General features: G+C 49.3%; 2 protein-coding genes across 2 annotated transcripts in view; one reads left to right on the forward strand and one right to left on the reverse strand.

Moving 5' to 3' along the window:
* Positions 1-27,959: 27,959 nt before the first annotated feature.
* LEP (leptin) lies at positions 27,960-35,876 on the forward strand. The gene is made up of 3 exons (XM_061582629.1): positions 27,960-27,988; positions 33,827-33,983; positions 35,347-35,876. The coding sequence occupies exons 2-3, from the start codon at positions 33,840-33,842 to the stop codon at positions 35,704-35,706; spliced, it is 504 nt and encodes a 167-aa protein (XP_061438613.1). The 5' UTR covers positions 27,960-27,988; positions 33,827-33,839; the 3' UTR covers positions 35,707-35,876.
* A 34,486-nt stretch (positions 35,877-70,362) lies between these two features.
* The window catches only part of RBM28 (RNA binding motif protein 28), a 36,260-nt gene continuing 35,463 nt past the window's right edge, over positions 70,363-71,159 (reverse strand). The window contains exon 19 of the mRNA XM_061637945.1: positions 70,363-71,159. This exon is cut by the window's right edge and continues 3,008 nt beyond it. The gene's annotated coding sequence lies outside the window, so the exon portion shown is untranslated.

Below are 71,159 nucleotides of genomic sequence, written 5' to 3' on the forward strand. Positions count from 1 at the left end.
GTCCAGAAGCAGCCGAGGCGGCAGGGGAGGGCAGTGCTCGTCCCGCAGAAGGGCCCCGGCTCAATCCCCGAGCGCAGCATCTCCAGGGAGGGCTGGGAATTCTGGAAACTGGGAGAGCCGCTGCCGGTCAGTGCCGACAATACCGAGCTGACGAAGAGGGACCCGGGCTGCCCGATTCCGCACAAGGTCCAGCCGGCCGCGGCTCCCTTGACGTGGCTGCGCTGCTGGGCCGGGCTGGGCTGTCGCCCCGGGCCGGGCCCCTTGCTGGGCAACGTCCCCAGGAGGCCCAGGGTGAGGCGAGGTCCCCAGCGCAGTGCCCCCCGGCCTGGAAGGCTTGGCGCGGCCGGCGCGGCCCTACGCGGATGCGTCATGCCGGCCAAGAACAGGCTGCTCGCTGGAGGCCTTTCCGCTGCCGCCTTTCCTCGAAAGCGGCTTCCAGCGGCACAGCCCGTCCGGGGACAGGCCGAGCAGGAGTCCTCCCTCCCGCCACTGAGGGCCGGGCCTTGACCTTCACAGGCAAAGCCTCAGTCTCGGGTTGAGCGTCTCAGCTGAGCTTCAGTGTGCAACAGATTCTGTGATGCAATGCGTCGACTGACAGACAGCCCTCCAGTCTTAGGACGTGGAATTCCTGCTTGGTTACAGATGCTGATGCGGATGGCATGAAGGGGGCAGGCTTGTAGCAGCTGCTGGGTTTCAGAAGGACAAAGCAGGTATCACTGGGCCAACCATCTGCTCCCATTTCACAGAGCCTCCTGCAAGCAGCAACAGAGCCATTGAGAGAAGGGGTTCCTGGCTGCCACCAGGGCTACACACAGGCACAGGGAAATGGTGTGAGCAGGGAGACGGTTAAATCGTTTCCCCCAGGACTGTCATTCTCGGCATTTGGCCCATTTGGCCCACACTTAACTCTGTCCTCTATTGTGGCCCTTGTCTTCCAGGAAATGGTCTTGCTTAGTCTCCCTGTGTATGAGCACAGAGCCAGCCACAAGTCCATTAGCTGCACAACTGTTTCCTTTCGGCACTTCCAGACAATCTCTTTCTTGAGGATTCATCATAATCGTTTCCAGTCAGATCAGGCAACATTGCCTATTTAATGAGTATTCATTCTGATTTGTTTGTGGGGAGGTTAGATGATGTTGCATCAAGCAAATGTTGTCGCACACTTTCCAGGGCATTTTCCCATCACTTTTCTTATTGCAAATATTCCAGTCTTTTTGGAGAAGCTAGTTTGTTGTGCACAACCTTCCAATCGACTATAATTGTGCAACCTGAATTTACCAGTAATATACTCTGTTTACGCCAGGGGTGGTGGTGATGAGTATTTGCATTGTAGCAATATCAGCACAACTTATGTCATAGAATTTCTGTAGATTCCCAGCTCACAAGCTGAGAGGGGAAAATGTCACTGCAAAAAGCACAGTGGTCATGGAAATACAGCCAAGCCACACCATGCATGGGGTGGTGGTGAGAGAGCGTGTGGGGGAGAGGACATGGGAGACAATTGCAGCAATTATATTTTGTAGCATCAATCCCCTCCTGACCTGTGCAGGCGGGAGTGGAGAGCTCTGTCCTCACTTCCCCAGCTAGAGGAGTGCAGCAGAGGTGAGAATTGGTGCCTGGAGCCTTGAGGTAGAGGACCTGTAAGAGTTCTGGGTACAAAAGAGTTAGCAACCTGCGCTGCTTGTGTGTGTTTTTCTGACTCACGCAGGCTGTTCTGTGAAAAATTCCAAAAGACCAGGCAGCAGTAATAGCTCAGCTTGGAAGCCTGGCTCCAACTATATCCACAGAGCCTGGACAAATAAATATGTTTCCAGGCTTCACCTGAACATTGCTAAAGTGGGAGCAACCAGATTTCAATCAGGAGGAATGCCGCCACTGAGACCACCCAGTGGTACCATGTCACCATCCTGCAAGCCACCCCAAACAAACGAAGAATGAGCAGCACACCTAACCACCTGAGGCATGGTCTCCCAGCCTGGGATTCATGTACAGGTGCAGGTGTGCTTCAACCAGGTGCAGCGTTGCACCAAATACAAGACATGGGCAAAACGGGAAAGGGGGAAGGAATGAAGTAGGGGGCAGCTTTGTATGTGTGTGTGCACATTCTCCCCATTGAGACAATACTCAAAGTTCTGGTTTTGGCGTACAAAGCCCTATGCAGCTTGGAACCACGATACCTGAAAGATCGTCTTACCCCTTATATACCCAGTCGATCACTGCGCTCTGCAGTTGAGGGCCTCCTGCAGATACCATCTTAACAGCAGGTCCCTTCTGCACAACACAGGAAGTGGACCTTTAGTGTAGCGGCACCTGCCCTTTGGAATTCCCTCCCCTTAAATATTAGAGAGGCGCCATCTCTGTTATCATTTTGGCACCTACTGAAGACCTGCCTTTTTCAACAAGCCTTTTAAGTAGAGACCTTATCCCAGTCTGTGGCTGTGTTGGAACTGCTTTTTAAGATGTTTTTAAAGCTTTTTTTATGTTTGTAAAGATGTTTTGTTTTAATATGTTTTTGTTTTAATTTATTTTAAAGTCTGTTTTATGATGTTTTTGAGTTTTTAAGTGTTTTTGTTTGCTGCCCTGGGCCCCTTCTGGGAGGAAGGGTGGGATGTAAATGTAATAAATAAATAATAAATGAATAAATTTTTGTTGCACCTGCTCCCCAGTTGGCATAAAGATGTGAGATCATCAAGGGTGTGGCAGGCATCTGAAGACAAATAGGTCCCTTCCCCTTCCTTCGCCTTTGCCCTGTGTTAGGCCTGATGCCAGTGGAGCAGATATGGCGAATATCTCTTCAGTTGCACCAGCGTATCTCCAGCACTGGTGCTGTAAGTCAAGCTTCCTCCTGATTTAAACTAGTTCACCCTTCTGCTGCAAACCCTTGTCAAGCAGATGGCCATAAATAGCACCTCAGAGCTAGCAGCAGCCTAACATGGTCAAGCAGACTTCAGACCTCAGCCAGGCATGGCCACGTCCTCCCTGCTTGGATGCCTGGAGTTCCTCATCCCATCAAAGCCTGGTTCGTAGCCACTGAGTGACTTCATCAGCCACAGATGAGCCCTGCTCTGTCTGTGACATGGCACGTGAAACTGACGTGCAGGACGTCCCATGACTTTCCTTTAAACCTTGGGATGACGTTCTCTCTAGCCCCACGTAAAGCTTGCAGCACCTGCTCCTGAAGAGAGGCATTCCTGTGGCTGAGAGGGGCTGCACAGAGGGGCATTCCTTCACTGCCAACATGTCCCTTTGCTGCTGGAAATGTAATCTGCTATGGCACCTTGCCAAAGCTTCTTTCAAGAATGGTGCTCCACTAGGCTCAGCCACCTTGGCCATCCTCAATATCTTCCTGCCGGACAGTGGTTTAGGAATTCAACATTTCATTTTCTGTTATTCCATTCGGCTTGGAAATGGTGTCCCAAACAATAAGACACCAGAAATAGATTTTGGGTAATGTGAGAAAACTAAAATACACAAGCCGAGAATGGCAAATTTCCCATGCTGATAGCGAGATGGCCAGCCTGTCTCAGCCTCCATTCCCTAGAGATGGTCAGTTCATGCAGGTTCCAGTCAAATAATAGGGATTCAACCAGATGGGATTATAAGAACGTATGAAGATCACTGCAGCTCAGTCAGGCCAAGACCTATCTAGTCCAGCATCCTGTTCTGGTGCTCAACCAGATGCCCCAGTAGGAAGCCTGCAGTTGGGATCTCAGCACAACAGCCACATTCTCCCCATTGTGATTCCCGGCAACTGGTACCCAGAGACATCCTGCTTCCAATAGTGAAGGTAGAACATAGTCATTGTGGCTGGTACACGCTGACAGCCTTATCCTCCATGAGTGCATGTGTGTGATACAAAGTTCATAGGCAGAACAAAAAAAGTTAAAGTCCAAGCTGACTAAAGATAGAAATCATTCCTGTTACCTGAAAAAATGACTCTATGCCAGACGTTCATTGACTTTTACCAAGTTTCAACTAACTTCTAGGGATGTCCAAACCCATGGGAGAAATCGCCATTTTCAAATCATTTTTTCTCTTCCTAGACAGTAGATTGCTGTAGAAATGTCACTTGCCTGTTTAGATTTTACCTGGCCCTGTGTGGCTCTGCCAACTCTTCATTATGAGCAAAAACATCTTTTAAGTACTGTAAGAGCCCAAGAAGCTTTTGCTGAAAATCATGGGTGCCATTTATGTTTGTTGCGGGAGCGGCATAAGCCATTTTGGACTTAGCAGAGATACTATTGCAGATTTCAGTGGATTGGGGGGGACAAAAACACTGCAAGGATAAGAACATAAGAACATAAGAACATAAGAAGAGCCTGCTGGATCAGGCCAGTGGCCCATCTAGTCCAGCATCCTGTTCTCACAGTGGCCAACCAGGTGCCTGGGGGAAGCCCGCAAGCAGGACCCGAGTGCAAGAACACTCTCCACTCCTGAGGCTTCCGGCAACTGGTTTTCAGAAGCATGCTGCCTCTGACTAGGGTGGCAGAGCACAGCCATCATGGCTAGTAGCCATTGATAGCCCTGTCCTCCATGAATTGGTCTAATCTTCTTTTAAAGCCATCCAAGCTGGTGGCCATTACTGCATCTTGTGGGAGCAAATTCCATAGTTTAACTATGCGCTGAGTAAAGAAGTACTTCCTTTTGTCTGTCCTGAATCTTCCAACATTCAGCTTCTTTGAATGTCCACGAGTTCTAGTATTATGAGAGAGGGAGAAGAACTTTTCTCTATCCACTTTCTCAATGCCATGCATAATTTTATACACTTCTATCATGTCTCCTCTGACCCGCCTTTTCTCTAAACTAAAAAGCCCCAGATGCTGCAACCTTTCCTCGTAAGGGAGTCGCTCCATCCCCTTGATCATTCTGGTTGCCCTCTTCTGAACCTTTTCCAACTCTAGAATATCCTTTTTGAGATGAGGCGACCAGAACTGTACACAGTATTCCAAATGCGGCCGCACCATAGATTTATACAACGGCATTATGATATCAGCTGTTTTATTTTCAATACCTTTCCTAATTATCCCTAGCATGGAATTTGCCTTTTTCACAGCTGCCGCACACTGGGTCGACATTTTCATTGTGCTGTCCACTACAACCCCGAGGTCTCTCTCCTGGTCGGTCACCGCCAGTTCAGACCCCATGAGCGTATATGTGAAATTAAGATTTTTCGCTCCAATATGCATAATTTTACACTTGTTTATATTGAATTGCATTTGCCATTTTTCTGCCCATTCACTCAGTTTGGAGAGGTCTTTTTGGAGCTCTTCGCAATCCCTTTTTGTTTTAACAACCCTGAACAATTTAGTGTCATCAGCAAACTTGGCCACTTCACTGCTCACTCCTAATTCTAGGTCATTAATGAACAAGTTGAAAAGTACAGGTCCCAATACCGATCCTTGAGGGACTCCACTTTCTACAGCCCTCCATTGGGAGAACTGTCCGTTTATTCCTACTCTCTGCTTTCTGCTTCTTAACCAATTCCTTATCCACAAGAGGACCTCTCCTCTTATTCCATGACTGCTAAGCTTCCTCAGAAGTCTTTGGTGAGGTACCTTGTCAAACGCTTTGTGAAAGTCTAAGTACACTATGTCCACTAGATCACCTCTATCTATATACTTGTTGACACTCTCAAAGAATTCTAATAGGTTACTGAGACAGGACTTTCCCTTGCAGAAGCCATGCTGGCTCTGCTTCAGCAAGGCTTGTTCTTCTATGTGCTTAGTTAATCTAGCTTTAATAATACTTTCTACCAGTTTTCCAGGAACAGAAGTTAAGCTAACTGGCCTGTAATTCCGGGATCTGCTCTGGATCCCTTTTTGAATATTGGCGTTACATTTGCCACTTTCCAGTCCTCAGGCACAGAGGAGGACCTGAGGGACAAGTTACGTATTTTGGTTAGCAGATCAGCAATTTAACATTTGATTTCTTTGAGAACTCTCGGGTGGATGCCATCCGGGCCTGGTGATTTGTCAGTTTTTATATTGTCCATTAAGCCTAGAACTTCCTGTCTCATTACCACTATTTGTCTCAGTTCCTCAGAATCCCTTCCTGGAAATGTTAGTTCAGGTTCAGGGATCTGCCCTGTATCTTCCACTGTGAAGACAGATGCAAAGAATTCATTTAGCTTCTCTGCAATCTCCTTATCGTTCTTTAGTACACCTTTGACTCCCTTATCATCCAAGGGTCCAATCGCCTCCCTACATGGTCTCCTGCTTTGAATGTATTTATAGAATTTTTTGTTGTTGGTTTTTATGTTCTTAGCAATGTGCTCCTCAAATTCTTTCTTAGCATCCCTTATTGTCTTCTTGCATTTCTTTTGCCAGAGTTTGTGTTCCTTTTTATTTTCTTCATTCGGACAAGACTTCCATTTTCTGAAGGAAGACTTTTTGCCTCTAAGAGCTTCCTCGACTTTGCTCATTAACCATGCTGGCATCTTCTTGGCCCTGGCGGTACCTTTTCTGATCTGTGGTATGCACTCCAGTTGAGCTTCTAATATAGTGTTTTAAACAACTTCCAAGCATTTTCGAGTGATGTGACCCTCTGGACTTTGTTTTTCAGCTTTCTTTTTACCAATCCCCTCATTTTTGTGGTTTCCTCTTTTGAAGTCAAATGTGACCGTGTTGGATTTTCTTGGCAATTGGCCAGTTACATGTATGTTTAATTTAATAGCACTGTGGTCACTGCTCCCAATCGGTTCAACAACACTTACATCTCGCACCAGGTCCCGGTCCCCACTGAGGATTAAGTCCAGGGTTGCCATCCCTCTGGTCGGTTCCATGACCAACTGGTCTAGGGAATAGTCATTTAGAATATCTAGAAATTTTGCTTCTTTGTCATGACTGGAACACATATGCGGCCAGTCTATGTCTGGGTAGTTGAAGTCACCCATCACTACCACATTTCCTAGTTTGGATGCTTCCTCAATTTCATATCTCATCTCCAGGTCTCCCTGAGCATTTTGATCAGGGGGATGATAGATTGTTCCCAGTATTATATCCCTCCTGGGGCATGGTATCACCACCCACAACGATTCTGTGGAGGAGTTCGCCTCTTTTGGGGTTTCGAGCTTGCTGGATTCAATGCTTTCTTTCATGTATAGAGCGACTCCGCCACCAATACGTCCTTCCCTGTCCTTCTGATATAGTTTATATCCAGGGATAACCGTATCCCGCTGGTTTTCTCCATTCCACCAGGTCTCCGTTATGCTCACTATATCAATGCTCTTCTCTAAGACCAAGCACTCCAGTTCTCTCATCTTGGTTCAGAGGCTCCTAGCATTAGTGTACAAGCACTTGTAAGCAGTGTCTCTCTTCAAGTGTCTTTGGCACTTGTGGTTTGGCCTGTGGTAATTTTGCCCTTCTGAATTTATATCCTGTGCCCCTGCTCTCACAATGCCTACTTCTAGGCCCACCCCTTTTAAAATTTCATCATTTCTTTGGTTTTTATCCCAGGGGGGAGGTTTATTCCGAACCGGACCTTCCTCAGCTCCTGTCGGGTTTCCCCCCTCAGTCAGTTTAAAAGCTGCTCTGCTACCTTTTTAATTTTAAGTGCCAGCAGTCTGGTTCCATTCTGGTTCAAGTGGAGCCCGTCCCTTTTGTACAGGCCCGGCTTGTCCCAAAATGTTCCCCAGTGCCTAACAAATCCAAACCCTTCCACCCAACACTATCGTCTCATCCACGCAATGAGACTGCAAAGCTGTGCCTGTCTGGCTGGTTCTGCGCGTGGAACCAGTAGCATTTCAGAGAAAGCCACCTTGGAGGTTCTGGCTTTCAGCATCCTACCTAGCAACCTAAATTTTGCTTCCAGGACCTCACGGCTGCATTTCCCCATGACGTTGGTGCCAACGTGCACCACGACCACTGACTCCTCCCCAGCACTGTCTACCAAACTATCTAAACGACGGGCGATATCCGCAACCTTTGCACCAGGCAGGCAAAACACCTTGTGGTCTACACGCCCATCACACACCCCACTGTCTATGTTCCTAATGATCAAATCACCCACTACAAGGATCCCTCCACCCCCTGGAGATATATCCTCGGCATGAGAGGATTGCTGCTCATCCCCCAAGGAATGGGTCCCTTCTAAGAGATCATTTCCCTCTTCCTCAGCTGGATGCTCTCCTTCCGCGAGACCATCGTTCTCCATGATAGCAGAAGAGCTATCCTTGGAGTGGGACACAGCTATAACGTCCCTGAAGGCCTCCTCCACACACCTCTCTGCCTCTTTCAGCTTTTCCAGGTCCGCCACCTTGGCCTCAAGGAAATGAAGTCGTTCCCGGAGAGCCAAACACCCAGAGCCAGAAAACACTTATTCAGAGGAGGAAGAATTTTTCTGCGCAGTAAACTTTCCTGTGCATATTGTGCAAACACCACAATTTTTTTCCATTCAATAAGCTATGGGGTTTTTTCATACAGCAAACAACAAAACTATCTTTTAAAGTAAAAATTCTAAGAAAATATTGTAAACTGTCTAGAAAAAACTTTGTTACAACTGAGAACTAATGTTTTGTAAGGTGCAAGATAACAGTACTTAGAGAAATGTCCCCAAACAACATTATATGGTTTGTGCCAACCTATTGACACCCCCACACCAGATTTCCACTGTGAGGCCTGTTGCAGAGTGGCGAAATTGGGAATGGAGAGTCTGAGTGAGCCTTTATGTGTTTGAATCTTCGCTAAAGATTACACCTTCCCTTTAAATTAGTCAGACAGAGACTTTCAGCTTTAAAATAAGAAATAACTACTTTATTCTGGAAGTACATACTTGATAGGAAAGAGTTCTACATCTAGCTAACTAGCTAAGTTGGAGATGCAAACAGTAAGCCTAGAGTTTGCCCTCATGCTGGGAGGAGAGGGAGAGACAAAGAGAAGATGTCTGCCCTCCCTCTCAAGAGAAAGAAGGAGGAAGGAGATGTGGTCAACACCCTTTGCATATCAGTCTAGCAGGAAGGGAGAGTCAGCAGGAGATCAGAGGACAGGTATTAGCCTAGCCATCAGGAGGTCTCCTCTCTAGCTACCCTTTTAACCCCATGCAGCCTCAACCCACAAGTTGGAGCTGAACCACAGATTCCAACAAGGCCTACGGCAGAACTTCTAGCAGCTGTTGCACCATTTTTTTGTTTTCTTATCCTCTACCACAGAGACAGCAGCGTCCAAAAGGCCCAGATGATGCTGGAGGTGGCAGTTGGGCTCCATAACCAAGAGCATGTGCTGCTGCCCAGATGGCTGAGTCTGGAGTAGGCATGCCTTGTATCTTTCACTTTATCTCTGGCCCTTCCCTTCCCATCCCAACTTCCCATCCCAGAAAACGGGGTGGGGGATAGCCTGGGCAATGAAAGGGTTTGAATGCCATAAAGGAGGTGGGAGAAAGTGTTCATAACCCTTTTGAATTCCCACCATTTGTAAAATAAAAAGTTACTTTGCTTGGAGAAGCCATTTTTTCCCTTCCGAGAGTCAAAGGTATGTCCTTCTGCAACAATGGAACCTTGGAGATGAGACTGCAAGCTTCTTTGCTTGGGATGGGAAATTTGACTCCCTGTTCTTTGGTGACCTGTCCCTGACCATTCTTCTATGGGGGAAAAAGGGGGATGCTTTACTACCCGAATTCACTAACATTGGCTTGAGTAGAAATACACCCCAGTGGCAAAATGCAATGCATTTCTAGAATATTTTATGCCCCAGGTTTGTTTATTTCCAGTAAGGAAATGGTAAGTGTGAAGTGGCTGAAATTTGGGGACATTGTATGGGTGACACTTTGTGACAATATCCTAGAAAGACTACCCTGTAGGTCTACTTATGTGTAAATTGCACAAATGAAAACTTCACCTGCGGTATATTTTTACCCATCTGTGGTTGGGATTAGGATTAAGGTGGAAATTAAGGGTGTGTTTAACCTGCACAAACTGGCCACGGTTCTGCAAAGCGTCTGGATGGGGATTGTGTGTCAGATCTACATAGCATTTAGCAAGCAGCACATTACGAGTTGCGTGGTAGCATTTCTCTCCGGTTCCTGGCTCTTAGGGAGGCATCCAACATGAGTCACATTTTTAAAATCACTTCCCCTCCCCCTCCTCCTCCCCACTGCTGATATTTCAGCACATGTTCCTTTTCTGTTTGCATCCATGTATGAGGGTAGCCCATTTGGGGGAGACCTATCAACAGCTATTAGCTTCAAAGGAAGGAAGACAGGTAGAGGAGTGCAGGTCAGATGGACAGCCTAGCCCCCTTGGAGGACTCTCCTTCTATCTCCCCTGTGGCATGCAGACTTCAGCCCTGAAATATGAGTTACAATTTCCCACATCTTCGACAGTGTAGCCTCTGAACAGGGCACACCGGAGGGTGAACAGCTACACTTCATATGAGCCTGGCATCTCATAAGGGTAATCCTCCACAGGTTGCCTGGCACCATTTACCTTACAAAGGGAAAGCCAACTGACTTCTATGGCCCCCTGCAGAGATGGGTGGGTTAGAGAGCATCTGGCTGGATGTGTTCCATCTAGGGACATCCTGCCCCTGCATCCCATCCAACAAGCAGCACCACTGGATCATCCATGTGTCATTCAAACCCCCTTTTCCTCCCAAGTCCTGGATCTGTCTGCAGTGAGGTCTAACGACAGCCCAGCAGTGCCAACCGCAGGAATTCCATCCAGGAAGTGCTAGACTGGCCTGACAGCTCAGCGGTGCTCCACTGGGAATGACTGAGTGCAAAATGCAATTGTTGATCTTTTGGGAAAAGCCCATAAAGTGAATGAATCAAGAGCAGCTTTTCCCACCAATAACAGGAAAAACAGAGCATGATGTGGCAAGACAGATACAGATTTCTGACCTGAACTTCCACTTCTTGGTGACTCTTTCCAAGCTCACCTACTTGGGGGAATTTGTTCTTTTGCAGGAATGCGAGTCAAGAACAAGGTCCAAAATCCAGCCAAATGTTTCTGCCTCGGAAATCTCTCTTATTGCAACAGGGCAGAATTACATTTGACTTTCCTGTTACTCCATCAGTTCTGGGCATGTAATCCGTCTTATTCTTCTCTAAAATATTCAGTTGAGACACAGTACACCCGCCTGATTCACAGCCAAGGCAAATGAAGGCTTCTTGATTCATTGTCTTTCCCTAAATAGACCCAAATGTGACCTCAGCAAGAGAAACATTCAGAAACTGGCAGGAGAACATTTTAATCTCCCTGGACACTCTGCTGCTGAGCTGTGAGTTGCTGTTCTCCACCAGAATAATTCAACGGGAGACTCCAACATGTAGAAGCTAAATTAGAACAAATAATAAAGTTTGATACTGCTCATTTGGGGTTGAATAGAAAGAATGGTTTCATGTCCCACTACAAGCACTAGCAATGGTAAGGTAATTTTGTTGTCAGGAACTAATTACTGTTGTTATGAATGGTTCTTTATACTGCATACATTTAAGGTTCAGTTGAATTGTAACAGATAATTTCCATCTCATTGCTTTTTTAACTGTACATTTTACTTCAGGGGTGGGAAACGTGGCCTGCCAGCCCTCCCCATTTGGCCCATTTGGGGGAAGCCACGCCCACCTACCCTACACCTGACATCACATTTATTTCTTTATTAACATTTATACCCCGCCTCCCTTTCATCAAGGAACCCAGACATGTAGTTCCCAGACCATCTCCCATCCAGGCACTGACCAGACCCAATCCTGCTTAGCTTCAGCAAGGTGGTGGCCTCACGTGCCTTCATAGCCTGGAAAGTCAGGCATGGGGCAGGGAAGGGAGGGGCTTCAAAGGAGCAATCAGGAGCTGAAAGTGGGCTTCCCATTGTTCCTTTGCTGGACCAACCACCCTGCATGCCAACACTGGAGGTGGGAAAGAGAAGCGCAGGGAGGCCTGTGCAAGGGATTTTGATGGGCCAGGACAACCCATGTGTCAATCGTGTGATGTCATCATGACATTGTGTGACTGACAGTTGGGTTGCCCCACCCACCTGTCAACGTTGGCCCACAGGGTGGGGCCAGATGAAGTTTTCCTTTCCCCACCCCCTCCCTGCACACCTGCCAACCAAAGATGGAGCGCCCTGCACCTGGTGAAGTGGACCCTCATCCATAAAAGCTCTTTGTGCTCTAATACATTGGTTTGTCTTTCAGGAGTTGCAAGAGGCTTTGTGGTTTTGGCTGCAGCAAATGAACATCTGGAAGCTATTTTCCCTCTTTATAATTCAAGCTAAATAACGGGTTGATGTATTTTCATGAGTTCTTTGGAAAAGTGTTGAGCCCAAGGCTCTGTTTTTTGGGATGCCCAGTCTCTCACAGGGCAGTCAGTTTATCTACCTAGCACAATAGTCACAACTCTGACTGGCAGAAGTTCTCCAGGGCCTGGAGGGGGGAGGGGGATCTTTCACAACATCAGCAAGAAGCTCCAGGGGGAAACCAGTGCAGATCCAGAACATGAAAATTACCACCCAAGTCCTTCTGATCCTAAACTTTGCCAGCATCACCCAAACGTTTCAGTTTTGAGGTTCATCTGGGCATGAGAAGAGCCCTGAAGTGGCAGCTGGGCCAGGCCAAAGGAGGCCCATCTAATCCAGCATCTTGTTCTCACAGTGGCCAACCAGATGCCCTCAAGGGAAGCCCACAAGCAAGACCTCAGGGCAACAGTGCTCTTGCTTGTGATTCCCAGCAACTAGTATTCATAGTCAGACTGCCTCCCACGATGAAGGGAGAACACAGCAGTCATGGCCAGGAGCCAAAGAAAGCCTTACCCTCCATGAAATTGTCTAATCCTGTTTTCATAAGAACATAAGAAAGGTTAAGTGAGCACAGCCTTCCCTAGCCTGGTGCCTTCCAGACACTTTGGACTACCTTACACTAACTGGGGCTGATGGGAGTTGTAGTCCAACAACATCAGGTTGGGGAAGGCTGAGTTAGCAGCTGACTAAGAAACTGATTGGTGGACAAATGGCATCAAGATGCCTCCTCCTCCTCCTCTTTGCCACTTAACTTGTTATCTGGTGGGATCATCCAACCTCAAGGGGAGAAATCTCAGGAGGTTCTTCTACTTCCGGGGGGGGGGGGGAGATGGGGAGCAGAGAGAAAGGGCAGTAATCCTGATGGTAGCCAGTCAGAGCAAAACAACAAAGAGTCTTGTGGCACCTTAAAGATCAACACATTTTGACTCTGTCATCAGGGGAGGCTGTTTCCACCTGCCTTGCCCCACCCTCCAGCCCTGGAAGCCTTCAAAGGCAGCTTCTTTCAGAAGACTTTCTGGCCCTTTGGGTTGAGCTGTGGGGGTTCGGGGGATGGAAGAGATTTCTGTCTCAGTTTGGGGGTTAGTGTTTAAATATTTTTGCTTTGGCTTTGTTGTTGAGCTTTACGCTCATTTATGCTTTGATGTATATATATTTTTCTTAATGTAGTGATTATACTTTTTATTATGTGTTGTGCTGTTGCATTTGGACTATTTGTGTGAACCGCTTTGAGCACATGTGGATTTGTGGAAAATGCGGTATATAGATAAAATAATAATAATAACAATAATAATAATTTTATTATGGCATAAATTAATTATAATCCACAATAGCTCCTGCCACAATAACTTATGGAGCATGTAAGATGTAGGCCCTGGTGGTGGCTCACAGCGCAACATTTACAGAACTTCACCCCCTTGCACACTGCTGCTGTGGCTACAGTTACAGAACTATATAACCAGTCACAAATGGCCAGTCTCAGAGCTGCCTACAAAGAAGCCAGAAATGTCTGTGGACCTTTAGTGCCCAGTGCCAGGGAAGGGCGGAGGAGGATGCATTGAAAATAACCCCATACAAACAGTTTTGTGTGCATGTTTGTTTTCCCTTACTTGTGCAAGGATACACAATGACATTTGCTGAGCACAGTCCCCCACAAATTGCATTCAGCTCAACACATCACAAACAGTTTATAGCCTCAGCCACAGATGCTCCTTGCAAGAGGATACCAGCATTCATTCCTTAAACGTTTCTAATCCCCCTGGTGCACTGTTTCTCAACCAGTGTGCCTCCAGATGTTGTTGGACCACAATTCCCATCTTTCCTGACCATTGGCAATGCTGGCTGGGGCTGATGGGAGTTGTGGTCCAACAACATCTGGAGGCACACTGGTTGAGAAACACTGCCCTGGTGGGTGGTGGGAGAGAAAACATCTGGAAAGGTGCAGGCAGTCTCTGCTAAAGGCACATCTCTCCATCAGCCTCTTGGGCACCTGGCCAAGAGGGGCAACATTCAAAAAGTTGGGTCAGGGAAGCAGGGATCCAGTCTTGCCTCACTAACCATTTAGAGTGTCAAGTCGATCCTGAAAAGATGGACAGAATAATCACGACATGATGTGTATCTCATACAATGTACCAGATGCCCCATTGGTAACTATGTGGGTAAATGTGAGCACCCTTTAAGATGCAGGGGGGAAAATGATGATGGAGAAGAACAGCTTACGGTTCATGAAAATGGACTGCCTTCAAGTTGAACCCTATGAACAGGGATTTCATGGTAAGCAGTATTCAGAGGGGTTTTCCCCTTGCCTCCCTCTGAGGCTAGTCCTCCTCAGCTGGCTAGGGCCTGCTCAGCTTGCCCCAGCTACAAAAGCCAGCCCCTTCCTTGTCTGCAACTGCCAGGTGGGGGGCAACTGGGCTATTTGGGACTATGCAGCTTGCCCACAACTGCACAGATGGCAGGGCAGTAACTCCTGAGCCACTTCCTGTGGGTGATCTTTAGCTGGCCCTCGACACCCAGGAGACACAAGCGGGGATTTGAACTCACAGACTCTGGACTCCCAGCCAGGCTCTTCTCCCCACTGTGGTATACCAGCCTACTCCAACAAGCCTATAGACAGAGGCAATCCAGTCAACAGATTTTCAAAAGTCTTTTGATAAGGTACCTCACCAAAGATCCTGAGCAAGTTTAGCAGTCATGGTGTAAGACGGAAGATCCTCTTGTGGATCAGGGACTGGTTCATAGGAAGCAGAGAGGAGGAATAAATGGACAGTTCTCCCAATGGAGGGCTGTAGAAAGTGGAGTCCCCCAAGAATTAGTGTTGGGACCTGTGCTTTTTAATTTGTACGTAAATGATCTCGTTAGGAGGTGAGGCAATGAGGTGGCCAAATTTGCTGATTGCTCATGGTGGTTGAAACAAAAAGAGACTGAACAGTTCCAAAAGGATCTCTCAAAATGGAGTGAAAGGGCAGTAAAATGGCAAAAGGAAATCAGTGTACGCAAGTGTAGTGATGCACATATACGCTCATGGGGTTTGAACTGGCAGTGACTGACCAGGAATGAGACCTTGGGGTGGTAGCAGATAGCTCAATGAAGATATCGGCCCAGTGTGCAACTGCTGTGTAAAAGGCAAGTTCCATGCTAGGCATCATGAGGAAAGGGATTGAAAATAAAACTGCCAATATCATAATGTCGTTATACAAATCTATGGTGCAGCAGCATTTGAAATACTGTGTACAGTTCTAGTCGCCGCACCTCGAAAAGGATTTTGTGGAGCTGAAAATCGTTCCGGAAAGTGCACCCAAAATGATCAGGGGGATGGAGGGACTCCCCTATGAGGAAAGGCTGCAGCATTTGAGGTTTTTTAATTTAGAGAAAAGATGGGGGGTGAGGCATGATAGAGATGAATGAAATGATGTTTGGTGTGGAGAAAGTGGCTAAGGAGGTGTTTTCTCCGTCTCTCATAATACTAAAATTTAGGGCCATCCAATGAACCTGAATGTTGGAAGATTCAGGACAGATAAAAGAAAGTACTTTTTTATACATTGCATGTTAATCTACGGAATTTGCTCCCACAGGAGGCAGTGATGGCCACCAAATTAAATAGCTTTAAAAGAGGATTAGACAAATTCATGAGTATAAATCTATCAATGGCTGCTAGCCAGAATAGTTATGCTCTGTGTCCACTGTTGGAGGCAGTAATCCACTGAAAAGTATGGTTTATATAAAACCTTTAAACAAATATTGATTGATTGATTGATTTGATTTATATCCCGCCCTTTCTCCCAGTAAGAGCCCAGGGTTCCAAATAAAAGCACTGAAAGCACTTTAAAACATCTTAAAAACAGACTTCAAAATATATTAAAACACAACAACCATTAAAAACATATTAAAAGAAAACATCTTTAAAAACATTTTTTAAAAAGCTTTAAAAACATTTTAAAAAGGAGGATTAAAAATATATTAAAGAGCAATTCCAACACAGATGCAGACTGGGATAAGGTCTCAACTTAAAAGGCTTATTGAAAGAGGAAGGTCTTCAGTAGGTGCCAAAAAGATAACAGAGATGGCGCTTGCCTAATATTTAAGGGGAGGAAATTCCGAAGAGTAGGCGCCACTACACTAAAGGTGTGTTTCCTATGTTCTGTGGGACAGACCCTCTGATAAGATGGTATCTGCAGGAGGCCCTCACCTGTAAAGCGCAGTGATCGACTGGGTATATAAGGGATAAGACGGTCTTTCAGACATCCTGGTCCCAAGCTGCATAGGGCTTTGTACACCATGACTAGAACCTTGAACTAGGCCCGGTAGCAAATGGGCAGCCAGTGCAATTCTTTCAGCAGTGGAGTGACATGTTGGCAATACCCTGCCCCAGTGAGGAGTCACATCGCCACATTTTGCTCCAGCTGCAGCTTCCGGACCAACCTCAAGGGCAGCCCCACATAGAGCGCATTACACTAATCCAGCCTGGAGGCTACCAGTGTTTGCACAACAGCGGTCAGTGTTGTGGTGTAAATTTGTTAAGCAGAGAATAACAGCGGTCTGAAATGCGTGTGTGCCAGTGTGTGTGCATTTACCGTAAGTGCCAGGCTTTTACCCTGCATTAGGATCACTGATACTTAAGACTTAGTAAAATAAGAAAAGCTACTTTATTTATAGAAATACATAGTAGATAGAAAGGCATACCTACTTCTAACTAACTAACTAAGTTGGAGGCGCAACACCCAGACGTGGGTCTTGCCCTCATGGCTCAGGAGAGAGAGAGAGAGCAGAGACAAAGGTATCTCCTCTCTCTCAGACAGTCTGAGAAGAGAAGAGAAGAGAAGAAAGGGCGGAAGGAGGAGCAGCAGATAAGCTTCCCTTAAGACTATCAGTCTAGCGAAGGAAGGAAGTCAGGCAGAGCATCCCAGGTAAAGGTAGCCAAGCCTATCCATCTGGAGGACCCTCGCTCTGCCTCCCTTCTGGAACATCAACAAAAGAATATAACAGGAGTTGCTCTTGCCCACTTCCAACAGTCAGGTTATCCCGGTCCAGAAAAGGCTGCAGATGTCTTACCAGCTGAAGCTGGTGAAAGACACTCCTAGCCATGGAGGTCACCTGGGCCTCTAGTGACAAAAATGGATCCAGGAGTACCCTGGAGCAATGGACTAAATTAATTAGCCTGTTGGGTCATCATAAACCTGAAGGCAATGGAAAGTCCAGCTCATGTGATCTGAAGGCAATCTTAAGATTTATATCCTTTTTGTTCAAGTGGTCCAAAGATTTCCTGTTATTTGCTGGTTGTCATATTTATGGGACAGGAAGCATTTGGAAGCAGGGGAGAGAGAAGCTCGCTGTCTGTGTGAGGGAGACTTCACTGGGACAGAGCTAAGGGGCCTAACTTACATGGTGTAGTTTCTGTTACCAAGACTGGGCTGTTGGTGGAGGAAGATGGACAATCAAGCAGGCTGTGCCCAGCAGTCATAAATCTCAGGCCGCCTGTTCCCAGATTCATCGGCTGGGTTTGTTCCAAACTTTGTGGCCATCTCTGAAGAGAACACACTAGCAGATGTGTGGGGATGGAGACCACCTCCTTGAGCTACATGCCTCTACCCCCCCGCCCCACCCCCTGGGAAGCCTTCATTGAGGACATCAGAAATGGCCAAATTTCTCCTGTGCAAGTCGGGGGGGGGAGGCTGAGAGAACAAAACCTCCCACCCTGCAATTTGGGATTGTCGGGTGCCGCATCCCAGCAACAGGGTCTGATCTCAAACCCCCATCAAGTCTTCAGCCCCGAACAACCCAACTGTAAGCTGAGAGTGATCTGGAGGCATCCAGAGTCTGGCTTTCTTCTTCTTTATTCTTGACTAAATTTATATTTATTTATTATTTAACAAACCGTATATTTATTTATTTATTTATTATTTTTATTTTTTATTTATTAGATTTATATACCGCCCGACTAGCAATAGCTCTCTGGGCGGTGAACATAAAAATAGCATAAAAATACAATAAATAACAGAATAATACTAGTAATACAGTCAAAAATCAAATACAATAACATTTTTAAAGTAAATCAATTTACCTTAAAATGCTTCAGAGAATAGGAAGGTTTTGACCTGGCGCCGAAAAGAAAGCAAAGTCGGCGCCAGGAGTACTTCCTCGGGGAGACTGTTCCATAGTCCAGGGGCCACCACTGAGAAGGCCCTAGATCTTGTCATCACCCTCCGGGCCTCCCTGTGAGTTGGAACCCGGAGGAGGGCCTTCATAGCAGAACGTAGTGTACGGGCCGGTTCATATCGGAAGAGGCGTTCCGCCAGGTATTGTGGTCCCGCACCCTATAAGGCTTTATAGGTCAATACCAACACTTTGAATCTAGCCCGGAAACATATTGGCAACCAGTGCAAGCGGGCCAGAACAGGTGTTATGTGCTCGGACCGCTTGGTCCTTGTCAGCAATCTGGCCGCCGCATTTTGCACTAGTTGTAGCTTCCGAACTGTCTTCAAAGGTAGCCCTACGTAAAGAGCATTACAGTAATCCAACCGTGAGGTTACCAGAGCATGTACCACTGATGTAAGGTCCTCTTTACTCAAATAGGGACGTAGCTGGGCTACCAACCGAAGTTGGTAAAACGCATTCCTAGCCACCGAGGCTACTTGAGCCTCAAGTGAAAGGGAAGAGTCTAAAAAGACTCCCAGACTACGAACCCGGTCCTTTAGGGGGAGTGTAACCCCGTCCAGGACAGGGTATATATCCACTATCCGATCAGAGAACCCGTCCACCAACAGCATCTCAGTCTTGTCTGGATTGAGCTTCAGTTTGTTAACTCTCATCCAGTCATAAGAACATAAGAACATAAGAAGAGCCTGCTGGATCAGGCCAGTGGCCCATCTAGTCCAGCATCCTGTTCTCACAGTGGCCAACCAGGTGCCTGGGGGAAGCCCGCAAGCAGGACCCGAGTGCAAGAACACTCTCCCCTCCTGAGGCTTCCAGCAACTGGTTTTCAGAAGCATGCTGCCTCTGACTAGGGTGGCAGAGCACAGCCATCATGGCTAGTAGCCATTGATAGCCCTGTCTTCCATGAATTTGTCTAATCTTCTTTTAAAGCCGTCCAAGCTGGTGGCCATTACTGCATCTTGTGGGAGCAAATTCCATAGTTTGACTATGCGCTGAGTAAAGAAGTACTTCCTTTTGTCTGTCCATTGTCGCGGCCAGGCAACGGTTCAGCACATCGACAGCCTCACCTGAAGAAGATGAAAAAGAGAAGTAGAGCTGCATGTCATCAGCATACTGATGACAACGCACTCCAAAACTCCAGATGACCTCTCCCAACGGCTTCATATAGATATTAAAAAGCAGGGGGGACAAAACTGACCCCTGCGGGACCCCATATTGGAGAACCCGCGGTGTCGAGCAATGTTCCCCAAGCACTACCTTCTGGAGACGACCCGCCAAGTAGGAGCGGAACCACTGCCAAGCAGTACCTCCAACTCCCAACTCCGCAAGCCTCTCCAGAAGGATACCATGGTCGATGGTATCAAAAGCCGCTGAGAGATCAAGGAGAATCAACAGAGTTACACTCCCTCTGTCTTTCTCCCGACATAGGTCATCCTACAGGGCGACCAAGGCTGTCTCGGTGCCAAAACCGGGCCTAAATCCCGATTGAAATGGATCTAGATAATCGGTTTCATCCAATAGTGTCTGGAGCTGGCCAGCAACCACTCGTTCCAAGACCTTGCCCAGGAATGGAACATTCGCCACTGGCCTGTAGCTGTTAAAATTGTCTGGGTCCAAGGAAGGCTTTTTCAGGAGTGGTCTCACCACTGCCTCTTTCAGACAGCCCGGGACCACTCCCTCTTGTAAAGAGGCATTTATCACTTCCTTGGCCCAGCTACCTGTTCCATTCCTGCTAGTTTTTATCAGCCAGGAGGGGCAAGGATCCAGTACCGAAGTGGTTGCACGTACCTGTCCAAGCACCTTGTCCACGTCCTCGAGCTGAACCAACTGGAGCTCATCCACTTGAATGTAAAGACCTCTAAGTGGTTTACAAAAAAAATTCCCAATTATCAATAAAACAGTTAAAAACAAGTAATTGGCTAAAGAAAAAAGTTCCAAGCAGGTGCTGGGAGGAATTCAGCTAACATCCCACCATTCCTCTCAAAGGAACGGAACTGACAGCCATTCATTTCTGTTCCGCCTTTCTGCCTAGATGTTAACATGAAAAATGTCATACAAAAATCTCACGGTACTACTGTAAAATCATCTTAACATCAACTCCAAATTCTGCATAAAGCTAATGGAGTTAAGAGACCTGGCCAAACCAAAAGGGCCACCAGAGGCAGAACACTCCACAAGCAGGGAGCCAACCCAGAAGAGCCTCTGCAGTCCGTGTTTCAGTCAAAGGAGAGGCCCTGAGCACCACCCCATCAGGTGACCCAGGAGTCTGGGGCAGGGGAGAGCGAGACCATGCCACTCAACCATGTGACCCTGAATGGTCCCCAGAATCATCTCCTGGGGGGGAACAGGAGTCCTCTCCTCCTCAGCTTAATTTGGATGGGGGTCCACTCTCTCACATGTGACTGTGCCTGGTTTGGGTGCCCCTGAGAGAGGCAGCCACCGCCTGGCATTCTTGAGAGGGTTGTCTGCTGGGGGCGAGGGGCTTCGTTGCTTTGGAGATGCTGAGCACAACAAAGGTGGGGGCCATGACAGCAGAGGGGGGACCCCCCATCATTCTCTCCTTCCCATTTACAAGTGATGGCTCTGCCCCCATCCTTCCCCGGCTGTGGCAGCAGGTGCACGAGATGCCCATTCCTCCCCCCCACGTGGTGGCCAAGACCCAGTTTGCCAACCTGGTGGCAGAGCAGCGAGCAGCACCGGGTCAGAGTTCTGGAGGGGGGTGTGAATCTTCCCTGAAGCAGCACATCTCTCCCCGGACATGATCACACCAAGATTCTAGGTTTAGGAAAATTAATTGCAGGAAATAAACTAGTAACAAACAGGAAAAAAACGGATAGAAGAGCGTTCCTAGTTCTAACTAAGGGCTCATCCAAACGGAGCGGGATAATCCATGTTTTTCATATCCGGTTTGCCATCGGACAGTCCTCACTGTCTTCCCCCCCCCCCACGCTTTTTTCCGATTTAAAAAATACGTGTTTTTTGCGCCTGCACCTGCAGCGGGAAGATCCCTACATCCTTTTCGCTTTTTCCAAGCCCCGCCTGTAAAACCAAGCCCATCAGCCAATTGGTTCACAAAAAACTGATGCGTGCTCCTCCCCTCCTTTGGCTGGAATGAGGAGAAGGGGCACAGGGAAACGCCCAAGAGCCGCCCATCAGCTGTAAAGTCCGCCATATTGCGTCCTAGCTCCTGAAGGCACAGCAGATGATTCCTGATTTTAAAAGGCAAATCGCATTTTTTGCTGTATTGCCAAGAGTGGATTTAACCCATAAAAAAGCGCAACAGCACGCGATGCCATATGGACTACCGAAAAATAATGAAAACACAAAGCGATCGTGTATCACATTTTGCAGTCATCTGAATGAGCCCTAAGTTGGGGATGCAAAGCCCCATCCTTGGTCTTTGCTCTCTCGCTGCTGAGGACGGGCAAAGCAAAGGGGTCTCCTCTCCCAAAGTCAGGCAAAAAAGGGGGAGGAAGCCGGAACTGAGGTCAGCGGTGCCAGGTTACCAGTCCACACGCTGAAGGAAGGCCAGCCACCGGTTCGCTCGTTTAACCCTGCAAGCGCACCACCTCCAGTGGCATTATTATTATTATTATTATTATTATTATTTATTAAATTTATATACCGCCCGACTAGCGGCAGCCTTTAAGATTGCTTGGTCCTGGGCCAGCCTGGCTGCAACCTCGGCAGCCCTCTGCCAAGAGCTTTGCGGCAGCTCGGAGAGGGTCCACCAGAGAGGGAGTGGGGTCCGGGGACTGGCTAGAGGGGCCCTTTCTTTCCGCCTGCAGGGCTGAACTCCCCGTGGCCCCATTCCTCTAAGGCAGGTCAGGGACGAGGGCCTCCCCGCACTGGGCAGTGAACCTCGGTCAGGAGGGATTTCCCCAGAAAGGGGGCATGAGCCGCTCTCCGGCAGGGCACCGAGTGTCGCAGAGTGGCAAAATTGGGAATGGAGAGACTGAGTGAGCCTTTGTGTGTTTGAATCTTTGCTAAAGATTACACCTTCCCTGGAATTAGTCTGACTGAGACGTTAAGCTTTAAACTAAGAAAGAACTACTTTATTCTGGAAGTACATACTTCATAGCAAAGAGTTCTACATCTAGCTAACTAGCTAAGCTGGAGATGCAAACCCTAACCTAGAGCTTGCCCTCATGCTGGGAGGAGAGGGAGAGACAAAAAGAAGATGTCTGCCCTCCCTCTCAAGAGAAAGAAGAAAGGAAAGGAGGAAGGAGACGTGGTCAACATCCTCTGCATATCAGTCTAGCAGGAAGGGAGAGACAGCAGGAGATCAAAGGACAGGTATTAGCCTAGCCATCAGGAGGTCTCCTCTCTAGCTACCCTTTTTAACCCCATGCAGCCTCAACCCACAAGCTGGAGTTGAACCACAGATTCCAACACCCGGCGCCTCCCATTACTCCCCGCCCCGCCCCAGCGATGGGGCTGTCTTTGCATTTGGGGTCCTCTGCAGCCTGGAGGGTGCCCAGCATCCCCGTGGACTCCTTGCTCGCCTATCGGCAAACCGCGCCGTGGCCCTCGAAGTTTCTCGGCTAACTCGAGGTGAAGGTAGGAAGTTTCGTCCCTCGCAGCAGCCGTCGGAGTCGACTCCGCTCACCTATACAGACCCGCGATTTCAAAATCCCGCGCACAGCCCTCCCTGGCGGGCAGGCGAGAGGGAGCCGGTCAGCCCCGCACACAACCCCCACCCTCGCCAGGACACCGCAGCGGGCGTCGCTTTTGGCGCGCCGGGGACAGCCACATGGCGGCGAAAGCGGCGGTTCACCTGCGGGACGGCTTGCAGCGGGGCTCGGAGGGTTGGGGCTTGGGAAAGCGCCATGGCAAGAGCATGCTCGAGAGAGGCCCCGGTTGTTGCTGCCGCCAAGCAGGGCGGCGGGCGGATGGATGGATGGCTTGCCGCCGGAGGGGACGGAATGAGGGGGAAGAGGGAGGGGAGGCGTCTCCGGCCCCGCGGTGCTCCTCTCCACCTCACACCGGGAGAAAGGCAAGGAAGGCGGGGAGCTAGCGCGGGAGTGCCTGGCGCGCCTGACCTCGCCCCCCCAGACTACCTCGGAGCCCTCCCGAAACGGACTCCTCAGGGGCTCCGTGGCACGGGCGGACGTGGCCTTCCCCAGAGTCCCACGGTGGCGCATCCCCTGGGACCGCGAGGCGCGCTTTCCCCCGCTGACCTCCGCGGGGCTCCCTTCCGAGCAGAGGTGCCTGGGCGGCGCTGCAAGTGCCTTCCCTCCACCGCCCTGCCAGCAGGGCAGAGGGCCGTCAGGTTTCCTGAAAAGCCACGCGGCGGGACACACGAGGGCAAGAGGCCGGGCCGTGGTAGGCCGGGACAGGCGCCGCTGCCCAGAGAAGAGCGGGGGTGTGTGTGTGCATGGATAACGAAGTGGAACGGGAATGGGGGAAATGGGAGGGTAACCACTACATGTGCGTGTGGATCATTTGTGGTCGCCTGGAGAAAGCGACGATTAGGCCGAGCGGCGCCCCGAAATCATCAGCCTGTAGTTATCGTGTCACGTAAAGGTGGGGTGCCCCCAACAACCCCCCTTGTGCATCAGATTGCCTCTGTGCTGTATTATTTACGTCTTGGTTTTATATGCCGCTTTTCAGGCAGATTTCACAAAGCAGTTTACAAAAGACATCAACAACCATCGATAATCAAAAGCTTTGGGGGGGGGCTAGTAGGAGGACTTCAGGGCTGCATTTTTTTAAACGAAAATTGGAAGACAACCCTGGGGGGTCGCGCTTCCGTCGCCTCTGTCCCCCAGCTCATTGGGCGCCTCGCCGCGCACGATCCGCGCAACGCCTCCCGCAACAAAGAGCAGCTTTCGGGGCCCACCTCATCGGAGGCACGGAGGGTGATGAGTCGCAGAGGCAGCTGGGCCACCAGCCCCTTTCGGCCGAGACGGGATCTGGCCAGACCCCTCCCCTGCAGTCCCCGGGATCTTCTCTTTCTCTTTGCGGAGCTTGAAACGTCCCCCATAGAGACCCCCTTCTTCGCCCGCTGAAGGGCAGACCTCCTAGCCTGGGGCGCGCGCAGGCAGGAGCTCCCGGGCCCGGTTCTCAGCCGCAGCATCTGCCGCTTGCAAAAGGGTCCAGGCGAGGGACGGGGAGGGCGTGGGGCTCGAAGGGGCCAGAGTTGGCCGGCTCGACGGGGGCGGCGGGGTGGCGGCTTCCGAGGGGCGACGCATTTCCCAAGGGGAGGCTCCCTTGTGCGGCTCCGATAAATTAACGAGCGAGGCATTTCGAGGCAGCGGCAAGAGGGCGGTTTTCGGGGCCCGAACTCCGGGCCCACCCCGGGCAGCGTCCCCACTGCCCCTCCCCCGGAGGTCGCCATCTGCAGAATGGGGATGCGGTGATAACTTCTGGGGGCGCGAGGAGTGGCATCCCGGTCCCCGCCGGTCAGCCTCGCGCTCCTCGCCGCCCTGAGATGTCACCCGCTGCGCCGGCTGGGCGCGAGTTTCCCCCGCCGCCCAGGGACTGTTCCAGCCCCCCGGGCTCCGCAGCGCCGGTCTGCTGAGGCGGAGGACGGGATGGGAGCCAGCCGTAGGCGCGGGAGGCCGCGGGCTCGGAGTTCCGAGGTCTGCTCTGAGCAGCGTTACCTCTCGCCCGCCGGGAAGCCCCCGGGACATCTTCTCGGGAGGAGACTTTTCATAAAGACAGACACCCCGCCAAAACCTCCAGCTTGAGGGCGGAGGGGCGAATGTTCCTATATCTGGGAGGGTTCATCCCGCCCCCACTCCCCAGACCAAGATGGACCGACAGAAGAGGGGGGCTGGAGGTGGGGAGAGCCCAGTGTTCATTTGGCGTGGGGAGGGGAACTCCGCGGTAGGGGAAGCGCAAACAGGCCTGACAGATATCTGGAAAGGTCCCGGCAAAATGAAATTCTTCTTTGTTGTGACTACATTCGGTTTTTTATCCTAAATTAGCTTTCGCTGGAAACTTGAGTTCGTATGTTTTAACTGCGCGCGAGCGTGTGTGTGTGTGTGTGTGTGTGTGGGAGGGTGCTTGATGGGCTCGCCCCCATTTTGCTTCTCCAAACCTGTCGCCGTCCATTTGGGACGGAGGGAGCGTTTTCCAAAAGGGACCGAGGCACACCGGGGGCTGTTCGAGTCGCCGGATGAGGACGCTGGGAAAGAGGCGTGGCCCCTTGCACGCAGCAGTTTTAAGATGAGAAGGTGACTGAAACTTCCCACCCGGCGGGGGAGGGGGGTGTCCCCAGCTCCGAGTATATTTGGGGAGGGGTGGCCCCGCGACGCCAGAGACGAATTTAGGATCCCCAGATCGCTCTTTCTTAAATATTTTTCTCAGAATACAAAGTTCTGCACAATTCGCAACTCGACGCCCCAAATCTTCTTAATCGCTCTTGTCATTTTTTTAATGTTTCGAAAATGTTTTGGAAATAGAGGGGGAGACCAGATTAGTTAGATTTTCTCAGACCTAACATTTTCCAAATGAATTCTCAAATTTTGACTGATTTCCAGTCTCTGTTGGCTAATTTGTTGTTATGCTGTCAGAGGAGACATGATAGAAGTGTATAAAATTATGCATGGCACTAAGAAAGCGGATAGAGAAAAGTTCTTCTCCCTCTCTCATAATACTAGAACTCGTGGACATTCAAAGAAGCTGAATGTTGGAAGATTCAGGACAGACAAAAGGAAGTCCTTCTTTACTCAGCGCATAGTTAAATTATGGAATTTGCTCCCACAAGATGCAGTAATGGCCACCAGCTTGGACGGCTTTAAAAGAAGATTAGACAAATTCATGGAGGACAGGGCTATCAATGGCTACTAGCCATGATGGCTGTGCTCTGCCACCCTAGTCAGAGGCAGCATGCTTCTGAAGACCAGTTGCCGGAAGCCTCAGGAGGGGAGAGTGTTCTTGCACTCGGGTCCTGCTTGCGGGCTTCCCCCGGGCACCTGGTTGGCCACTGTGAGAACAGGATGCTGGACTAGATGGGCCACTGGCCTGATCCAGCAGGCTCTTCTTATGTTCTTATGTATATTTATGGGGTTTTATTGTATCTTTGAATGTTTTATTGCAAGCCACTCACAGAACTCTGAAATGTCTAAATGAATTTTAAAAACTGAATAAATAAGAAGCCGCAAATTATGTTTTGTTCGACCACCAAAATAACAGCACCCCAAAAAGCTCCATAACAAAAGGGCACCCCGCTGCCCCCGCGGCGGCCGATCGGGGACCCCAGAGCTCAGAAGTGGGGCGCGGCGGCCTCCGCCCTTCTCCCGCCAGAGGCGAACAGGCGTTAGGGAGAGGGAGCACGGCTGGCCAGCGAGAGACACCCCCCCCGTCGCCCTCTCTCTTCCCTGGATTTGGCTGACCCTCTTTTAAAGCCGTTCAGGTCGGTGGCCATCGCTGCCTGGGGAGGGGGGGCGACTTCCAGGGTTAACCACGTGCTGCCTGGAGAAGTTGTTACTTTTTGTCTTGAGTTCTTTCTCTACCCTCTTTCCCCTTGCCCTGCATGATTTATGCTCCTATATTCACGTCTCCTCTGACTCGACTCTCCCCTCCACTGAAAAGCCCCAAATGCTGCAGCCTGTCCTCACAGGAGAGTCGCCGCTCGGTCCCATTGATCATTCCCGTTGCCCTTTTCTGAACATTTTTCCTGCCCTCGAATCTCACACCAGAGATTTCCGTGATGGCATGGTGACCTTGGCAGATTCATTCTCCTTCCCTTTTCTAACTGTCATTGTGAATGTTGGTGGCACTATGATAGTTGCTGTTATCTGCAGAAATTATTCTTAGATTTATCAGTCGCTTGATATCCGAAGGTCTCCAAGCGACTTACTACAATATTGAAAACGAAAACGAAAACCACCTGTCACAATCACAAAAATAACAGATGGGAAAATCAGAGGCAGGAGACTGGGGGCGGGGGGGGACAAGGGCAGGGCAACGTTTCATTTGGGACTGAACTCCTTTGCCGCTCTGAAACGCACACGCGCGCACACCACACGCACAGCACACACAAACCTCAAAGAAAGCTTAGCAGAAAGTGCCACCCCCGCCCCGATCCTTGAAGTTTCCAAAACAACAATTCTGTTACTATTAAAATATTAGTTAAATATTAACTAAATATTTTTAATTGGTGGGGAGCAATCATCCGTTTGCCCTATTCAATTCATACGTGTGTGTGTTGGTGCTCTCTAGTTTTGGAAGGGGACGAGGAACTCAACGTGTTTGGCTGCGACAGGAGGGGCGCGCGTGGCGGGGGGCACGACCCCCAGGGGTCATTTGACTCCAGGACGCCCTCCCCCCTTTGACCCTTTTTTCTCAGTTAGAAATATTTGGGGCTTTTGCCAGGAGGCTTCTCAACCAGCCAGAATGAGAGCGAAGCCCACCCACGCCTCTGCCCCGGGGCAGAGCGGGGCTCCCTCTGTCGGGGGCGGCTCCCGGGGTAGGTGTGCCGGGGTCTCTGCCTTCCAACGCCACCCTCCCCCGCACAAGGACAGGGGGAGGGGCTGGGCTCTACTGGGATGCGGCCGGGCGAGTTGTGCAACCCTCCGCGCGTTATAAAAGGGTCGAGGCAGCGATGGAGACGCAGAGGCCTGGCGGAGGAGAGAGCGGCGGCAGCAGAAACAGCAGCGAAAGAGGTTTGCTGAGCGCCCGCTCGCACGCACGCCGGCCGGCCGGCCGGAGAGCTGGAGTCGTCTCTGACAGTGGGGAGCGGGCTGGGGGCCTTGGCGAGGTTTTTTGGGTGGGGGGAGGGTCCGTGTAGCCTGGCAGGTGGGCTGAGCGGTAGACCTGCCTTCCGAATTCCGTTGGGACTGCCAGGACTCGCAGACTGAGTGCTCCTGAGCACACGCAGAAATCTTTCGCTTTGATGTGGCTTCCGCGCCGCTCTCCGGTTCGGCAAGGACACCGAGGCAGTGCCTAACCCGAGGGCGCCCTCTCCCTCCCCAGTCTTTAACACTCGCCCTTTTCCTCCCGCCCGGACAGGCGGCGGCGATTTTGTTCTTTCCCGCCAGACCTTCGCCCCTCTTTCCATGTCAAGCCCCGCAGGCGGAGGGAAGGGAGGCCTGGGGCCGCCGGAGGGGGGAAGATTCCATCGCGCCCCCATTTCTCCCTCCCTCTCCGGCTCAGGCTTGGCCAAGGAGAAGAGGGGCTGCGGAGGGGAGCGCCCTCCTCGCCTCCCTCCCCGTCTGGCCCTTATTCCTGAAGCTGGGGCGAATTGGGAGGCTTAGGCTCGGCTCAGCCCTGAAGCCGGGCCGGGCCCGTTCTCGGGAGGATCGCGCGCACGGGTGTGCCTGACTCGAGCGCCGCCGGCTTTGCTGACACAAAAGCCGGATCGGCTCAGAGGCAGAGAGCGGGAGGCGACGGGGCAGGGCTCAGCCCCGGGACTTGCTGGAAGGAAGGCTTTGAAACAGCATGTGCAGAGTGCCTTTAGGAGGCCCGCCCCAGTGCCTGGCGCCCGGGGACTTCCTTCTTCCGAAATGAGCCGTAAAGAGGCGCCTCAGGAGCAGTGGGGGGTGGGCGGTCGGGGTCGAGGCCCCTCTAGAGTGAGGAGACAGCCCGGGTGGCGGCGCGCCCAGCAGGCAGGTGGCTTGATCTCCAGGCTTGCCTCCCTTGACGCCTCCCCTGCGGCTGGTCCCTCAGAGGCTCCCTCCCGCGGCAAGGTGCCGGCCCCAGTGCTCTAGCTCCCGGCCGCCTCTCCGCGCATCTACCACGGCGGCCCCGCTCGGCCGGGAGGTCCCGAGGCTTCCTCGCGGGTCCCGCGAACAGAAGGAGAAACGCCCACCGGCAGTCCTCCCTCTCCCCACCCGCTCCTTAGACCGAGGCCCCACTGGACACACCCCTCCTCCGGCCCGTCTTCACCCGGGACCTCCCACCCGGAGACGGGAAGCGCGGGATGTAGGGCGAGCGCAGCCAGGAGCAAGATTGCGACCTCGGCTCTGACTTGCGCGCACCTCTTCGCTCCTAAAACTTCGGGTGGCGCCAGCCCACAGGCATGGATGAGCGCTTGGGGCTCTCGTGGCTCCGTGGCAGAGCGCGGGCTTTGCATGCAGAAGCATCTCCAGGCGGGACTGGGAATGCCCCCGCCTGAAGCCCTGCAGAGCCTCGCCAGTCCCCGCAGAGCCACGAGCGAGCCAGATGGAGCCAGGAGCGCTGACGCCAGGATCAGGCCCCCGGCGGCCCCTGTGCCTCATCCGCAGGCCCTGCTGCTCCCAAGGGAGGCAACTCTGCACCAGCGCCCTGCAGATCACACAGGTCGGTTGGGCAGTGGAAGGCCAACTGAGGAGCATAGAAATGCCCGCGTGGGCAGTGGGCACCGTCTGAGTGGGCAGTTAAAGGGCAGAAGGCTGGTTGTGCGCTATCTTTGCAGGCCATGTCTTTGGGCACCTGTCTGCGGGGGGGACCCCTAGTGGGGAAAGGGACTTTCATTCATGCACACATGCCTATCTTTGTAAATTAGTTAGGACTCAAGGACTGGGGTTATATCAAGCACAGAGCTGTCATTGTCTCACATTCCTCACAAGAGGCGTATTTGGAGTAGCTTTTCGACTTTTGTGAGCTTCTTGTAAGTGAAACGATAAGCCTCAAAGTCAGGCATTTAAACTGGCTTCATCTCTCAGAAGTTGGGAGACTGGCCTTTTGTGTCCAGAGTAGAGGCTGCTCAGTTGCCCTGTTGGCTGTGAATTCCTCCTTAGGTGTCGTGTTCATGTCTTTGGAATTCGCTGCCTGTTATCACCTTGCTGAGATTTATGTAACACCTGTGTGTGTGTGTGTGTGTGTGTGTATGTGTGTGTCAAGTGCAGCTGGATGGCCTCTCGGCCCTGGGCAGGCAGGCAGGCAGGGTGGCTCTGTTTCTGCTTGCCACTGACAATGAGATGTTGCCAAAACCATCAACCGCACTTGTTGAAATTCACAGGAAATGTGCATCACTTAGTGAACAGGCCCTCCGGATTTGTTCAGTTGCCTTAATTTCCACCTGGCACATGGACTTCCGCCTTGAGATGTTTTAAGGAGAAACCCCACAAATATTTGGAAGGAGCTGTGGTATTTCCATGGTGCCTGGGCAGGGTAGGTTGAGCCAGTGATGCTCTTGGTGTGGCATGTGATGAGCACCACACCTTATGCCGGGCAGCATGAAAGACATTTCCTGAAGGAATCTCTTATCTGTCTATTTCTTTTATGGTGTGTGTGTGTGCGATTTGCAGAAGTGTTTTCTCCCTCTCTGTCATCATACTAGTACTCAGGGCCATCCAATTAAGGTAACTGGGAAGATTCAGGACTCTGGGATGTAGCCAACTTAAGTCCTATTCAGAGTACATCCACTGAAATTAATAAACCTACATTAGTTGCGTCCATTAATTTCAGTGGGTTGTATTCAACTAATGTTTACTCAGACCAGACCCACTGAAATTAAGGGCCATGACTAACTTACATCCATCAATTTCAGTGGGTCTTCTTTGAGTAAAAGTTTACTGAAACAGCCCAATGGGTCTACTCCAAGTAAGACTGGCATTGGATACAACCCAAACAAAAATAAGTACTTCACACAGTTAAACTCTGGAACTGACTCCCAAAAGATGGCGGGATGGCCACCAATGGTTTTAAAAGATGATTAGACAACTGTATGGAGGAGAAGGCTATCAATAGCTACCAGCCACAATGGCTATGTTCTCTCTCCATTGTTGAAGTCAGTAGGCCTCTGAATGCCAGTTGCTGGGAATCACAAGTGGGGAGAAGGCTGCTGTTGCACTCAGGTCCTGCTTGTGGGCTTCCCAGAAGAGGCCCGCTGCTGGCCACCAGATGGACCTGTGGCTGATCTAGCAGAGCTTTTCCTAGCTATGTTTGCATGCCATGCAAGCTCAGTGCAAATAAATTCATTTTTAATTGCATTCATTGCTTCCCCCAGGCACCTGGTTGGCCACTGTGAGAACAGGATGCTGGACTAGATGGGCCACTGGCCTGATCCAGCAGGCTCTTCTTATGTTCTTATATCCTGATAGAAAGGGCTGATGGAAGTCATACACCAAAACATCCAGAGGGTGCCAGGTTGGTGACGGATGTCTTAAGAGTTGTTCAGCACATACCAGACTAACCCAGAGACAAGACTGGGGTTCTTTTAAAGGGGGTTCTGTTTCTTACAAAATCTTTGTACAATGTATAAGGTGTTTCCTGATGAACACCCAGGATGGAAGCAGCGTATTGAGGTTTTGTAGTTTGAGGGTCTTCTGTTTTGGGAAATGGGTGGGTGTGCAAGGGCAGGAGGTGAGGACCCCCCCCCCAAGCTGTGGAACATCACACATAGTTTTGGCACCTTAAGTCCAGGTGAGCCCCATCACTCCTCAAGCCAGCTAGAATGGACTTCCAGTTGTCTCTTCCTCTCTGTTGCTTTATGATGTTGCTCTTTTATGTTGTGGTCGTTTTAATTGCTAAGGTTTATTAACTTTGTACTTGTTTTATTTCTGTACACTGCTCTGTGTAAAGTGAAGGGTGCTATATTAAAAAGCAGACTCTCTAACACACATGCACACACACACCTGCCCTGCCTGGAGGCACAAGCTGGCCATCCCAGAGTTGGAAGGGGTCCCTAAGGCCATCAAGCCAACCCCATGCTCAATGCAGGGATCCAGGTTAAAGCATCCCCGACAGGTGGCTGTCCAGCTGCCTCTTGAGTGCCTCCAGTGTTGGAGACCCCATCACCTCCCTAATTCATGGGTTCCACTGTCATTCCACAATTAGGTTTTTCCTGACGTTCAGTCAAAATTTGGCTTCCTGTATGTTGAGCCCATTATTCCGTGTTCTGAATTCTGGAAGGACTGAGCCTTCTCTCCTCAGAGACTGGACTCTCCTCACAGACTGGACTTTACTCCCTGGGAACCACCAGAGAGTGGTTCCTTTTCCCCTAAACTGAGAGCCCTTCCAAGTATATGACAGGAAATTTAAAAGTAGCTGCCAGTGTGGGAGTCAGACACTCCAGAAGTTGACCAGCTCAGCTCACAGTAGAAGCACAATCCCTGTTCTGCTGGTTCCAGTGCATCTCAGCTCTCTCTTCTGGAAATGAGGACACATTATTTTAGTCAGACCCAACCCTTTCTTACTGTAAACCCTAGTGGGATCAGCTTGAGTGCGTTTTTTTAAAAAATAAATTCAGCTTCAAAGAGAGTTTGCAACTGATTGGCAGATCAACCCATTCCCCCTCCATTGGTGTGGCCAATGGAGACACTTTGTGTAGGCGACTAGTGTGCTCACAGGGTCAGTCAACTCCTTAACCAACAAAGTCTAAATATATAAAATCAAAGGAGTCTTTATTTTATCTATTTATTATATTATTAAATTTACATCCTGCCCTTCCTCCCAAAGGAGTCAAGGACAGCAGTCTTTACAGGACAAAGGCTCAAAACGCAGAGGAAGCCAATCGGAAATTGTCACTTTTAGGTATGAGACCTCCATGGTGACATTCCTGGTCTGTCCATTATATTGCAGCCTGCAGAGCTCCATAAATGCAATGCCCCCCTTGAATCGCCCAACAACCCTATAAGGTAGTTCATTTATTCATTCATTTCTAAAACACCCATCAAAGATTAGACTCTTTTTAAGGTTAGTTAGACTTACAGTGCCTGGTCCAAAGTCATGCAGGGAGCACTTCATGGCTGAGTGGGGTTTTTAATTCTGCCCTTCTGAATTCTTATCCTAGGCCAGCCTTCCCCAACCTGATGCCCGCCAGATGTTTTGGACTACAATCCACAGCTGGGGCTGATGGGAGTTGTAGTCCAAAACATCTAGAGGGCACCAGGTTGCAGAAGGCTGGAGTAGCCCAGCAGTCTCTTTCTTCATTGGCCTCTTAAGTGAGAATGGCTCAGTGGGCAGAGCCTCTCTTTGCATGCAAAAGGTCCTGGGTTCAGCCCCGACTGCCATCTCCTAGGCCTGGGAAAAAGTCCTATTTGGGAGCCCCGGAGAGCCACTGCCAGTCAGTGTCGACAGTACTGAGCTAGATGGCACCCAATAGCCTGATGCTGTGTAAGGCAGCTTCCTGTGCTGCTACTATCTGGCACAAGGGAGGAAGTGTAATTATTTTACTTGTAAAATATAGCAGCTGCATTTTCTAATACTGTAAGTACTCAGTGTGACATCTACCATGGAATCCTAAAGGCAACCATAGATTCCAAGGAAAAAGACTAATATCAGCATTTGATATTAATATTAATCCAACCCTGAAGATCTGTTTTTACTGCCTAGGTATGCTAAACACGAATCCTCATTGAAGACAGGGGACTGGGGTGTATTTACTATTAGTTTGCCCTTATCTTCCCATCCAGTGCTGGGACAATGCTGCTCTCCTTCCCCCTGTGGCCTGCTGTGTACTGCTGTGAGATCCTGCTCCCTGAGCTGGATCATTGTGGGGGCAGCCCTTCCCCAGTGAAACACTTGGGGCTTCTTCCCAAAGGAGCTTCACTAACTGGCTTTCCTCTTTGACTGCACAGGCACAAGGAAAAGATGCGCTGCCCCAGTATCTCCTTGTGTGGGTTTTTGTGGGTCTGGCTGCCCCTCTTCCACAGCCGGCCTGTGAAAATTGACAAGGTTGTAGCTGACACCAGAAGCCTCACCAAGACCATCATTGCCAGGATCCAGGAGCATCAGGTAAGACATGGGGGTAAGAATAGGCTCTGGCCATGCCTTCCTGCCTGATGTTTTTGCAATAAGGAGAGAGAGGCCCATTGTAGCCCTTGGGACCTTCTGCACTCTCCAAGCTGGTTACAGCATGCCAGGCTTCCAGTGACTTCTATATTACTAGCCACCTAGACAGGAGACACAATCAAGATCACTGCATGCAAACCAGATGACCCTTAACACTCTCTCCTCAGTGCTGCTCTGCTGCACCTGCCAGCAGGACATGGCACATGGCGCAGAGCTTGGAAAAGTTACTTTTTTGAACTACAACTCCCATCAGCCCCAGCCAGCATGCTGGCTGGGGCTGATGGGAGTTGTAGTTCAAAAAAGTAACTTTTCCAAGCTCTGCGATGGGTGAATCATATTGGAGCAATTGCATCAGGGCCTTCTAAGTGATTTCTGTGAGAGGAGCCAGTCTAGTTGCTCCTATCTTTTTAGCCAATGAGCAAAGGCAGAGCTGTGATTGACTAGTTATTTGTTTGGACTCCAGGCTATAGGAATCCCTAGGGCCCTAAAGAACTACTGTTTCCCCCTTCCCCTTTAGGACATTTTTCTTTCCTGCTTCTGTCTCATTTTCTAGACCTTGGAATATCTGTAGTACTAAAAGCCTACTAGATTTTCCCTCATCTTCCTTTGCCCTTCCTTTCTTCCTAGCAACTAGGATGCATCTTTCCTGTGGTGAGCTCAGTGAGATCAGGTACACCCTAGAAGTTATTTTCCTCAAATACTGCTGCCCAATAAGTGCAGGTGTATGTTAAATAATTCTCCCCACACAAATCGCAAATGCAAAAAGTTTGCAAAGAGGTTTAAGATACAGGCCTAAAATAACCCCTTTTAGGAATTAATCCCTTGTGTTTGCTAACCTGGGAATACGCTCAGGTGGACACAAGTGGGTCTTATGCATCTAAAACATACAATAACCAGGCCAGATTAAGATTGGTTGAAGCCTTGGATCTGTGCTGATTTGTCGGTGTGTAAAGAGTTAGGTCACAACCCAGGACTTCTCTACGGCAAGTATTTCAACCCTCCCTGCTCTTTAGAAAACAGCTCAAAGAAACCTGCCAATCTAGGCTAGAGTGAGGCTGGCGCTCTGTAGTGTTGAAGGCCTGTATCTGCCTGCCCAGTCTGGCTCTACATCTGGATGTGCCGTAAGTGTCAGAGCACAAGGGTGTAAGTGGCAACAACTGGTTGCCTATCCTCTTATTTTGGGACAGGCATCATAGCACCCATCCCTCCTTCCCTCCATCCCCCTTGGGGCTAAGGCTTGCTGCCATCCATGACAGAGGGGTGAGTCTTGTCTTAACACTCTGCCCCTTGCCTCTTCCCACTGCAGTTCCCTCCAGTGAGCCCGAAGGTAAACGGGTTTGATTTCATTCCTGGGCAGTTGCCTGTAGAGAGCCTGGAGTCCATTGATGAAACCTTAGAGATCTTCCACCAGCTCCTCTCCAGCTTGCCTCCACAAGTGCCGGTCACACAAATATCCAATGATGTGGAGAACCTCCGGAGCCTTTTGCAGATGCTGGGCTCTCACCTCCGCTGCCCGCTCCAGAGACCTTCTGTGGCCGACGCCCTGGGAAACCTGACAGAGCTGATGGCCATCTCCCCATACACCAGGGCAGTGGTGACTTTGGACCGGCTCCAGAAGTGCCTACAAAGTATTGCCAAGTATCTGGATCATGTTCAGAACTGCTAGGTGTCTGGGAATGGGGAGTGTGTGCATGGAAAGGCACTTGGTCTCTTTGGTTTTAGATTTCCTGATCAGGCCAAGTCTTACTTAGGGGGTGTGACACCTCTGCAAGAAGCAAACACCTCAGGTTATAATATCTCTCTGTGACTAAAGCAAAACCAGCCTCAGTGGAAAACAGTCACACATTTACTTGCACCAGAAACGGACTTGCAGACGTTTTTGCACCATAATCGTATTCCTGGATGTCCTCCCAGGGTACACTTTACTCAGTTTGGGAGCATCTCATTGTGGAGTGAGGGAGGGAAGGGGAGTCACTCAACTGTGTCTGCACCTGATTGTGGTTTGTATTCCTGGGGAGTTTGTTATGAGATGTTTAGGGAGCAACTCCAGCCCACAGATATGCACTCTATGCCCTTTGGGAGACTTCACTTTTCATAGTTCTCTATCTGGAGGGCCAGTTTGGATCTCTCATGCTCTCTGGTGCAGCTCATATCATGCATAAAGGGAGACAACCCACCCTCACCCCCATGAAACCTGAATGCCAGATGCAAATGATCTCCTTTTGAACCCAGGCACATAAGGAGCTCCTGTGCAGAGCTGGTGCCTAAAGCAACTGATGGAACAACGCAGAGCATCTGACTGCAGCCTGCACAGCCTCCAGCGAAGCTGAGCGAGGCAAGGCAGGACAGGACGGGGCTAGTTCAGATTTCACTGGGTGGGGTTGGGGTGTGGGTGGTGTGCTTGTGCGTGCGCACAATTCAGCATGGCCAAGTCTTGCTCCTGGATATGTTCAAGGTTATGCTGAAAAAAGAGTGGAGCATTTGAAGAGCAGGTGACACAGGAGTTGCTTTTCAGCGCTTGGAATAACGGCAGCAGCAGCATCCACACAGATCCAATGGCCACATGCTCCGTTTAAGCAAGTGGGTTTCCTTGTCATCCAGACCTATTCAGTTGTTCCTTTTTATTCTTTATCATCATTCTTGTGTAAACGTAATGACGGAACCCAAGTTTATTTTTTTATTTTTAGTAAAATGCATCCTCAAGGGTTTGCAATTTTGAGTAGAGGCAGGGCAAGCATGGGGTGGGGTGGGGAACAATTGATGCTTTCCGCACCAGCCATCATTTCATTCAACATATCCCTCCTGCTGCTTACTAGTGTCCAGATTCAGAGCTTGGCAAAGTTACTTTTTTTGAACTACAACTCCCATCAGCCCCAGCCAGCATGGCCACTGGATTGGGCTGATGGGAGTTGTAGTTCAAAAAAGTAACTTTTCCAAGCTCTGAATTTATGTTTACAGGGGCAAATGCATCAAGGCTCCCATATACGCAAAAAGGTATTAGTTGGCACAAGTCCACCACAGCATTCCATTTCAGAGACAAAAGTTCCTTCTGCAACCTCAGACTCCAGGAAATGCCACTCTTGCCCCCTAGGGATGGCGTCAGACAGACCATCATCTTTAAGACCATTGAGGGTGGCTGGAAGAAAACATCACTGTGTCCAGGATGCACAGAGTGCAGCTTTCTTTTCTCCCACTTTCACCTCTGGTCAATCAAGTTTGTGGAACAACAGAGAACACTGCAAAACTTGTTCACCAGAGATGAAGGGCAAGGGGGAAGGATGGGTGTCCACACCACAAGCAGTCCCACCACAAAGGAAACTGCCCTCACATCTGTTGGAGAAGCGTGATCCTCCCTCCGCCAGATTGAAAATGGCCTCTCATCTGCAAGGAAAATGGCACCAATGAGGAGATGGCCAGCCTGGAAGCCTGCCTGACAGCCCCCAACCTGCACGGCCCTTGAGGCTCCTCCCAACTCTTTGATTCTCTGATGCTGTGTCGGTGGGTTTCCTGCATTAGCAGGGGCTTAACTAGATGACTTTTAAGGCCCCTTCTGATCCTGCGATTCAGCTCTACTGTTGGATGGATCTCAAGGCGGTGGAGGAGCAAGGCTGCCTGCCTGCCTACCTCAGTTCATTCTTTGCATTCTAAGGGGATATGCTTAGTGAAGAGGCCTCCCTGTCCAGGGCAGCTGGGATCTGGGGCTTCATCTGGGGATCTAAAGGAAGCAGAAGAAAGGAGCCAGTGTCAGCTCCCTGGCCCTTGGCTGGATCCCTTCCCCCTTGCCTTTAAGGCAGGGGGTGTTTCTCTCTCTCTCTCTCTCTCTCCTGTCTGCACTCAGCACCTGAGGGTAGCAGTGCAATGGGTGGGGGAGAATTTCATGTCAAGGGAGCAGTTAAGGTCCTGTGCTCTTGTTTCCTAGAATCAACCTTTTACGACTCTCACAGTTTCCCTTTGGTGTGGCCTTTCAGTTAGAGGACTATAACATTTTTTAAACTAGGGTGTGATGGGTCATTCAAGGTGTTGCATTCCTTAACTGTTCTATGTAGCTGGAGGAGTTTTGCTGTGTGTGTGTGTGTGTGTGTGTGTGTGTGTGTGTGTGTGTGTGTGTGTGTGTGTGTGTGTGTGTGTGTGTGTGTGATGAAGAGGGGTGCTCTGAAAGACTCAAGTCAGAAAAGAAAATACCATGTTGAATTCTTATGTGAACCACAGAAAGACACCATATTGTTAAACTGGCTATTTTATTTATTTTTTGTTTGTTTTCATTTATTACATTTGTTGTCAATTTTGCTCTTCTTTCTATATCTGGAAGAATATTTATATTTTATAAACAAACTCTGCATTCTGAACATTTGTGGATTTTCCCTTTGGTGGGTGTGGGCAGAGAGATGCCACCTAGGATCCTTGGGAGATGCTTTTCATTGTGATGGGGAGTCATGTGGGGTGGAGATGGGACATAAAGGAAAAATCTGTGTGCTGTTACTAGTGTCAAGGAGGTGGAGAGTGGAAACGAATTGACACGGACAGTTATTACTGCTGCTAAAGAAATAAAGCAAGTTTCCAGAGATGGTTTACAAGGGTTTACACTTTCAGTGTGGCGGGTGGTGAGTCATCCAAAAGTCGCCTTGCCAGCCAGGGACCCACTGGGGCTCAGAAGGTGGCTTCTCTCTAACAGTCCAGCTAATCCTTATATTTAACACAGTGCTTACATCAGTCCACAGAACATAACCTGTAACTGAACTGCACCCAACCAGAAAATAGAGGCAGGATGTGTAGACAATGGTGAAGATAGCCACTCAAGATGCCTTGAATCCACTCAGAGAAAGACAACCTTCCTCCCTCTTTTTCCAACTCTTGCTCTTGGGTTGGCTCAAATAGCCTGCTTTTGTCTGTGGATTCCACTGGGGTCAAGCTGCCCTTTCCAGAACTTTAGCTAAATTCACACCATGGAAGTTGAATAGGGGAAACAGAGAAACATATGAAGAGCCTTCTGGATGAGGCCAATGGCCCATCTAGTCCAGTGGCCAACCAGATTCCCCCCATGGGAAGCCCACAAGCAGGACTTAAGCACAAGCACACTCTCCCTTCTGAGGTTTCCAGCAACTGGTATTTGGAAGCATATTGCCTTCACCTGTATGACAATGGAACCAATGACCTAGAGAGGCAGTGGGCTCTCCGACACTGGAGGCCTTCAAGAGGCAGCTGGACAGCCATGAGTCGGGAATGCTTTGATTGGGATTCCTGCATTGAGCAGCGGGTTGGACTTGATGGCCTTGTAGGCCCCTTCCAACTCTACAATTCTATGATTCATTTCTATGAAAGCATAGTAGCCACTGATAGCCTTTTCCTCCATGAGTTTGTCTAATCTTTTGAAGCCATCTAAGTTGGTGGCCATCACTGCCTCCTGTGGGAGCGAATGCCACAGTTTTGCTATGCACTGTGTGAAGAAGTTCTTTCTTTTGCTGGTCCTGAACCTTCCAACATTCAGCTTTACTGGACGTCCACAAGTTCTAGTGTTAAGACAGAGGGAGAAAAACTTCTCTCTGTCCACTTTCTCCATGCCATGCATCATTTTATACCCTTCTATCAGATCACCTCTGACTAGCCTTTTCTCTCAACTAAAAAGCCCCAAATGCTGCAACCTTTCCTCATAGGGGAGCCACTCTGAACCATTTCCAGCTCCACAATATCCTTTTTGAGGTGAGGCAACCAAAACTACGCAAATGCATTTGGAGGAAGCAGATTATCTGGATCCATTTCAATCAGGCTTCAGGCCTGGACATGGGACTGAAACGGCCTTGGTCGCCTTGGTGGATGATATGAGGAGGGCATTGGATAGGGGCGAATGCACCTTCCTTGTCCTCCTGGATTTCTCAGCGGCATTTGATACCATTGACCACGGTATCCTTCTGGACTGCCTGAAGAGCTTAGGCATGGGGGGCACTGTATTGCAGTGGTTCTGTTCCTTCCTCTCTGGTAGGCACCAGAGAGTGGCATTGGGGGACGAGGTTTCGGATCCTTGGCCTCTCACTTGTGGGGTGCCACAGGGCTCCATCCTCTCCCCGATGCTGTTCAACATCTATATAAAGCCACTGGGGGCTATCATCAGAAGATTTGGGCTGCAGTGTCACCAGTATGCGGATGACACGCAGCTCTATCTCTCTTTTAAATCTTCACCGAGGTTGGCTGTAGAAACCCTGTCCAAGTGCCTGGAGTCAGTGAGTGGCTGGATGGGAAGGAATAAGCTGAAGCTGAACCCTGACAAAACCAAGGTACTGTTTGTGGGAGACCAGGGAACGTTGGGGGATTTGGACCTGGTGCTCAGTGGGGTACAATTGCCCCTGAAAGACCAGGTCCACAGCCTGGGGGTCATTCTTGACTCCCAGCTGTCCATGGAGGCTCAAGTCTCGGCTGTGAGCCAGGCGGCGCTGTATCAACTCCATCTGATACGGAGGCTGCGCCCCTACCTTCCCAACCATCTGCTCCCATTGGTGGTACATGCCCTGGTCTCCTCTCACCTAGACTACTGTAATGCGCTCTACATGGGGTTACCCTTGAAAACGGTCCGGAAGCTGCAACTGGTACAGAATGCGGCGGCTCGCCTGATTAAAGGCAGCTGCCGGCGAGATCACATCACTCCAGTGCTGAAGGAGTTGCACTAGTTACCGATTGTTTTCCGGGCCCAATTCAAGGTGTTGGTTCTGACCTTTAAAACCCTATACGGTTTCAGCCCAGTCTATCTGAAGGAGCGCCTCCAGCATCATCAGCGATGCCGCTCAACAAGATCAGCCTCAAAAGACCTTCTCTCCATCTCACCAGTTAAAACAGCTAGACTGGTGAGGACTAGGGAGAGGGCTTTTTCAATTGTGGCTCTTCAGGCAGGCTTTTGGGGTGGGTTAGGTTTTATTATTATTGTTGAGATTTTTAATCTTTTAATGTATTTGTATGTTTTTATTTTGTAAGTCACCCAGAGTGGCTGGACAGCCAGCCAGATGGGCGACTAATAAATTTAATAAATAAATTTAATAATATTTAAATAAATAAAGTATTCCAAATGTGGCCTCTCCACAGATTTGTATAACGGCATTATGATATTGGCAGTTTTATTTTCAACCCGTTTCCTAATGATCTCTAGCATGGAATTTGCCTTTTTCACAGCTGCCGCACACTGGGTCGACATATTCATTGAGCTGTCCATGACGACCCCAAGGTCTCATTCCTGGTCAGTCACCACCAGTTCAGATCCCATGAGCGTACATGTGAAATTAAGATTTTTTGCTCCAGTAGGCATAACTTTACACTTGTTTACAGTGAATTGCATTTGCCATTTCACCGCCCATTCACTCAGTTTGGAGAGGTCCTTTTGGAGGTCTTCACAATCCCTCTTTAACAACCTTGAACAATTTAGTATCATCAGCAGTCCTGGCCACCACATTGCTCACCCCTAACTCAAGATCGTTTATAAACACATTAAAAAGCACGGGTCCCGATCCTGATCCTGGGGGCACTCCACTTTCATCCCTCCACTGGGAGAACTGTCCGTTTATTCCTACTCTCTGCTTCCTGCAACTTAACCAATTCCCGATCCACAAGAGGACCTCCCCTCTTATTCCATGACTGTGAGCTTACTCAGGAGTCTGTGGTGAGATGCCTCACCAAAGAAGGGTAGAGGGCAACAGAGAGTGAAAGCAGGTAAAAGAAACCCTCTTCCAGGGAACAGCAATTTCTCTAATGGGGTGGGGGATGTACAGATTGTTAGATTCTCCTCTGACCAGCAACAGGTTTCCAAGGCCTCAGGCAGAAGGAAGATCTCTTTCCCAGTCCTTTACCTTCAGGTTCTGAGGACTCAAACCTGGAACTTTCTGACTGCAATGTGACAGATGCTGCATCCCTTCAGGTGGAGGAACTGCAGAGGAACAGCAGCAGCTGCTACCAAGGGTGGCCTTGGGTCTCACTCTGCCTGCCTTTGGCTGTCAGAAATAGTTTCCCTTCTGCCACCCGCACCTCCAGTGACAGGATGCTGCAGAGCTATGAAGCTGGGCCTCTTCTCTTCCTGGGGTCTGGATCCAGTGCCAGGATTCACTCTGGGGAACAAGTGCAGGGTGTTCTCAGACTGTGCCGCTAAAACGGAACACCTACAGCCAACCTCACGCATCGAGGGTTGCAGTGGGAGGGGGTTTCCAAGTAAGTCCAGGAATTGGTCGTGGGCCTCATTCTGGAGTATGGGCTTTGGGAGGTGCCTGACCATTCTTATCGGATACCTGGTGTGGGTCCTGCTGCTGGCCATTCTCCCAACTCTTCCCTGCAACATCAGGGTAGACTGCTATGTCCAGAGCCAACTCCACCTCCTCCATGCTGTTGTCCTTATCCCATACTGCAGGGGTGGAGAGCCTCAGGCCAGGGCCAAAGGCGGCCCTCCAACCTTCTTGATCTGGCCCTTGCAGCTCTCCGCAGGCCACGCGCCCCCCTCGCCTTGCCTAGCACCCTCCTTGAGTGCTTTTGGGGTGCACCCTTGAACTGTAGTCATATCTCCTGCTTGCCCGGATGGAGGCTGGGGCTCTCTGGCTTTTGCGTGGTTGGAGTGCAGCCCACTATGCAACGGCACCCTGCATTGTTCGGCCCACTTTTCCCTCTGGCTGCACCCACCACGGGCACGTGGCCCCTGGGAGGCTGCCCGTGAGGGAAGGTGGCACTCTGGCTGAAAAAGGTTCCCCAGGCCTGCCATACTGCACTGCAATATGAACAGAACATAAAACAGAAGGTTATTCCCTGTTGATCTAATAAAGCAGAGCAGCCTTTCCTTATGCAGCCCTTTCTTGTGGTTGCAACATGCTCTTTGTGGGGCTGGCTTGCAAAGGGGGTTGGGAACACCCATGGGTGCCAAGTGCTGCTGGCAGCTGCTGACCAGAGCCGATTACCGGGATGAAACTCCCCCTCTTGTTACAACAGCTTCACCTGCTGCTGCTGCCGCCAGTTGAGTTGCCAGGCACACTCCAAATGGCTGGTTATGCTCTTTCAGGCCATCATGGCTTGGGACCAGTTTCTCAGAAGGGCCACCTTTCCCCCAGCTGGCATTCCCTTTATTTGCCTGGGCACTCAAATTTTGGGGAGAGGCCCAACATCCCTGGAACATTGCTTCCCACCTTGGAGGAGGGAGGGGCCTATTCAGCGGCTGCACTCTGGCTCCGGAAATCCCTTCAGAGGGAAGCTACCTGCCTGGCCCCTGTTTGGGTGGGTGGGTGGGTGCCCTTTCACCGGCAGGCAAATTCTGTTTTTTGTTTAGGTAGGCTTGTGGCTTGTGGAGTGGAGTGCCTCGTCCTCTCCTTCTGCTGCGTCAGCGACTGCTGAGTGACGACTGACAGTTCTTAGTCAGCTCCTTCCACTCCTGCTTTCCAGATGCTTCTTTTATAGGTTTTTGACTATTGTTTTATTTATAAAGGATTTTAGTATTTTATTTATTTATTTATTAAATTTATATACCGCCCGACTAGCAATAGCTCTCTGGGCGGTGAACATAAAACAGCATAAAAATACAATAAATAACAAAACAATACTAAAATACAAGCAACAATCCAACACAATAAACATTTTTAAAATTAAATCAGTGTAACTTAAAATGCTTCAGAGAATAGGAAGGTTTTGACCTGGCGCCGGAAGGAGAGCAGAGTCGGCGCCAGGCGTACTTCCTCAGGGAGACTGTTCCATAGTTCGGGGGCCACCACTGAGAAGGCCCTAGATCTTGTCATCACCCTCCGGGCCTCCCTGTGAGTTGGAACCCGGAGGAGGGCCTTCGTAGCAGAACGTAGTGCACGGGCCGGTTCATATCGGAAGAGGCGTTCCGCAAGGTATCGTGGTCCCGCACCGTATAAGGCTTTATAGGTTAATACCAACACTTTGAATCTAGCCCGGAAACATATTGGCAACCAGTGCAAGCTGGCCAGAACAGGTGTTATATGCTCGGACCGCTTGGTCCTTGTCAGCAATCTGGCCGCCGCATTTTGCACTAGTTGTAGCTTCCGAACTGTCTTCAAAGGTAGCCCTACGTAAAGCGCATTACAGTAGTCCAAACGTGAGGTTACCAGAGCATGTACCACTGATGTAAGGTCCTCTTTACTCAAATAGGGACGTAGCTGGGCTACCAACCGAAGTTGGTAAAACGCATTCCTAACCACCGAGGCTACTTGAGCCTCAAGTGAGAGGGAAGAGTCTAAAAAGACTCCCAGACTACGAACCCGGTCCTTTAGGGGGAGTGTAACCCCATCCAGGACAGGGTATATATCCACCATCCGATCAGAGAACCCGTCCACCAACAGCATCTCAGTCTTGTCTGGATTGAGCTTCAGTTTGTTAACTCTCATCCAGTCCATTGTCGCGGCCAGGCAACGGTTCAGCAAATCGACAGCCTCACCTGAAGAAGATGAAAAGGAGAAGTAGAGCTGCGTGTCATCAGCATACTGATGACAACGCACTCCAAAACTCTTGATGACCTCTCCCAACGGCTTCATGTAGATATTAAAAAGCAGGGGGGACAAAACTGACCCCGCGGGACCCCATGTTGGAGAGCCTGCGGTGTCAAGCAATGTTCCCCAAGCACTACCTTCTGGAGACGACCCGCCAAGTAGGAGCGGAACCACTGCCAAGCAGTACCTCCAACTCCCAACTCCGCGAGCCTCTCCAGAAGGATACCATGGTCAATGGTATCAAAAGCCACTGAGAGATCAAGGAGAATCAACAGAGTTACACTCCCTCTGTCTCTTTCCCGACATAGGTCATCATACAGGGCAACCAAGGCTGTCTCAGTGCCAAAACCGGGCCTAAAACCCGATTGAAATGGATCTAGATAATCAGTTTCATCCAATAGCGCCTGGAGCTGGCCAGCAACCACCCGTTCCAAGACCTTGCCCAGGAATGGAACATTCGCCACTGGCCTGTAGCTGTTAAGAACATAAGAACATAAGAAGAGCCTGCTGGATCAGGCCAGTGGCCCATCTAGTCCAGCATCCTGTTCTCACAGTGGCCAACCAGGTGCCTGCCAGGTACCCAGCCAGCCAGGACTGATTCTTACCACCTGTCCCTCTTTGGAGGGATACATAAGCCGGCTGGCTGAGGTGGCCTGGGAGACCCAGGGCCTGCAGGAAGAAGAGACCATCACCACCAAGGGAAGGAGAGGCTGCTGCTGCTGCTGCTGCTGCTGCTGCTGCTGCTTTCTTTTCTTTTTTTTTACTTTTTTGTTGGTGTGTTGATGCAATTTGAGATGAATGGGTGCCTGATTATATGAATGTATGTCTGAGTGAGTGTGTATGTTTACATGCTGTATATATGGCTGTATATATGGCTGTTTTTATACGTTTAATTGTTGTATATTTTAGTTGTATTATGTGCTTCGGAGAGAGTTTTATCCATCAGGCAGGGAGACTTGACGGGGCCCCAATTATCGTAGTGACGGGCAAAGGAAGGTATGGTGCTGTGAGAAGGACATGCCAGGTAAGGGGAACGCGGTCCAGACATGTTGTGGCTGTGCCTTGTTCCGGTCCTTCCCACACCCGCAAGGTCGTTGGTAGTCCTATCAGCCAACTCTCAGATCTCCAGTTGCTGTTATTAAATGCCAGATCGGTATATAATAAAACCTCCCTTGTCCACGATTTGATTGTGGATGAAGCAGCCGATCTGGCATGTATAACCGAGACCTGGGTGGGTGAGCAGGGAGGAGTTGGTCTCTCTCAGCTCTGCCCACCGGGGTACTTGGTTCAGCATCATGGTAGATCTGAGGGTCGGGGAGGTGGGGTTGCTGTCGTCTATAAGAGTTCCATCTCACTCACCAAGCACCATGTTCATTCAGTTACTGGCCTGGAGTGTTTGCACCTTGTGTTGGGCCAGAGGGACAGGCTGGGAATCTTTTTGGTGTACCGCCCACCTTGCTGCCCAATGGCTTCCCTAACTGAGCTGGCGGAAGTGGTCTCGGATATATTGTTGAGGTCCCCCAGACTAATAGTACTGGGGGATTTCAACATTCATGCCGAGACCACTTTGTCTGGCGCGGCTCAGGACTTCATGGACTCCATGACAGCCATGGGGCTATCTCAATATGTTAGTGGTCCAACACATGTATTGGGGCACACTCTAGACCTTGTTTTTGCTACTGAGCATGGGGAAAGTGATCTGGATGTGGGGAGTTTTACAACACTCCCTTTGTCATGGACAAACCACTGCTTGCTGAAGTTTAGACTTTCAGTAACCTCTTCCTTCTGCAAGGGTGGGGGACCTATTAAAATGGTCCGCCCCAGAGACTAATGGATCCTGAAGGTTTTCAAAGGGCTCTGGGGGATTTTCCGGCTGATAGGACTGGCGCTCCTGCTGAAGCCCTGGTCGCTCTGTGGAATACGGAGATGACCCGGGCTGTAAACACGATCGCTCCTGCACGCCCTCTCCTGTGTAGAGCTCATACAGCTCCATGGTATACTCCGGAGCTGAGAGCGATGAAGCAAGATAGGAGGCGGCTTGAGCGGAAATGGAGACGAACTCCCGACGGATACAATTATGCGCTGGTTAGTGCTTCGACTAAGCTCTATGTAGGAGCAGTGAAGGCAGCTAAAAAACATCATTTTGCTGCCACTATTAAATCATCTCTTTGCCGCCCAGCGGAGCTCTTTCGAGTTGTCCAGGGGCTTCTCCATTCAAACCCTCCGGACACGGTGGAATCATTGGAGGCCTGCTATAATCAGTTTGCCGATCACTTCCAGAATAAGATCTCATGTATCCGCCAGGACCTAGACTCTCAAGTTATAGCAGTAGATCCTAGTGAGATGTCCGGAGCACAGTCTTGTCCTGTTTTGTTGGATGAGCTTCAGTTGGTTCAACTCGAGGACGTGGACAAGGTGCTTGGACAGGTACGTGCAACCACTTCGGTACTGGATCCTTGCCCCTCCTGGCTGATAAAAACCAGCAGGAATGGAACAGGTAGCTGGGCCAAGGAAGTGATAAATGCCTCTTTACGAGAGGGAGTGGTCCCGGGCTGTCTGAAAGAGGCAGTGGTGAGACCACTCCTGAAAAAGCCTTCCTTGGACCCAGACAATTATAACCAAGCCAGCAGGGGTGTGGGGGCTTTCCAGTGTTTTGCACCGCCTGCAGCATGTACGACTATCTGCCTGTTGGACAGAAGTCATGGGTGTGCTCTCGGTGCAATGAGCTCCTGGCTCTCCGGGAACGACTTCATTTCCTTGAGGCCAAGGTGGCAGACATGGAAAAGCTGAGAGAGGCAGAGAGGTGTGTGGAGGAGGCCTTCAGGGACGTTATAGCTGTGTCCCACTCCAACGATGATAGCTCTCCTGCTATCATCGAGAACGATGGTCTCGGGGAAGGAGAGCATCCAGCTGAGGAAGAGGGAAACGATCCCTTAGAAGGGACCCATTCCTTGGGGGATGAGCAGCTATCCTCTCGTGCCGAGGATATATCTCCAGGGGGTGGAGGGATCCTTGTAGTGGGTGATTCGATCATTAGGAACATAGACAGTGGGGTGTGTGATGGGCGTGTAGACCGCAAGATGTTTTGCCTGCCTGGGGCGAAGGTTGCGGATATCGCCCATCGTTTAGATAGTTTGGTAGACAGTGCTGGGAAGGAGTCAGTGGTCGTGGTGCACGTTGGCACCAACGACATGGGGAAATGCAGCCGTGAGGTCCTGGAAGCAAAATTTAGGTTGCTAGGTAGGATGCTGAAAGCCAGGACCTCCAAGGTGGCTTTCTCTGAAATGCTACCGGTTCCACGCGCAGGACCAGCCAGACAGGCCCAGCTTCGCAGTCTCAATGCGTGGATGAGACGATGGTGTCGGGTGGAACGGTTCGGATTTGTTAGGCACTGGGGAACATTTTGGGACAAGCCGGGCCTGTACAAAAGGGACGGGCTCCACTTGAACCAGAATGGAACCAGACTGCTGGCACTTAAAATTAAAAAGGTAGCAGAGCAGCTTTTAAACTGACTGAGGGGGGAAACCCGACAGGAGCTGAGAAAGGTCCGGTTTGGAATAAACCTCCCCCCTGGGATAAAAACCAAAGAAATGATGAAATTTTAAAAGGGGTAGGCCTAGAAGTAGGCATTGTGAGAGCAGGGGCACAGGATATAAATTCAGAAGAGCAAAATTACCACAGGCCTAACCACAAGTGCCAAAGACACTTGAAGAGAGACACTGCTTACAAGTGCCTGTACGCTAATGCTAGGAGCCTCCGAACCAAGATGGGAGAACTGGAGTGCTTGGTCTTAGAGAAGAGCATTGATATAGTGAGCATAACCGAGACCTGGTGGAATGGAGAAAACCAGTGGGATACGGTTATCCCTGGATATAAACTATATCGGAAGGACAGGGAAGGACGTATTGGTGGCGGAGTCGCTCTATACGTGAAAGAAGGCATTGAATCCAGCAAGCTCGAAACCCCAAAAGAGGCAGACTCCTCCACAGAATCGTTGTGGGTGGTGATACCATGCCCCAGGAGGGACTTAATACTGGGAACGATCTATCATCCCCCTGATCAAAATGCTCAGGGAGACCTTGAGATGAGATATGAAATTGAGGAAGCATCCAAACTAGGAAATGTGGTAGTAATGGGTGACTTCAACTACCCGGACATAGACTGGCTGCATATGTGTTCCAGTCATGACAAAGAAGCAAAGTTTCTAGATATTCTAAATGACTATTCCCTAGACCAGTTGGTCATGGAACCGACCAGAGGGACGGCAACCCTGGACTTAATCCTCAGTGGGGACCGGGACCTGGTGCGAGATGTAAGTGTTGTTGAACCGATTGGGAGCAGTGACCACAGTGCTATTAAATTAAACATACATGTAAATGGCCAATTGCCAAGAAAATCCAACACGGTCACATTTGACTTCAAAAGAGGAAACTTCACAAAAATGAGGGGATTGGTAAAAAGAAAGCTGAAAAACAAAGTCCAGAGGGTCACATCACTCAAAAATGCTTGGAAGTTGTTTAAAAACACTATATTAGAAGCTCAACTGGAGTGCATACCGCAGATCAGAAAAGGTACCACCAGGGCCAAGAAGATGCCAGCATGGTTAACGAGCAAAGTCGAGGAAGCTCTTAGAGGCAAAAAGTCTTCATTCAGAAAATGGAAGTCTTGTCCGAATGAAGAAAATAAAAAAGAACACAAACTCTGGCAAAAGAAATGCAAGAAGACAATAAGGGATGCTAAAAAAGAATTTGAGGAGCACAGTGCTAAGAACATAAAAACCAACAACAAAAACTTCTATAAATACATTCAAAGCAGGAGACCATCTAGGGAGACAATTGGACCCTTGGATGATAAGGGAGTCAAAGGTGTACTAAAGAACGATAAGGAGATTGCAGAGAAGCTAAATGAATTCTTTGCATCTGTCTTCACAGTGGAAGATATAGGGCAGATCCCTGAACCTGAACTAACATTTGCAGGAAGGGATTCTGAGGAACTGAGATAAATAGTGGTAATGAGAGAGGAACTTCTAGGCTTAATGGACAATATAAAAACTGACAAATCACCGGGCCCGGATGGCATCCACCCGAGAGTTCTCAAAGAACTCAAAGGTGAAATTGCTGATCTGCTAACTAAAATACGTAACTTGTCCCTCAGGTCCTCCTCTGTGCCTGAGTACTGGAAACTGGCAAATGTAACGCCAATCTTCAAAAAGGGATCCAGAGGGGATCCCGGAAATTACAGGCCAGTTAGCTTAACTTCTGTTCCTGGAAAACTGGTAGAAAGTATTATTAAAGCTAGATTAACTAAGCACATAGAAGAACAAGCCTTGCTGAAGCAGAGTCAGCATGGCTTCTGCAAGGGAAAGTCCTGTCTCAGTAACCTATTAGAATTCTTTGAGAGTGTCAACAAGCATATAGATAGAGGTGATCCAGTGGACATAGTGTACTTAGACTTTCAAAAAGCGTTTGACAAGGTACCTCATCAAAGACTTCTGAGGAAGCTTAGCAGTCATGGAATAAGAGGAGAGGTCCTCTTGTGGATAAGGAATTGGTTAAGAAGCAGAAAGCAGAGAGTAGGAATAAATGGACAGTTCTCCCAATGGAGAGCTGTAGAAAGTGGAGTCCCTCAAGGATCGGTATTGGGACCTGTACTTTTCAACTTGTTCATTAATGACCTAGAATTAGGAGTGAGCAGTGAAGTGGCCAAGTTTGCTGATGACACTAAATTGTTCAGGGTTGTTAAAACAAAAAGGGATTGCGAAGAGCTCCAAAAAGACCTCTCCAAACTGAGTGAATGGGCGGAAAAATGGCAAATGCAATTCAATATAAACAAGTGTAAAATTATGCATATTGGAGCAAAAAATCTGAATTTCACATATACGCTCATGGGGTCTGAACTGGCGGTGACCGACCAGGAGAGAGACCTCGGGGTTGTAGTGGACAGCACAATGAAAATGTCGACCCAGTGTGCGGCAGCTGTGAAAAAGGCAAATTCCATGCTAGCAATAATTAGGAAAGGTATTGAAAATAAAACAGCCGATATCATAATGCTGTTGTATAAATCTATGGTGCGGCCGCATTTGGAATACTGTGTACAGTTCTGGTCGCCTCATCTCAAAAAGGATATTATGGAGTTGGAAAAGGTTCAGAAGAGGGCAACCAGAATGATCAAGGGGATGGAGCGACTCCCTTACGAGGAAAGGTTGCAGCATTTGGGGCTTTTTAGTTTAGAGAAAAGGCGGGTCAGAGGAGACATGATAGAAGTGTATAAAATTATGCATGGCACTAAGAAAGCGGATAGAGAAAAGTTCTTCTCCCTCTCTCATAATACTAGAACTCGTGGACATTCAAAGAAGCTGAATGTTGGAAGATTCAGGACAGACAAAAGGAAGTACTTCTTTACTCAGCGGACAGTTAAACTATGGAATTTGCTCCCACAAGATGCAGTAAAGGCCACCAGCTTGGACGGCTTTAAAAGAAGATTAGACCAATTCATGGAGGACAGGGCTATCAATGGCTACTAGCCATGATGGCTGTGCTCTGCCACCCTAGTCAGAGGCAGCATGCTTCTGAAAACCAGTTGCTGGAAGCCTCAGGAGGGGAGAGTGTTCTTGCACTCGGGTCCTGCTTGCGGGCTTCCCCCGGGCACCTGGTTGGCCACTGTGAGAACAGGATGCTGGACTAGATGGGCCACTGGCCTGATCCAGCAGGCTCTTCTTATGTTCCCCCCCCACTTATTCCCGGGTCACCTTTGCTGTGGCTGCATCCATGCATTTATGTGGTGTTTTGTACTTTGGTTTCACAGAAGCCGCGTCGTGGATCTTTTTTAGACGGGAAGGCAGCCTGAGAAGGTTTTCTGAGACCTGACGCTGAAAGACGATGCCTGGTTTGTGCCGGGCTGGCCGCGAAGCCACGTGTGGGCCGCAGACGGACCTCCCCCGCCCCCGCTGCAACGGCTCCTGGGGAGGGCTGGCCTTGGCACGGGATGCGCGCCCCTCCATGAAAAGGGGAATGCGGGGAGGGGAGCTGGAGACTCTTTAGATCCCTCCCCACCTCCCCCCCGTGCCCCCCGATGGCTGCAAGCCCCTTCTTTCCTCGGGGTCCGGGCTTGGCCTTGGCAGTAGGCCCAAGAGAAGAGGGATGGGGGTCCCGCCCCCCATCCCTCCCCCGGTCCTTGCTGATTTGGCAAAGTGCGGGGGGTGCTCTGCTGCCCAGAGGCCCGGGGCTTGGCTCCAGTCCAAGGGAGCCGCCGCCGCCGCCGCGTCCTCCCGTCACCTCCTCCTGCCGCGCGGCTCGTCTGTCAGCCGGCCCCCGGGGAGGCGGCTCGCGCTCGTGGCTGTCACTCCCGCAAGAGGTCAAGTGGGGACGCGCTTGCACCTGGGAGGGAGGGAGGGAGGGAGGGGGGAAGGGAGCAGAGGGGCTGCCTTCCCCCTCGCCTCGGGGGCGCACAGCAAAGCAGATCCAGCGAGGAGCCCGAGGTAGAGCGCGGCTGGCCGGGCCCCTCTGAGAGGGTGGACCGCCGGCCCGAAGCAGCAGCAGGGCGGGGGGATCCTTCCCTGGGGTTGCGCCAGGGCACGGCGTCCGCTGCTGCTGCTGCGGGGGAAAGCGAGGAAGGGGTCGTGCCAGCCTCAATCGGGACAGGAGCCCCTTCCGGCAATGAGGAAGGCAAGGCCCACCCGCAGCTCGGGTCCATCCCCTGTTGCAGAGGAGCGAAATTAGAGATGTCAGGGTCTGAGTGAGCTTTGTGGGTTTGAATCTTTGCTGAAGATTACACCTTCCCTGTAAATTAGTCAGACAGAGACTTCAAGCTTTAAACTAAGAAAGAACTACTTTATTCTGGAAGCACATGCTTCATAGCAAAGAGTTCTACATCTAGCTAACTAGCTAAGTTGGAGATGCAAACACTAGGCCTAGAGTTTGCCCTCATGCTGGGAGGAGAGGGAGAGACAAAGAGAAGATGTCTGCTCTCCCCCTCAAGAGAAAGAAGGAGAAGGAGATGTGGTCAACATCCTCTGCATATCAGTCTGGCAGGAAGGGAGAGACAGCAGGAGATCAAAGGACAGGTATTAGCCTAGGAATCAGGAGGGCTCCTCTCTAGCTACCCTTTTTAACCCCATGCAGCCTCAACCCACAAGTTGGAGTTGAACCACATATTCAAACATCCCCAAGAAACGCCCAGGCAGCCGTTGCTTGCCCTCACCCCACCCCATGACTCATCCATGGGCTTCATTGGACCCCCACCTTTGCTGACAGGGTGGCCACTGCCACAGAGGGCAGCCCAGGACTTGAAGACCTACTTTGAAGGGCCAGCTGGTCTATATCTCCAGGGAGGACTGGGAATGTCAGCTTTCTGAAAGCCCTGGAGAGCCTCTGACAGTCAGCGCAAACAATACACAGCTGGATGGGCCCATGGCCTGGCTGAGGATCAGGCAGCTCCCCGCGTGCGTTTCCTACGTAGCACCTGAGCTGCGGACTGCACAGGCACACACCTGGCTGCCCCTGGCTTGTCCCCTGCTACAGCTGAAAGGGCGGTGATTCTCTCTCCCAGCTGCTGCTCAGTCTTCCTCCCTGTACCCCCAGAGCTCTTGCTGACAGGCCAAGTGTGGGAATTACTATTATTACTATTATTAAATTTATATCCCGCCCTTCCTCCCAGGAGGAGTCCAGGGCAGCAGACATCATAAAAACAGACATAAAGGTATAAAAATGGCCTCACATTCATTTAGGCAGAGCTACCAAACCTAGAAAGTCCTAATTCAATTGGTGGCAGCGCCTCCCAGCAGGGGTGGAACAAACTCTCTGCATGAAATCCTGGAGAGCTGCTACCAGCCAGTGCAAGCAGGGCTTGTTGTGGAAATGCAGAGATCCTCAGCTATCTGAGCTGCGTGTGTGCCAGCGCATGTGTCTACCCAATTGGCAGGCTTTTACCCTGCATTAGGATCACGGAGACTTAAGAGTAAAATAAGAAAAGCTACTTTATTTATAGAAATACATAGTAGATAGGAAAGGCATACCTAGTTCTAACTAACTAAGTTGGAGGCACAATGCCCAGACTTGAGTATTGCCCTCGTGGCTCAGGAGGGAGAGAGAGCAGAGACAAAGGTGTCTGCTCTCTCCTCGGACAGTCGAAGAAGATGAAGGAAGGAGGGGCAGGTCAGCTTCCCTAAGCATATCAGTCTGTGACGGAAGGAAGTCAGTCAGAGCATCACATGTAAAGGTAGGCCAGCCTAGCCCACTGGAGGATCCTCACTGGCTCTCCCTTCTGGAATGCAAGCAGGAGTTGCTCTTGCCCCACTTCCAGCAGTGCTGAGCTTGATGGGGCTGACTCAGCCGAACACAGCTCCCTACACTCCTCTTTGGAAGCGACTGCAGCTCAGCGGTTAGGGCACCTGCTTGGCATGCAGAAGGGTCATGCCCTGCTGGCATCTCCGGGCAGGACTGCGAGAGCATGCTGTCCTGAAACCCCAGGGAGCTGCTGCCAGTTAGTGTAATAATAATAATAATAATAAACTTTATTTCTACCCCGCCCTTTTTCCAATAGGACTCAGAACGGCTTACAACTAAAAACAACACCATTAAAACATTCAGAAGTATACAATTAAAAAAGAATTAAACTATGAGAAAAATTAAAACCATAAAACATACGTTAAAAACAGCGGATAATTTAAAATAATAAAATATTTAAATATTTAAAATAATAAAATCATATAACATAGTCGCCAATCCTATGACACTTAATCCTGGTCGTTCTCTATCCCAAATGCCCGTTGAAATAAAATATTCTTTACTTGTCGCCGGAAGGATGGCAAGGAGGGAGCTAATCGCACCTCACTCGGAAGGGAGTTCCACAGCCTAGGGGCGGCCACCGGAAAGGCCCTATCTCGTGTCCGCGTCATATGTACTTGTGAAGGTGTGGGGAGCACAAGAAGGGCCTCACCTGAAGATCTCAAATCCCGGACAGATTTATGTAGGGAGATACGATCTCTCAAACAGCCTGGACCTGAGCCGCATAGGGCTTTGTAGGTCAAAACCAGCACTTTGAATTGTGACCGGAAACAAATTGGCAGCCAGTGGAGCTGGTGTAACGGGGATTGTATGGTCCCTGTAACCAGCCCCGGTTAGCACTCTGGCTGCAGCTCTTTGTACCAATTTAAGTTTCCGAACAGTCTTCAAAGGCAGCCTCATGTAGAGCGCGTTACAGTAGTCTAAGCGGGATGTAACCAAGGCATGCATCACCCTAGTCAGATCAGGCAGCTCCAGGAACGGGCGCAGCTGGCGCACCAGTTTTAATTGAGCAAATACGCTCCTGGATACAGCAGTAATCTGGGCCTCCAAATTCAAAGCTGAGTCCAGGAGTACACCCAAGCTGCGAACCTGAGACTTCAGGGGGAGTGCGACCCCATCCAGCACTGGTTGAATCCCTATTCCCTGATCTGCCCTCCAACTGACCAGGAGTACCTCTGTTTTATCAGGATTTAATCTCAACTTGTTTGCCCTCATCCAGTCCATCACTGATGCCAGACACTGGTTTAGGACCTGTACGGCTTCCTTGGCTTCAGGTGGAAAAGAGAAATAGAGTTGAGTGTCATCAGCATACTGATGGCACCGAACCCCAAAACCCCGGACAACCTCTCCCAGCGGTTTCATGTAGATGTTAAATAACATGGAGGACAAAACTGAACCCTGAGGGACCCCATAGGTCAATGGCCAGGGGGTCGAGCAGGAGTCCCCCAGTACCACCTTCTGGGTTCGGTCCTCCAGGAAGGACTGAAGCCACTGTAACACAGTGCCCCCCAAGTCCCATCTCGGCAAGGCGGCCCAGAAGGATACCATGATCGATGGTATCGAAAGCCGCTGAGAGGTCCAGTAGAACCAACAGGGACACACTCCCCCGTCCAGTTCTCTGCGTAGGTCATCCACCAAGGCGACCAAAGCCGTCTCTGTCCCATAGCCAGGCCTGAAACCAGATTGAAATGGATCCAGATACTCCATTTCATCCAGGAATCTCTGGAGTTGAGCGACCACCACACGCTCTCTTATCTTGCTTAAAAATACTGAACAATACTGAACTAGGCAGGCTGATGATCTGCCAGTCAAGAACCCCCCTCTGTGGATTTTACACACACACACAGAGCCTGGACTGCTGGATTCCCTGCATTTCAGGCTCAAATGAAGCCCTCCTGCAGTCTCCAGGGACTCCCAGCGTGGCCTCCGCCTCTGCGTGTGCAGCTGCAACAGCCACCCGGTGAGCAAAGACTGGGCGTGCTGGCGGCAATGACATCAGCAGGGCTGCTGTTAAACTGCCGCTGGCTGGCGTCTCCACAGCAACCCTGGGTCAAAGGAGGACAGCCAGAGTGTGAACAGGGCCAAGCCCTTGGCTCCTCCTGAGAAGGGCTGGCACTCTGCCAGACCAGGGTGGGGGAGTGAGGGGAGACACATGAGGAGTGGCTGCCAGCGGTGAGGAATGAATGGAGGAGGGAGGGCTGTCCCAGGAGGAAGCAAGCCTCGGGCTACCCCTCCTTGGCTGCCTTCCCCAGGGAGATCACCCGGCCTGGGAGGGAGCCAAAAAGCCCCTACCAAAAAGTGGCGGCAGTGGGGATGGGGGGGCAGAGACCACAGAGTCACCCACCCCACAAGACCTGCACTGGGCCATCCCTTCCCCTTCTGGCCCCGGCGTCAGGCAGAGTGTACGTCCACCAGACAAGGGTCCGGCCGTGCACCATCAGGCACTCCCCTCCTGCCTGCTCAGCATCCTCCATGGGAACCGCCAGCTCAGGCCTGGAGTTGAGCTCCAAGACCCTCCTGGTCAGACATCAGAGCCTGAGTTGGCTTTTCTTGTGAGCCAGGCTGTGGTCTTGGTGGGATGGGAGGGGGCTTCTCCCTGGCCTGCATGGCTTTGTGTCCTTATCCAAACTGTGCCAAATAGGTTTCACTTAAGTCAGGGAGCCCGATTTTTATGGAGCCCAATTCTGACTTTTTTAATGGAAAGGCCTGCTGTACAAGGCTGTGCACAGCACACAGGGTTTTAAAGCATGGAAGGGGGGTGGGAGAAGGGAAATGTTAATTATATGTGTGCTTCACAACTGAAGTAACATTCATGGCTGTCTAAAGTGCCCCCTCCCAGCCTGCTTCCCAGTAAGACCATTAAGTCCGGGTCTAAAATCCCACCTCACTGCAGCTCATTGTGACATAGAGGCTGCCTTCTTCAGAGCCAAGGTGAAATGGGCATCTTCCCACCCTGGCATGAGGAAAGGGCTCCTGGGCTCCTGCCCAGAGTACTTTGTCCAGCCCAGCCAAACATGAGAGCTTGCAGGGCCCTTGTGAGCATCCCTGGCAGACGGCAGAGAAAGTTTTCCACAAGGCAAAGCAAGAGGCGCAAAACGGCAAAAGTGCTTGACATCAGCCGTGACGTGGGAAGGAAATTGCCCGGCAAGTCAGCATTTGAGGACTGGCCCCTGTTTAACCACAACTAGGTTATGTGTCAGGATGAGAACTCTTTCCCCAGATTTCCCCAGTAACTTGGCCAGCCAGAGGGATTTAAATTTGGCATGGCAGGAAGCTGCATGCATGCTCCGCTTTCCAGGCAAACCAAGGAGGCCTCCAGCAAGTGAGGGCAATCACTCCTGAGCATCTTCTAATAAATCCAGGAAGTAAATGAATGAATGACAAGCCCTCACCTGTATCCTGGCAAATGGTCCCTTGAACTGAGTACAGGAGGTCATGTTGGAAGTGTTTGTTTGTGTTCCAGAAGGGAGATAAAGCTAGGGTCCTCCAAATGGATAGGCTTGATTACCTTTATCTGTGATGCTCTGACTGACTTCCTTCCATCCCTAGACTGATAGGAAAGCTTATCTGCCCCTCCTCCTTCCACCCTTTCCTCTCTTCTTTTCTCCAACTGTCGGAGAGAGAGGAGATACCTTTGTCTCTGCTCTCTCCCTCCTGAGCCATGAGGGCAATACTCAAGTCTGGGCATTGTGCCTCCAACTTAGTTAGTTAGAACTAGGTATGCCTTTCTACCTACTATGTATTTCTATAAATAAAGTAGCTTTTCTTATTTTACTAAGTCTTAAGTCTCAGTGATCTCAATGCAGGGTAAAAGCCTGCTTTCTTAGGTAAATGCACAACAACAGTGGCACACATGCATTTCAGACCGCTGTTGTTCTCTGCTTAACAAATACACAAATGTACACAACAACAGTCAGACCAACAGGGCAGAAGGCAGAGAGACCAGGAGGTGGAGCCAGAGCCAACTCATTCTAGCTTTGCTGAGTTCTGCAAGGGCAAACACTGAGACTGAGGGGAGAGCGACAGGCACTGCCACCCCGTGGGCTGGCTGTGTGTGCAAAGGCAGATGGGTGGGGGCTGGCTGAGGGCAGATGGAGACCGGTGGGGCAGTGTCCCATTTGGGCCAGCCACCACTTGGTCTGTCCATCTAGAACTGTAGAGTTGCAGGGGTAGGAGACCCTCTTGTGTAAGGCAGGGCAATCCACCCACCCTCTCTTCTATCAGTGCTCACAATCAGGCTGCAAGCAGAAGCAGGTGTGGCCCAGGAAGGCAAAGCAAGTCTCCCCAGAGAACTCTAGCAAGTCAGCCAGGCCGCAAGCAGCAGGAGAAAGTGCAAAAGCCAGCAAGCAAACTGACTGCTGTCAGGCAAAAGCAGAAAGTCTCCCAAGTCTCCGACTGGCAGATTACAATGACATACAGGAAATGTTACATATTCATTCGTTCATTCAACTGCAACAGATGCATTTGGGAACCTCAAAAGTTGACTCTGATATTTTAGTGGAAAACACTGAGGTCAATTTTTTCAACCAGATGCCCCAAATGGGAAGTCCACAAGTAAAACCTGACTGCAGCAACCTGTTGGAAGTCACTTGAGCTGTCCCCAAGGAGAGGACCTTGGTCAACCTGGCCTGGTGGGGGAAAGGGATGCACCTTTCCTGCTTCAGAGGCAATGAGCAGCTGGTGCTTGAGTGTGAGCAGATCCTCGGAAGGAATCCAACCAGTCAGCCTCTATGGAACCTTTGGGGGGGGGGAGCACGCTGCTCCCTTGGTCCTCCTGACCTACCGAGTTCAGTAGCAACAGCAGCAGAAATATTCTCTGCCTGACACTGGCCGGATTAAGCCCACCTTTCTATGATTTTATCATGTCAAAATAACCCTAATCCCAATTATCTGAAAAGTAGGCCAATGTGGCTGTGAATCCAATGCCTGGAGAGAAAAGGGTCCATCAGAACCTTGCCAGCCACACCCTGCCATGCAGAGATAGCAGCAAGAGCTCTGCAGAAAACCAACTCCTCTGGGGATGCAATCAGATGAGCCAAATCATGCCCTGCAGGCTGCAAATCTGGAGCTCAGTTGGGACATTTGGCTGCCTTCCAACTGGGCTTCCTGTACATGTCTGGGGCAAATGAAGGGCCCTGAGGCTTTATGGAAATTGATGTATGTGGGGCTTTGCATGTTCTACAAATTTGGCAAAGAGGCAGTCTCACAAGGAGGGTGGCTCTTAACAGATATTAGGGCAGCCTCCCCTAACTTGGCTTCCTCCAAGTAGCTATGCCGGCTGGGGCTGATGGGAGTTGTGGTCCAAAACAGAGCTTGGAAAAGTTACTTTTTTGAACTACAACTCCCATCAGCCCCAGCCAAGCATGGCCACTGGATTGGGCTGATGGGAGTTGTAGTTCAAAAAAGTAACTTTTCCAAGCTCTGGTCCAAAACAGCTAGAAGGCACCAGGTGGTAGAAGGCTGGATTAGGCCATGAGACGGCCAGCAGCCAGCCATCCCCTACATATACATTCAGAGAGGTATATGCGCTCCATTAGATCTATCGCACAATGTCTAGAAAGTCAAATAAATACACCCACATACCGGAGTGCCAGAAAATTATTTACTCCCCCAATCTCAAAGCAGCAGCAGCAGCAATGACTCACCGCTGTCACGTGCTGCCAGTTTCCCCTGGTTCCTTTGGTCTGAATTTGTCTTACATCAGCCCACTCGCAATGCCATATTCTCTGCTCCTCATTACCCAGCCTGGGAGTGGCAGAAAGACAAAAGCCTCTTCCTTCAACCCACGCTTCCGGCTGGGTTTCTCCCTTCCCAGAAATATGGCAAAGGTGTCAGGCCCCTTGGGAAGCCCTTGTGCGTAAGAGGCATCCGACTCATCAGGCTTGCTAAGCCAGGGCCACCAGCCACAGGGCTGACTACGGCCTCTGTCACTTCCCTGGGCCACACTGGCCTCCCACGCCTGGGACGGCTAAGTGGTGGTGGCACCAGAGCCAGAACAGCAATCCCCACCCTTCTCAGAAGGTGAGATACCAGGAGTACAGCAGGCCAGTAAAGGAGGTACAGCTGTGAGAGAAGACCCAGCCAAGACCCAGCTTGCCTGGAGGAGGAGGCTGGCATGTGGCCACTGCAATCCAGAGTGGCTGCCTGCTGAACAGTTGGGAGGAGGCAGCAAAGCCACTCCGGCTGCAGTTTGGCACATCACCTCTGGAATCTGAAGGTGGGAAGGTCATGGTCCCATTTTTCCACAAAGCACACAGTAAGGCAAGTGGTTCACACAGGAGGAAGCAAAAGGGGCTAGAACTGTTTCACCAGGGACCCCTGAAAGTATTCCCTTCCAAGCCCATAGTGCATCATGACCCACAAACCACAGCCTTAAATTTAGGACTCTTACCCGTACACTTTTTTTTAATGGTGCACACATCTCACTGTTCTGCATGGATTTTCAAAATCCAAGCGACACACAAACATGGGAGTGCCCAGAAGCAAAGCACAGCTGCGCCTGAAAATCTTTGTGGCTCTAATGTAGGCTCCAGGGGAGGTGAACACAAAGGGGCCCTGCCTCTTGCTTAAACCTGAACACTCAACCCAACATATATCCTGGTCAGACTCATTCCAGAGCTCCCACAGTACAAGAGGCAAATCACAGCCCCACAATTCTGAAAAAAAACACTCCTAGTGTTGTGAAATGTTTTTAATATCTTTTTATCTTAATTGTATTATTTTATTACTTTATTGTTTACTGTCCAGGTCTCCTTTGGGAGGAAGGACAGTTTAGAAATTTCAATACATGAAAACATTAAGTCATTAGTGACATCAGAAGACACACTTCTGCCAGGTAACATGACCTATTAAGCTTTCGCATGAGGAAGGGGCAGCCAAGAGAGTTTGGTGGTGCCCAGAGTTTAGGGACTCAAGTGGCTGGTAAGGAAAGGAGCATCCTGAATGTTGGAAGTGTGGCAAGAGCAAGTCCTGTTTGGTTCTGTTTGCATGCCTGAGGGGAGATAGAGAGAGTCCTCCAGCTGGCTAGGCTGCCTATCTTTCCCCCTCTCCTCCTTCTGTGTGACAACCTTTCATGTACTTGAAGAGGGCTATCCTATCTCCCCTCAGTCTTCTCTTCTCAAGGCTAAACTTGCCCAGTTCTGTCACTCTCTCCTCATAGGGCTTTGTTTCCAGTCCCCTGATGATTGTTGTTGCCCTCCTCTGAACCCGTTCCAGTTTGTCTGCATCCTATAAAATCATAGAATAGTAGAGTTGGAAGGGGCCTATAAGGCCATCGAGTCCAACCCGCTGCTCAATGCAGGAATCCAAATCAAAGCATTCCCGACAGATGGCTGTCCAGCTGCCTCTTGAATGCCTCCAGTATCAGAGAGCCCACTATCTCGCTAGGAAATTGGTTCCATTGTCGTATGGCTCTAACAGTCAGGAAGTTTTTCCTGATGTCCAGTTGAAATCTGGCTTCCTGCAACTTGAGCCCATTATTCCGTGTCCTGCACTCTGGGACGATCGAGAAGAGATCCCGGCCCTCCTCTATGTGACAACCTTTCATGTACTTGCTCTTGTATCTCCCCTCAGTCTTCTCTTCTCAAGGCTAAACAGGCCCAGTTCTTTCAGTCTCTCCACATAGGGCTTTGTTTCCAGTCCCCTGATCATCCTTGTTGCCCTTCTCTGAACCTGTTCCAGTTTGTCTGCATCCTTCTTGAAGTGCGGAGACCAGAACTGGACACAGTATTCAAGATGAAGCCTAACCAGTGCTGAACAGAGGGGAACTAGTACTTCACGCGATTTGGAAACTATAGTTCTGTTAATGCAGCCTAATATAGCATTTGCCTTTTTTGCAGCCACATCACACTGTTGGCTGATATTCAGCTTGTGATCAACAACAATTCCAAGATCCTTCTCACATGTTGTATTGCTGAGCCAAATGTTGAAGAGCACTGGGCCCAGGACCGAGCCCTGTGGTAACCTACTCGTTACTTCCGCCCAGTTTGAGAAGGAACCATTGATAAGCACTCTTTGGGTACAATTCTGGAGCCAACTGTGGATCCTTCTTAAAGTGAGGTGTCCAGAATGGGATGCAGTACTCAAGATGAGGCCTAACCATAAGTGCCAAATAGAGGGGAACTAGTACTTCATGTAATTTGGAAACTATGTTTCTGTTAATGCAGTCTAAAACAGAATTTGCCTTTTTTGCAGCCACATCGTGTGGTTGGCTCATATTCAGCTTGTAATCAAGAACAATCCCAAGATCCTTGTCACATGTCGTATTGCTGAGCCAAGTATCCCCCATCTTATAACTGTGCATTTGGTTTTTTCCCTCTAAGTGTAGAACTTCGCACTTATCCCTTTTAAACTTCATTGTTATTTTCAATGACATGAATGCTCCAGCCTATCAAGATCACTTTGATTTTTGTTCCTGTCCTCCAGGGTATTAGCTATCCCTCCCAATTTTGTATCATTTGCAAATTTGATAAGCATGCTCTGTACCTCCTCATTCAAGTCATTAATAAAAATGTTGAAGAGAACTGGGCCCAGGACTGAACCCTGCGGTACACCACTCGTCATCTCCTCCCAGTTTGAGAAGGAACCATTGATAAGCATTCTTTGAGTACAATTCTGGAGCCAACTGTGGATCCACCTGATACTTGTTCTATCCAGCCCACATTTACCTAGTTTGGTAATCAGAATATCATGGGGCACTTTGTCAAAAGCTTTGCTGAAGTTGAGATATATTATGTCCACAGCATTCCCACAGTCTACAAGGGACGTTATCCCACCAAAAACTGAGATAAGATTAGCCTGGCAGGATTTGTTCTTGATAAATCCATGTTGGCTTCTAGTAATCACTGCATTGTTTTCAAGGTGCTTACAGACTGACCGCTTTATAATATGCTGTTGAATTTTCCCAGGGGTTGATGTCAGGCTAACTTGTCTGTAGTTCCCAAGTTCCTCCTTTTTGCCCTTTTTGAAGAGAGGGACAAATTAGCCCTCCTGCAGTCATCTGGCACTTCACCCATCCTCCATGACATCATAAAGATAATAGACAGCGGTTCTGAGAGTTCTTCAGCCAATTCCCTCACTACTGTAGGATGTAGTTCATTGGGTCCTAGAGATGTGAACTCATTCAAAGTAATTAGGTATTCCTTGACCATTTGCCTATCTCAAGCTGCAATCCTGCCCCTTCAACTTGTACTTTATGTTTGCCAGGAGAGACATAGACCCTCTTTTGGGAGAAAACTGTGCCAAGGTAGGAATTGAGGACTTCTGCCTTTTCTTTGTCATCTGTTACCATTTTTCCATCTTCATTGAACAGCTGTACCACCATCTCCTTTATCTGTCTTTTACTATGGATGTACCTGAAGAAAGCTTTTTTGTTGCTTTTAGCATCCCTTGCTAGCCTCAGCTCATTCTCAGCTTTAGCCTTCCTGACGCCATGCCTGCAATTCCGTGCTACCTGCCTGTACTCTTCCTTTGTGGCCTGGCCTTCTTTCCACTCCATGTATGTGTCCTTTCTTGTTTTCAGGTCATCTCTAAGCTTTCTGTGAAGCCACACTGGCTTCTTCTGGCTTCCCCCTTTTTTCCTTGTTGGAATTGTTTGACATTGTGCCTTTAGAATTTCCTCTGTTAGAAACTCCCATTCATCTTGGACTCCTTTTCTCATTAGAGTTGCTTGCCATGGAAACTTATTTATCATTGTTCTAAGTTTATTAAAATTGGCTTTCCTGACATCCGGGGTACACATATGCTACTCTCAGCTTTTGCTTCCTTTAAAATCAAGAACTCTAGTATAGGGTGGCCACTTTCCCCCAGAGTTCCCGTAACTGCCACTTCATCCATCAAGTCATCTCTACTGATTAGAATCAAGTCAAGGACACCTGATCCTCCAGTTGCTTAGTCCACTTTTTGTACTAGAAGCTTATCTCCAACACAAGTCAGGAGTTTCTTGGAGGGGCCATCTTTGGCAGAATTTGTCTCCTGACAGATATCGGGGTAATTGAGACACCCCATTACTACTACATCATGCCTCCTTGAAAGACTGGCAATTTGCTTTGCTAAACTTACATCCTTGTTTTCTCCTTGACTGGGTGGTCGGTAGTGGACCCCAACCACCATATTCCTTTTATTCCTTGCCCCATTTATTTTAATCCAGTTACTCTCGGTGGGGCTACCAAGTTCACCCTCCCGTATTTCTGTGCAGGGATATATATTTTTAACACAGAGCATGACTCCGCCTCTGTTTCTATTCCTTCTGTTCTTTTTGAACAAGTTATAACCTTCAATCTCTGTATTCCATTCATGGGAGTCATCCCACCAAAGTTATACCTATCAAGTTGTATTTATCCTCTGTATTAAGAGTTTAAGTTCATCCTTTTTGTTTCCCATACTCTGGGCATTAGTATATAGATATCGAAGACCATAATGATTTACGGCCTGGCTTCCTTCCTACATTTTTATGAGGACTATTACTGGGCCCCATTGGAGCTATTCCCTCCATTCCTCTTACTGTGCACAAGCCTTTGTTAGTGGTTACCGCCAAGCTTACGTCTCCCTCCTCCTTAGGATTCCGTTTAAAGCCCTCCTGATGAATTTCTCCATGCTGAGGCTGAACACATTCTTCCCAGTCCTTGTGAGGTGCAACCTATCACTTGTCAGCCATCCATCTTCCAGGAAGCATAGCCCGTGGTCCCAGAATCAAAATCTCTCACGTAGGCACCACCTTCATAGCCAGTCATTCACCTGGAGTATTTTTCTTTCCCTTTCCTCTCCTCTTCTAAGTACTGGAAGGATGGACGAGAAAACTATCTGGGTCCCAAAGTCCTTGAGTTTCCTTCCCAGAGCTTCAAAGCCTGACGTGATTTCTTTGTAGCTCCGCTTGGGCGTATCATTCCTTCCCACATGGATGAGAAGAACAGGATATCTGTCCGTGGGCTTTATGTGTGATGGCAACCCTTCCGTCATATCTCTAATCTGTCCTCCAGGGATGCAGCACACCTGGTGAGTCCATGGGTCGTCTTGGCATGCTTGGGTTTCAATCCCTCCCACTACTACTCACCTTCTCTTATTACTTACTGTGGGGTGTGGTCTCATTGCCTCTGCTTGACTGAGCTTCAGCCTCTCGCTGGCTGTCGCGTGGGCTCTCCTGTAATTCTTCCCCTGCGGACTGTCCTCCAGTCTCACCCTCCAGTGGCTGGAAGCGGTTCCGTAGTTCCACCAGTGAAGGGTGTCTTCTGGCGCTTCTGCTCCTGTCTCCTTTTCCAGTTTCCTCCACTTCGTTGTTGCTCTCTGCAACAGTCTCCTCTTCTGCTTCAACTGGCTGCTCTCCTTCCACCTCCTGTTCTTCTCTTGGCTGCTGCTGTTCCAGCATTCTGTCTAAGAACCCGTCTTCTCTTATACCCTTGAGTGTGGCCACTTGCCGCTCCTACTTGCCTATTTAAATTAATATCCATAGCTAACTTTGGGCCATTAATTTTCATGTGTCTATTCTGAATAAAACCTAATTGAATACAACTCAGTGTGTGGTAACTTATCCTAAACATAGCCCAATGTATGTGCGTGTGTTGGGGAGGGAGGGAGCCGCTAAGATGTAAAGGTTGAATCTCTTGTGTTGAGCACAGCTGAAGGGGTGAAGAGGAATGATTCTAGATCAGCCTTCCCCTTGACGCTGGTGCCCTCCAGCTCTTTTGGCCTACAACTCCCATCAGCCCAGGCAGAACAGTCATGTGACGCACGGGCTGATTGGACTACAGCCCTGCTGACTGGAGCTGATGGGAGTTGCAACCCAAGACAGCTAGAGAGCACTCGTTGTGGGGGGGGAGGCTCTTCTAGATGGCCAGGTACCCCCAGGAAAGAGGATGGGAAAATGACAACATTCAGGCTATGCAGAAAGATCATTTTGCTGTTTTTACTGTGCTGTGGTAGAGGCATTTCAACTGTACGGCTCACCCAGGGAATAACCTGAAGAGATCAGTTTTGAAGGAGAACAATCTCTCTCTGGGCTGGACTCCAAATCTTTGGAAATCCACAGCAGAGGTACAGAAGTCACCACAGGCTTGTGATCTTCTGTTGGAATGCACAGCTCAACAGCCAAGAGAGACATTAACAGGCTGCAGGTTAAGCCTCCAGGTATTCGTACTCCAGATATAGGGCTTGTGGAGATTCCTGAAAGCTTTGAAGCTGGATCGAAATGAGGGCGCTGCATCAGTTTTTACGGGAGAGAGAGAGGAAGAACAAAGCAGGCTGGGACCCAGGAAAATGCTTGCCAAAGGAAGTTCTAAAACTGGAGTCGCCAACATGGCTACACAGAGCTGAAGGAGGAAGTGGAGAGAGCGATACTCTTTCCCACTTCAGCTCTACGCGCTTTCCAAGGTTCAGATCAGCCGCTGAAGAGAAGGGAGTGACCTAGAGAGTAGGAAGGAGAGTGATCTGGGAGATGTGGGGGAGGAAAACAGAGCAGCCTGCAGGGAGGAAGTGGGATCCCACAGGAGTCAGGACACACACACACACACACACAATTATGTAAAATGGATCCCCTTGAAACGGCATAATTTTTTCACAGGTTCCACCAACAAATCACAGATCACATCTGCCTCCATAGACTGAACCATAAAAACCATGGATTCAGGGCTTCCTAGCACTGCCGTAATGCAAAAACATGGATCTGAGGCATAGATCCTTATGGATACTCACAATTTTCACATGGGACCCCCTCAAAGCCACCATCAAATCATAGGCCGCCTGCATGCTGTTTTTCTTTAATGATTTCTTTGTCATCCAGTATAGAAAACATGAAGATCCAAGAGGATCTACTCCTTGGACCAATGGTTTTGTGGTGCTGGCAAGCCCCAGATCTGTGATCTTTACTCTACCGGCTACCACTATAAACTTTATTTATTTAATTAGCCCACTCTTCCTCCCAGAAGGAATCCAGGGTGGCAAACAAACCATAAAACACTAAAACCACCTTAAAAGCAAAATTTTGATTATCTTTCTGGGGACTCAGTGTGAAATCATTCAAATTCAAGTGTGTCCATTTTAATTCTACTGGATCCAACTTTCACCCACACCTCCCTCTTTGAAAAGCAGTGTGCACACTCTGTCTTTCTTGGGGGGTGGGGAGAGAAGTAACCAGAGGGGATGCTGCCTATGGCACTCTGTCAAAATTCCAACTCTGCCCCCCCCAAGCCCAAGAAAGCTGACCACTTCCTAACATTCAACGTCCCTGTCATGATTTGAAGGGGGCGGGTTAATAGGTATTATTAATAAATAATGTATTGCTTTTCCTTTGCACCAAATGTGAATATATATTGCTTTTTATGTTGTAAACCACCCAGAGAGCTTCGGCTATGGGGCGGTATACAAGTGTAATAATAAATAAAACACTCTTTTGGGAAGTGGGAAAACTGATGCAAATGAAGACAATTGCTCCAAAACTATTTCATTTTAATAAGCTAGTAATATTAAAAGATTATTTCCTTTCGCCCATGTGCTTCTGTTCCTGAATTAATTTTGGGGTAGCAACTAGGACTTTTTCTAATGTGTGTTTGGGAGATGCAACAGGCAGATAATACATGGAGTGGTGACTTCCCCAGAATTATTCACTGTAAGGAAAAAGCAGCCAAGCAGTTGCTACCTAAGGGGCATTTTATGAAAGCAAAGGAGGGGGATTTGGAAACACAAATGTCTGGCTTCGTAAAGGCTGCTAGCAGGAAGGACGACGACAGCTTGTACAGTGTGGGACAGAGAACAAGAAAAGAGAATCCTCTGAATCAGCCATTCCTAATTACTAGCCCTAGATAAGAAATGGAATCCCACCCCCTGGTGGAGTGTGGCTGGGATTGAAAAAGAAAGAAAAAGTGTTGGGGAGCGGCGAGGAGTTTGCTGAACAAGGAAAATTGTAGATGGGGCTGAGAATTGTTAGTAGCGCATATGAAGATTTGGAGACAATATTGTGGGCAGGTTTCCCTCAGAGCATAGAAGAAAGTCATTGGAACAGGGAGCAAACATTCTTGCCTTTGGAAAGGACAAGGAGGGCTGGGCTGTTTCGATTCTTGAGAAGGCTGAAAGTCTGGCCAAAATGTTTAGGAAATCGTGAGTGAAGATACCGGGCTTTTTGCCACTTTAAAACCTCTACCAATTGACAAGTCTGGATACCACATGATGTTACACTGCTGAGGAACAGCATGGCATACAGCTAAGAGTGTTGGTCTTTGGCTGGGGAGACCCACATTCAAATTCCTGCTCAGATATGAACCCCACGAAGGGGAGACCCTCCCTCTCTGCCTGACCTCCTTCTCCAGAGAGTTGTTGTGAAGATAAAACAGGGCAGACCACATCCTTGTGCAGTGCTCACCTCCCTGCAGGAGTTTTGTAAGATACACATCTGAATAATTTCCAGAGGGGCAAAGCCTTGCCAGCCTGCTGGACAAATTCAATGAGGCTTGATAAGATGCACAAAAGCATATGCTAGAATGAAATTAGTCAGTCTTTAAGATGCCACAAGACTCTATTGAAATCTGAGCAATGATGATGATCACTACTAACATTCATCTGAAAATCTGAGGGAACTGGACAGGGCTTTATGAAGTTAACTCTGGAAACTAAGTGTCTGAAAAGGAAGGTGTTTGCTGCTGTTGCGGTTGCCTGCTGTGTATTTAAACAATTTTCTTGGAGGGCAAGTAAACTGCCAGAGACAGACACATGTTAGTAATGTTGCGCTGTATTTGTGTGCATAATTTCGTTTAAAGCAACACAACAGCAGCAGAGAGTAACACCAGATGTTGAAATGTGAGTGTGCCAGCGTGTGCGTGCGTTTACCTAAGAAAGCAGGCTTTTACCCTGCATCAGCATCACTGAGACTGGAGACTTAGTAAAATAAGAAAAGCTACTTTATTTATAGAAATACATAGTAGATAGAAAAGCAAACCTAGTTCTAACAAACTAGCTAAGTTGGAGGCATAATGCCCAGGTGCGGGAGTTAGCCCCATGCTTGGAGAGAGCAGAGACAAAGGAATGTCTTCTCTCTCCCGGACAGTCAGAGAAGAAAGGAGTGGAAAAGGCGGAAGGAGGAGGGACAGGTAAGCTTCCCTAAAGACATCACAGTCTAGTGACAGAAGGAAGTCAGTCAGAGCATCACAGGTAAAAGGTAATCATGCCTAGCCATCTGGAGGACCCTAGCTCTATCTCCCTTCTGGAACATAAACAAAAGAACAAACCAGGAGTTGCTCTTGCCCCACTTCCAACAAATAATCCCAGAAGGAAAGCCAGGGAAAGTTGCCTCCAATCCCGATTCAGAATAGGCACACATTTCTAATGCCTTGCCTAGGAAGTTATGGCAGGGATGCTTAATGCCAGGCTGGTGGCTTATTTCAACAAGTCAGGTTTGCCGGATGCAGCCTGGGCTGGTTTTCGGAAAGAAAGGATGTGAACTGCCATCTTAAAAACCCTTAGTAGTCATTTTTCTGGATATCGTAAAGGTGTGTAGTAAGTTGGGGTAGCACAATTAGGATTAAAGCAGTTCTATTTCTCAGACTTTTTGAATTTAGGAGTTACTTCCATCAGCCCCAAGTTCAAAAGGTTTGGAGACATAGAACTGCTTTAACTCCTAGCAGCCCCAGCATCAAACAGCCGTGTCCAAAAACAACTGGAGATCACCAGGTTGGGGAAAGGGTCCAGAAAGTCCAGAAGCTACCAGCCAGAACTGGAAGCCAGAAGGATGGACACAAGAGCTCCACCAGACCTTGCCTGACATGCTGGCATCCTAGGAGAAATAAGCAAATATGCTGAACATCGAAGGACACGTGAAAACTGAGGTGTGCACATTCACACAATCTCCAACCAGTGGGAGAAGCCCTCAGTTCCAGCAGCAGCAGCTCTCTATCCGTCCCATCTGGTCCTCTGCTTTGCATGCCAATTCACCAGCCCCAGCCCTGCCAGGCCACCCAGAGCCCCTTCCTGCAGACAGAAGGCAAGAAGGTGACAAGAGAAAGGTTCCTTGTGTTTTATTGCAGTGGCATAAGTTGCTTTACACCACCTTGGTATCTTATGTGAGGGCAGGGCTGTCTATTAATATTTTTCATAAAATAAAAATAAGTAAAGGGCACACTAAGCCAGGCTGTGTGCGTCAGGAAAATCCATTTGCAGTTATTGCAATACCCTTATTTATGTATTATTTCTAAAAAAAGTTATATAAATGATTTATACTGCACTTCTCAAACTCAGATTACAATGTATTTAACCATAACAGTAAAAGCAGCCACCACTTAGAGGGGGAAGGAAATAAGGCAAGAGCTCTCAGACAGATCCAGGCCACTGGAAATTTAAAATCTACCTTAACAGAAAACACACAATGCTCAAAGAGGAGTTAAGGTGCACATATGAAACACAAAATAAAATATAAACATTTAATACACATATATTGTTAAACCAACATAAAATCACTGGTAGAATTCTGCATGTGGTATTGAATCAATGCCCATATAAGGTAAAGTGCAAAAAAAGGAGATAAAAGCCATAATGCGTTTCGACAAAGTCTTTTTCAGTGGCCTTCTGACTTACTAGGCATATACTATAAAGTGGAAAAGATAAAAATATGTTAAGTCATTAATTACTAATGGTGAGTGCCTCTGGATGTTAAAAAACAAAAGAGCTGATTGCTGGGATACTGTAAACCCACTTATAGCACACACCACCCCCTTGTGACATCCTCTGAGGACATACCTCTTATTATCCACTCGATTGGTAAACTGTTTAATAAAGTCTACCAAAGTACAGGGTGTGCTTTAAGAAAGCATGCTACACTTTATCTACGTAGGAATTGTAACTAGAAGAATCAAAATGAGAATTAGTGAACGTAAGAGTTGCATTAAAAATAGATTACATGCCCCTATGGTAAAACATTACATAAGTTGTGGACATACTGAAAAGGATGTAAGATTCTGAACTCTTGAGAAAGTTTTTTTTAGAAGACAACTGGAAGCAAGACTGAAAAGGAGGGAACTTTTCTAGACATTCTCTTTGAAGACAATGGTGCCAAATGGACTAAATGAGGACCTGAACTGGACCCGTGCTGCAATAATTGTTTTGGGTTATTATTTATCTGTTCTTTATAGAGTATGAGGTTTCATTTCTGTGATTTGTATTTTTGAAATATGTACATTGAATGATTTTTCTTAAGATATTCAGTTGGTTCATGTTATGTGCCTTCATGTCGATTACGACTTATGGCGACCCTATGGATCAGCGACCTCCAAGAGCATCTGTCATGAACCACCGTTCAGATCTTGTAAGTTCAGGTCTGTGGCTTTCTTGATGGAATCAACCCATCTCTTGTTTGGCCTTCCTCTTTTTCTACTCCCTTCTGTTTTTCCCAGCATTATGGTCTT

Source organism: Rhineura floridana, chromosome 8 (genome assembly GCF_030035675.1).
Source record: "Rhineura floridana isolate rRhiFlo1 chromosome 8, rRhiFlo1.hap2, whole genome shotgun sequence".
NCBI lineage: Eukaryota > Metazoa > Chordata > Lepidosauria > Squamata > Rhineuridae > Rhineura > Rhineura floridana.

Excerpts from the sequence above, each read along its gene's own strand:
- LEP (XM_061582629.1), top strand. The coding sequence starts at position 33,840 with ATGCGCTGCCCCAGTATCTCCTTGTGTGGGTTTTTGTGGGTCTGGCTG. Across the intron at positions 33,984-35,346 it reads CCAGGATCCAGGAGCATCAG|TTCCCTCCAGTGAGCCCGAA; the intron begins GTAAGACATGGG and ends TTCCCACTGCAG.